This window comes from Triticum aestivum, chromosome 1B (assembly GCF_018294505.1).
Source record: "Triticum aestivum cultivar Chinese Spring chromosome 1B, IWGSC CS RefSeq v2.1, whole genome shotgun sequence".
In the NCBI taxonomy this organism is placed as follows: Eukaryota; Viridiplantae; Streptophyta; class Magnoliopsida; order Poales; family Poaceae; genus Triticum; species Triticum aestivum.
In genome coordinates this window covers 496,010,994-496,083,082 of record NC_057795.1, presented here as the reverse complement: position 1 = coordinate 496,083,082, position 72,089 = coordinate 496,010,994, and the positions used below count along the sequence as shown (strand labels likewise).

The following is a 72,089-nucleotide window of genomic DNA, read 5'->3' as shown; positions in this document are numbered from 1 at the left end:
AAACAATAGGCCTTTTTTATGTCATTATTCATTTTATTAGGTCTAGAATTAATTGACTAGATTTAATATTAGGAAACATGGCTAGCAACGATGAAGGACAGGGTTTTGGTGATTGCGTTGACGCCTACCGGGCAGCAGACGAATTTTTTAGCCTTACCGACGATCAACCGATGTTGTTGCTGGGCCCACCGGTGGCATCGGGGACTGAGACCAACACGCAGACCGGTGCTGAGACTAAGACCGGTGCTGAGACTCAGACCGGCATCGGGACCGGCGCTGAGACTGAGACCGGTGCTGCCTCGGGGAGCAGAGCCGGTGTAGAACCGAAAGCAAAGAGGCAACGGGTTCCTAACAAACTCAGGACTACTAGACTGGTGGTCACGGAGGTGGACGACGGCAATTTTGAGCCAAAGGCGCCCGAGGAAGCGCGCGCGTGCTACGGCAATCAAATAGGCTGCATCATACGGACAACCGCCACCATCAACGATGAGAAACTACAGAAGATAGAAAATATGAGGAGCTCCCTCCTAAAGAAGTTTCACCAGATATTCTTGTTCCCGAGCCGGAATGAGAAGGATTATGAAGATCCAGACGAGGACCCGGCAATGAAGAAGATAAACAAACACGCGATGACCAAGTTTAGCGACGCGTTGGCCGCCTGGAAAAATCGAGTGAAAGCAAAGATAAACGACGGGGAACCCTACTCCGAGATTGTAAAGGATAATCCGACAATCACAGAAGAGCAGTTTCAAATATTCAAGGAGGCTTGCAAGGCCGAAGCTGCCAAAAAAAGTCTAAGTACATGAAGGGGCTTCAAAAGAGGAACATTGGGAGCCACCACCTCGGAAGCCGTGGTTACGGCGGAAAGAGGTCCAAATGGGCCAAGGAGGACGCGGAAGCCGCGGGTCTGGGCATCCCAAACCCCTTGGCGGATTTCACCGTCCCGCAGGAGTGTGACGTCCTGAGGGCCCGGCACCGTTGGGACCCAGTGAAGAAGGTTTACGAGACAACACCGGTCATTACGGAGTTCATGAGACTGCTGGTAATTTTATTTTCTGATCAATTTGACTGCACACGTTAGTCATATTTGTAAACGATCCTTGTGCCTTTTGCAGTGAGAGCAGCACCGGATTGCGGCCGAAAGCGACTCGCCATCTGAGGCATTGGTGAGGCCCAAGTGAGACACTCCATTCAACCGGGCGTTGAACATATTGAAACGACAACCGATGGATACTCGACCATCGTATGGACGCTTGCACGGTGTTGGAGACGGCGCCACATGGAAGAAGTACTACCGTGAGACCACGGAGGAGAGAAAGGAAAGACGGAGGTTAACTGAAGAAAACATCGACAAGAAGGTTGGGATTGCGGTTGAGAAGAAATCATCTCAAACAGTCGCAACAGCGGTAGCTGCCGCAAAACAGGCGATTGCAGATATGTCTACTTCCTTGGTGACGGGCGTTTTCACTTGGACAAGGCAAAATCCAGAAAAAAATGCAGAGGACTTTCCCCTTGCTGACTTCTTGGGAGCACCTGCTCCCGCACCGGCTCCCGTACCTGCTCCCGCACCGGCTCCCGCATCGGCTCCCGCACCGGACGTGCTCGGTAGTGCCTCCTCTTTGGCTGAGCTCGACGCCCTCACGGTATCTGTCACACCGCCCCCCTTCAATATAAATGTATAACATCCCGTTTTGGTTGCCTTTCGGATGTCTCACGTCGCAGACTTTTCTTTGCAGGCCGACGAAACCCCATGCACCATATTGTACACTATCGGCGAGCAGAAGGTGGACGTGGGGAAGGCGAAGATAATGGAGCCGAAGGAACCATTGTTCCACAGCCGGCCGATCCCCCCGAACGTCTTCAAGATTTCCATGGCCAGTGTCAAACCGGGCCACAAGAATTTGCCTCCTCTAATACTAGTGGGGGATGACGACGAGACCCCGCGGCGGCTTGGTGATTGTTGCAATGGGTGGGTCCTGTTGTGGCCAAAGAGTCTGCTTCGTCTGGAGGCGGCCGGGAGCACACCCACGAGCACGCAACCTCAGCAAGGTATGAACATCAACACCCCACCTACCCAATTAGCGTCGGGTGTCGGGTTGGGTGATAGCAGACGGGGTAAGGAGGAGGCTCCATTAGTCTCTGATGACTTCACCATGGATGAGGATGAGGATGATGATGGCGCTGAACAGTATGTCTATACTGGCGCCTCCTCAGGGTTTGAGCGTCATGAGTCGGTGCCTGAATTACCGTATCAACGTATTATTGACGACCTTCCGGTAGTAAAGAAGTCTAGGAAGAGAGCGAGGAAAGGCAAAAAAGTTGATTCTATGATCCAGCCGCCTCAGCAGCCTCGGCTTCAGGACCGTATAGATATCCCCGATGCGGATAAATGGCATATCCCCGGTCAACCAATTCTACCCGCAACAGCACTACGGGCCAGATTTGGCGATCTAAGGAGACTTCATGACAATGTGCTGTGGGTAGAGAAAGGCCTCATCGCCTCGAAAGATCCAGGATACCCACTCTATGTGGTTAACGTTCCGCGGCAAATGTCGTACATCGACAGCTTCCCTGCGGATAAGTTCTTCCTCCGATTCGATTACATATTCGACATGTTTCACGTGAAGAAGCCGGATTTTACGTTTGTCCGCCTTTATGCCTTGCACATGAACTACATCATTGGGTACATCATTGGGGTTGAGCAGATACGTCATATCTGTGTCGCTGACCCATACTACATGCACGAGGGCTTCTTGGGAGTCTGTGCAGAGCAGCATGAATACGCGAGGGATTACATCGTTAGTTTCATGCTCGCCAATAAGGACAAGGAGGCGGTCTCGTGCCTTATCATCCCATGTAAGTCACCCGCGCTGCTATCCTTCCTTCGGTTTCAATAATTCATTTGCACGGTGGAGGCTAATTAATTTGAGGTGTACTTATTTTGTGCAGCGGCGGGCGCGCCATCCTCATCATCCTCTACCCTCGATTCTCCCACGCTCTTTACTTGGACTCGTCGAAGAACATTCACAAAAAGGATTACACCCACATCAAAGATGTTCTCGACAGTGCTATGTTTTACTACCAAGCAAGGGGTGGAGAGGTTAGGGACAAGAAGAGAAGGGGCGGCAGGGCCGCCTTTAGCCATAAGACCGACTTCTACTGCATCCAGCAACCGGACGATTCTCTTAATGATGGATTCTATGTCCTACACCACATGCTGGAGTACAGACGGGATCACCAGAACCTTCACATGTCACCTAGATCTGGCGATGCCCATATCCTGCAATGGCAAAGGACATAGGAGATATCGAGGATCATTGACTTCGAGCTGAGTTCTATAACATCCAGCGCGAACTTGCCCAAATCATCATGAAAGAGGTCGTCGGAAAAACAGGGATGTTCTACGGAGAAGGACAAATGTCGCGGGAAGACGTCCGAACATGGATAGCCTCTCAGTGTCTCGACATGAAGCTTTTCACTAAGCTCGGGGACTATCTCCCTTACCTCGATGGATGGCACGGCATGTTGGAGTGATTGTCGATATATGACAATGTGTCTGTTTAGTCCATACTTTATGTATGACAAAACTTTGAGTTATGCGCAGTGAAACTTTATTTGTTATGTAATTAAACCGTCCTCCTCCTCGACTAGCGAAGATCACTCTAGTTAGGGCATTTTGGGTACGATGAACTTTGTTATTTATGCTTATGATATGTTGTTTCTATTTTTGTCAAGTCTGTCTCTTTCTGTTGCTCAACTATATATGTTGCATATCATCGACTCATGTGACGATGCAGGTGCATAGATCATCGATGGCGAAGAAGTGCTACGCCAGGAGTATATATACGATGAGTGTCCGGAGTGTTAGGCCCAGGTGTTACCGGTTTCCGGTTTCCGAGCGACAGGCAGTAGTTAGTTTAGGTTCACGCTAATGCGAGAGAGGGATACGAACTCATGTACTCAAAGTGATAGCTCTTCTCGCGTATACCATTGTTTAGATGGATGACGATGTATTTGCAAGTAATCAAGGACTTGTATCGCTATTTTTGAGATGATGACGAGAGACCACTTTGTGTTGGATGATGATTATGATGAGACTATTTGTATGTATATGCTATGATTACATTCGTGGTCTATGTGTATCATGATGACATTTCTATGTGCTAAAGATTCTTCTATAAAGCCTGTTCAAATACAAAACAAATATGCCCAAAAAAAACCTGTTAAATTAGCAGTAGCTTGTGTATAAAAGTTAGCAACAGCGCCGCGATAGCAGTAGCGCGTCGTTGCAAAGCGCGCTAGAGCTACTAGCAGTAGCGAGCTTCCAATAACCGCACTGCTGCTATGTGTTAGCTGTAGCGCCTTATTAGTAGCGCCCCTGCCCACGCTACTGATACACCTAAAACCCGCGCTGCTGCTAGCCTTTTCCCTAGTAGTGTAAGAGGCAGATGTTTCATGGCCACCTCATCATTGCCGCCGCCAATCTGAACAGCCACTCGGTAGTCTTCAAGCCAAGTATTGGACTCACCAGTGAACTTACTGACTCCAGTCGCCAAACTGAAGTTGGGAGGAATCACCGCGGCCCTGATTGCTCTGCTGAAACACTCTGGTCCTGAGACGTGCACTCTGCTGCTGGTGGGTACATCTCTGTCATCACCCTCTCGGTGAGCTCTGTTCCTGTCGACCAAACCTTGAACGATAATGGATCTCGCATCAAAGCCTGGTTCCCTGGGGTCGTCTGGAATCCTTCGCCCAACATTGTGATGTCGTCTATCATCCTGTTGTCGAGGCGCGTATGATCCACCCCTTGGGGGAGGGGTGGGCACTCGACGTCGATCATCGCGATCGATTCGGTGATCATACTGCTTACGGTTCTTGTACTGATCATGCCGGTCTCCACGCCCCTCACGCCTCAGGGGCGATCTAGGGCTATGAGCCGACTAGACTGTATTTGCAGCTACGGATCTGCTGTGAATCCTATTCCGCGACTGCGATACAGCTGAATTTTGATCTCCTGCCGCCCGGAGTAAATCTCTGATCTGCAACAAGCCTCTTCCAGCCTCTGACTAGGAAGGCTGAATTGACTCTACTATAGGGGCCGCAGCTGCTAAATTCTGAATCGGAGTTCGACATACCTGAGTCGGTGGTGGAAAGAGTTGACGTCGACTGGATTCTGGAACCCGTTGCCGCGCACGCTCGTCGAGTGCTCGCTAATGGTTCTCTAGTCGAGTGCGCTCAGCCAAGTTGGCCAAGCGCGCGTCCTCTAAGGCACGAGCCTCGGGGGTTTCTCCAACGATAGGAGTGTGCAACGCATCCATGTTCCGACGGCAAAGTTCTTCCCTCTGCAGCGAAGTGAGGGGCTCGGGGAGATACTCTTCATGGGCATGCGAGGGATCGCCTCCGCCGTCGCCTCCGTCGGTGCCGGGAAAACCGGGAGGACCGCGTGGTCCATCGACCATCAGAACCTCCGCTGCTGGATCACTGCTGTCGCACTCGGATGCATTCTCTGCGGAGCCAGTCGACAGGTCGAACAGGCCGTAGAGAGATTCGTCGGGCTCGATTGCCGCGACTTGGGGGTGGCCGACTGGCGAGCCACCGCGTGCCTCACCCACCGTTGAAGCCTCGACCGACTAGAGCGCTTGTGCCGGCGAGAAACATGGAGGGAGGACGACACAAAGACCGACCCATATTGGGTCCACGGTTGCCACAGGAGGACGCCGCAGACGCACGCGCGAAAGTGCGTCGCTCCGCGGACTGGGAGCACGTCGATGTCGAGCAGAGCCTCCTGAAGCCAAGAAGAGTCGTCGGCGATGAACGTGAGCACGCCGATACGGATCTCGCGGCCCTCAACCAAAACTCCGTCTGAAACCATGATGAAGGAGATCGGAAAAAATCGCAACTTCTCTAAAAAGTCGCTAAGACACCGGCCCCAAGGTGGGCGCCAACTGTCGTGGTTCTAAGTTTGACAGTAATGTAGGGGGGTAGGTATGGAGAGGCAAGATCCTAGCTATGGAGTAGTTGTATACGCAAGGGATTTACGAGTTCAGGCCCTTCTCGGAGGAAGTAACAGCCCTACGTCTCGGAGCCCGGAGGCAGTCGACTGGATTATGTGTGTATGAGTTACAGGGGTGTGAACCCTTTACACTAAGGAGGGGGGTGGCTTATATAGAGTTCGCCAGACCCCTCTGGCCCTCAGTTATGCAGGGTTTAAGATACATTAAGATCGGGCGTTACTGGTAACGCTACAAATAAAGTGCTATGATGACCATAAAAGCTACTTAATGACCGACCGTTAGCGTGCAGAGTGACTTTAGGTCTCCTGGCCGTTGAGTGGTTGGCTTCATGGTCGAGTAATTGCTTCAAGGTCGAGTGTCTTCGAGACTGTCGAGTGGAACACTTCTGAGTCGATTGACAGGTGGTTTCTTCTAGAGATGTCCTTGGGTAGGGTAGTTTGGACAGGTCCATGACCCTACCCTAGGTACATAGCTTCATCAGGGACTGTTGGAAATATGACCTAGAGGCAATAATAAAATGATTATTATAATATTTCCTTGTTCATGATAATTGTCTATTATTCATGCTATAATTGTGTTATCCGGAAATTGTAATACATGTGTGAATACATAGACCACAACATGTCCCTAGTGAGCCTCCAGTTGACTAGCTCGTTGATCAACAGATAGTCATGGTTTCCTGACTATGGACATTGGATGTCATTGATAACGGGATCACATCATTATAAGAATGATGTGATGGACAAGACCCAATCCTAAGCATAGCACAAGATTGTGTAGTTCGTTTGCTAGAGCTTTTCCAATGTCAAGTATCATTTCCTTAGACCATGAGATCGTGTAACTCCCGGATACCGTAGGAGTGCTTTGGGTGTACCAAACGTCACAATGTAACTGGGTGACTATAAAGGTATACTACAGGTATCCCCGAAAGTATCTGTTGGGTTGACACGGATCGAGACTGGGATTTGTCACTCCATATGACGGAGGGGTATCTCTGGGCCCACTCGATAATGCATCATCATAATGAGCTCAATGTAACCAAGTGGTTGGTCACAGGATCATGCATTACGGTACAAGTAAAGTGACTTGCCGGTAACGAGATTGAACAAGGTATTGGGATACCAACGATCGAATCTCGGGCAAGTAACGTACCGATTGACAAAGGGAATTGTATACGGGATTACTTGAATCCTCGACATCGTTGTTCACTTGATGAGATCATCGTGGAACATGTGGGATCCAACATGGGTATCTAGATCCCGCTGTTGGTTATTGGCCGGAGAACTGTCTCGGTCATGTCTGCGTGATTCCCGAACCCGTAGGGTCTACACACTTAAGGTTCGGTGACGCTAGGGTTGTAGATATATTAGTATGAGGTAACCCTAAAGTTGTTCGGAGTCCCGGATGAGATCCCGGACATCACGAGGAGTTCCGGAATGGTCCGGAGGTGAAGAATTGTATATAGGAAGTCCAGTTTCGGCCACCGGGAAAGTTTCGGGGGTCACCGGTATTGTACCGGGACCACCGGAAGGGTCCCGGGGTCCATCGGGTGGGGCCACCTATCCCAGAGGGCCCCATGGGCTGAAGTGGGAAGGGAACAAGCCCCTGGTGGGCTGGTGCGCCCCCCTTGGGCCTCGCCCTGCGCCTAGGGTTGGAAACCCTAGGGGTGGGGGGCGCCCCACCTGACTTGGGGGGCAAGTCCCCCCTTTGGCCGCCCCCCCCTTGAGATTATATATCTAGGGGGCCGGCGCCCCCCCAGGGCCCCTATATAAAGAGGGGGGTGGGAGGGCTGCGCACCCTAGTCCCTGGCGCCTCCCTCTCCCCCCGCAACACCTCTCCCTCTCGCTAAGCTTGGCGAAGCCCTGCCGAGATTCCCCGCTACTTCCACCACCACGCCGTCGTGTTGTTGGATCTCCATCAACCTCTCCTTCCCCCTTGCTGGATCAACAAGGAGGAGACGTCTTCCCCAACCGTACGTGTGTTGAAAGTGGAGGTGCCGTCCGTTCGGCACTAGGATCTTTGGTGATTTGGATCACGACGAGTATGACTCCATCAACCCCGCTCTCTTGAACGCTTCCGCTTGCGATCTACAAGGGTATGTAGATGCACTCCTCTCTCTCGTTGCTAGATGACTCCATAGATTGATCTTGGTGAAGCATAATTTTTTTTATTTTCTGCAACGTTCCCCAACAGTGGCATCATGAGCTAGGTCTATGCGTAGTTTCTATGCACGAGTAGAACACAATTTTGTTGTGGGCGTAGATTTTGTCAATTTACTTGCCACTACTAGTCTTATCTTGTTTCGGCGGCATCGTGGGATGAAGCAGCCCGGACCGACCTTACACGTACGCTTACGTGAGACAGGTTCCACCGACTGACATGCACTAATTTCATAAGGTGGCTAGCAGGTGTATGTCTCTCCCACTTTAGTCGGATCGGATTCGATGAAAAGGGTCCTTATGAAGGGTAAATAGAAATTGGCATATCACATTGTGGTTTTGACGTAGGTAAGAAACATTCTTGCTAGAACCCTATTGCAGCCACGTAAAAACATGCAACAACAATTAGAGGACGTCTAACTTGTTTTTGCAGCATATGCCTTGTGATGTGATATGGCCAAAAGGATGTGATGAATGATATATATGTGATGTATGAGATTGATCATGTTCTTGTAATAGGAATCGCGACTTGCATGTCGATGAGTATGACAACCGGCAGGAGCCATAGGAGTTGTCTTAGTTATTGTATGACCTGCGTGTCATTGAATAAACGCCATGTAATTACTTTACTTTAATGCTAAACCGCTAGCCATAGTAGTAGAAGTAATAGTTGGCGAACAACTTCATGGAGACACGATGATGGAGATCATGGTGTCATGCCGGTGACGATGATGATCATGGCGCCCCGAAGATGGAGATCAAAAGGAGCAAAATGATATTGGCCATATCATGTCACTATTTGATTGCATGTGATGTTTATCATGTTTTTGCATCTTATTTTCTTAGTACGGCGGTAGTAAATAAGATGATCCCTCATAATAATTTCAAGAAAGTGTTCCCCCTAACTGTGCACCGTTGCGAAAGTTCGTTGTTTCGAAGCACCACGTGATGATGGCCCACGCTAATGTTGCCCTCAACTTCAACGTGTTCCTAGAGAAAACCAAGCTGAAAGACGATGGCAGCAACTACACGGACTGGGTTCGGAACTTGAGGATCATCCTCATAGCTGCCAAAAGAGCATATGTCCTAGATGCACCGCTAGGTGAAGCACCCGTTTCCCCTGCAACTCAAGATGTTATGAACGCCTGGCAGTCGCGTGTTGATGATTACTCCCTCGTTCAGTGCGGCATGCTTTACAGCTTAGAACCAGGGCTCCAAAAGCGTTTTGAGCAACACGAAGCATATGAGATGTTCGAAGAGCTGAAAATGGTTTTCCAAGCTCATGCCCGGGTCGAGAGATATGAAGTCTCCGACAAGTTCTATAGTTGTAAGATGGAGGAAAATAGTTCTGTCAGTGAGCACATACTCAAAATGTCTGGGTTGCACAACCACTTGTCCCACCTGGACATTAACCTCCCGGACGAGGCAATCATTGACAGAATCCTTCAGTCGCTCCCACCTAGCTACAAGAGCTTTGTGATGAACTACCATATGCAGGGGATGGTGAAAACTATTCCTGAAGTATTTTCAATGCTGAAATCAGCGGAGGTGGGAATCAAAAAGGAACATCAAGTGTTGATGGTCAATAAAACCACTAGTTTTAAGAAAGGCAAGGGTAAAAAGAACTTCAAGAAGGACGGCAAGGGAGTTGCCGCGCCCGGTAAGCCAGTTGCCGGGAAGAAGTCAAAGCATGGACCCAAACCTGAGACTGAGTGCTTTTATTGCAAGGGAAGCGGACACTGGAAGCGGAACTGCCCCAAGTACTTAGCAGACAAGAAGGCCGGAAACAATAAAGGTATATGTGATATACATGTAATTGATGTGTACCTTACCAGTACTCGTAGTAGCTCCTGGGTATTTGATACCGGTGCGGTTGCTCATATTTGTAACTCAAAACAGGAGTTGCGGAATAAACGGAGACTGGTGAAGGACGAGGTGACGATGCACGTCAGGAATGGTTCCAAGGTCGATGTGATCACCGTCGGGACGCTACCTCTACATTTACCTACGGGATTAGTTTTAAACCTCAATAATTGTTATTTAGTGCCAGCTTTGAGCATGAACATTGTATCTGGATCTCATTTAATACGAGATGGCTACTCATTTAAATCCGAGAATAATGGTTGTTCTATTTATATGAGAGATATGTTTTATGGTCATGCCCCGCTGGTCAATGGTTTATTCTTAATGAATCTCGAACGTGATGTTACACATATTCATAGTGTGAATACCAAAAGATGTAAGATTGATAATTATAGTCCCACATATCTGTGGCATTGCCGCCTTGGTCACATTGGTGTTAAACTCATGAAGAAGCTCCATACAGATGGACTTTTGGAGTCTCTTGATTTTGAATCATTTGACACGTGCGAACCATGCCTCATGGGTAAAATGACCAAGACTCCATTCTCCGGAACAATGGAGCGAGCAACTAACTTATTGGAAATTATACATACTGATGTGTGTGGTCCAATGAGCATTGAGGCTCGCGGTGGCTATCATTATGTTCTCACTCTCACTGATGACTTAAGTAGATATGGGTATGTCTACTTGATGAAACACAAGTCTGAGACCTTTGAAAAGTTCAAGGAATTTCAGAATGAGGTAGAGAATCAACGTGACCGAAAAATAAAGTTCTCACGATCAGATCATGGAGGAGAATATTTAAGTCACGAATTTGGTACGCACTTAAGGAAATGTGGAATGTTTCACAACTCACGCCACCTGGAACACCTCAGCTTAACGGTGTGTCCGAACATCATAATCGCACACTATTGGATATGGTGCGATCTATGATGTCACTCACTGATTTACCGCTATCATTTTCGGGATACGCTCTAGAGACAGCTACATTCACTTTAAATAGGGATCGTCTAAATCCGTTGAGACAACACCGTATGAATTATGGTTTGGGAAGAAACCTAAGATGTCGTTTCTAAAAGTTTGGGGATGCGATGCTTATGTCAAGAAACTGCAACCTAAAAAGCTCGAACCCAAGTCGGAAAAATGCGTCTTCATAGGATACCCTAAGGAAACCATTGGGTATACCTTCTACCTTAGATCCGAAGGCAAGATCTTTGTTGCCAAGAACGGGTCCTTTCTGGAGAAAGAGTTTCTCTCAAAAGAAATAAGTGGGAGGAAAGTAGAACTCGATGAAGTACTTCCTCTTGAACCGGAAAGTAGCGCAGCTCAGGAAGATGTTCCTGTGGTGCCTGCACCGACTGGAGAGGAAGTTAATGATGATGATCAAGGTACTTCGGATCAAGTTGCTACTAAACTTCGTAGGTCCACAAGGACACGTTCCACACCAGAATGGTATGGCAACCCTGTCCTAGAAATCATGTTGTTAGACAACGGTGAACCTTTGAACTATGAAGAAGCGATGGTGGGCCCAAATTCCAACAAATGGCTTGAAGCCATGCAATCCGAGATAGGATCCATGTATGAAAACAAAGTGTGGACTTTGACAGGCTTGCCCGATGATCGGCGAGTGATAGAAAACAAATGGATCTTTAAGAAGAAGACGGACGCGGATGGTAATGTTACCATCTATAAAGCTCGACTTGTCGCTAAGGGTTATCGGCAAGTTCAAGGGGTTGACTACGATGAGACCTTCTCTCCCGTAGCAAAGCTGAAGTCCGTCCGAATCATGTTAGCAATTGCCGCATACTATGATTATGAGATATGGCAAATGGACGTCAAAATGGCATTCCTTAACGGCTATCTTAAGGAAGAACTATATATGATGCAGCTGGAAGGTTTTGTCGATCCTAAGAATGATAACAAGGTACGCAAGCTCCAACGATCAATTTATGGGCTAGTGCAAGCATCTCGGAGTTGGAACATTCGCTTTGATGAGATGATCAAAGCGTTTGGGTTTATGCAGACTTATGGAGAAGCATGCGTTTACAAGAAAGTGAGTGGGAGCTCTGTAGCATTTCTCATATTATATGTAGATGACATACTTTTGATGGGAAATGATATAGAACTTTTGGACAGCATTAAGGCCTACTTTAATAAGTGTTTTTCAATGAAGGACCTTGGAGAAGCTGCTTACATATTAGGCATCAAGATCTATAGGGATAGATCGAGACGCCTCATAGGTCTTTCACAAAGCACATACCTTGATAAGATATTGAAGAAGTTCAATATGGATCAGTCCAAGAAGGGGTTCTTGCCTGTGTTGCAAGGTGTGAAATTGAGTTCGGCTCAATGCCCGACCACCGCAGAAGATAGAGAAAAGATGAGTGTCATCCCCTATGCCTCGGCTATAGGGTCTATTATGTATGCCATGCTGTGTGCCAGACCTGATGTAAACCTTGCCGTAAGTTTGGTAGGAAGGTACCAAAATAATCCCGGCATGGAACACTGGACATCGGTCAAGAATATCCTGAAGTACCTGAAAAGGACTAAGGATATGTTTCTCGTTTATGAAGGTGACGAAGAGCTCGTCTTAAAGGGTTACGCCGACGCTAGCTTCGACACAGATCTGGATGACCCTAAGTCACAAACCGGATACATGTATATTTTGAATGGTGGTGCAGTAAGCTGGTGTAGTTGCAAGAAAAGCGTCGTGGCGGGATCTACATGTGAAGCGGAGTACATGGCAGCCTCGGAGGCAGCGCATGAACCAATATGGATGAAGGAGTTCATCACCGACCTAGGAGTCATACCTAATGCGTCGGGGCCGATCACTCTCTTCTGTGACAACACTGGAGCTATTGCCCTTGCCAAGGAGCCCAGGTTTCACAAGAAGCCCAGGCACATCAAGTGTTGCTTCAACTCCATTCGTGAAAATGTTCAAGATGGAGACATAGATATTTGCAAAGTGCATACGGATCTGAATGTCGCAGATCCGTTGAGTAAACCTCTTCCGCGAGCAAAACATGATCAACACCAGAACTCTATGGGTGTTCGATTCATCACAATGTAACTAGATTACTGACTCTAGTGCAAGTGGGTGACTGTTGGAAATATGCCCTAGAGGCAATAATAAAATGATTATTATAATATTTCCTTGTTCATGATAATTGTCTATTATTCATGCTATAATTGTGTTATCCGGAAATTATAATACATGTGTGAATACATAGACCACAACATGTCCCTAGTGAGCCTCTAGTTGACTAGCTCGTTGATCAACAGATAGTCATGGTTTCCTGACTATGGACATTGGATGTCATTGATAACGGGATCACATCATTAGGAGAATGATGTGATGGACAAGACCCAATCCTAAGCATAGCACAAGATCGTGTAGTTTGTTTGCTAGAGCTTTTCCAATGTCAAGTATCATTTCCTTAGACCATGAGATCGTGTAACTCCCGGATACCGTAGGAGTGCTTTGGGTGTACCAAACGTCACAACGTAACTGGGTGACTATAAAGGTATACTACAGGTATCCCTGAAAGTATCTGTTGGGTTGACACAGATCGAGACTAGGATTTGTCACTCCGTATGACGGAGAGGTATCTCTGGTGTCACGCCCAATATGCGATACTATCCTAAAGAGACTCGAAGGTCCCACCAAGGATAGAACCGCATATTGAAACGCTTATGCAAGGTGGATATCATTACATCAATATTACATAATAGATGGGGATACATACAAGAGGCATACAATGCCACATGAATACAACATCATCATACATAAGAGCACCATCCCACTATGAATGAAACACAAACCGAAACTCAAACGACATCCACCCTGCTAGCCCAGGCTGCCGACCTGGAACCTATCCCCTGCACGAAGAAGAAGCAGAAGAACTCCAAAACAAGCAAGCATCACTCTCGCGTCATGATCATCATATAACCTGCACCTGCAACTGGTGTTGTAGTAATCTGTGAGCCATGAGGACTCAGCAATCCCATTACCATGGGTATCAAGACTAGCAAATCTTAAAGGGAAAGGAAGGGGTAAAGTGGTGAGGTTGCAGCAGCGACTAAGCATGATATGGTGGCTAACATACGCAAATACGAGCGAGAAGAGAAGCAAAGGAACGGTTGTCGGATTTAGGGTTCCGGCAGACCCTTGAGGTTCGAACACTGGGGTGTGCGCGGAGGTTTTGCCTTCTACCTACCTGTTCCTCGCCGAATCGCTAGGATCTAAACTACGAGAAGAACAACACAAGAGACACAGGGTTTATACTGGTTCAGGCCACCATGGTGGTGTAATACCCTACTCCAGTGTGTGGCGTGGTGGATTGCCTCTTGGGCTAATGATGAACAATACAAGGAAGAACAGCCTCGCGAGGGTCTGTTCTTGTGGTGGGGTTGTCCCTTTGGAAGGGTTGATTCTAGACGCCTATCTTATCTCCAGATTCCTATTTTTCGATCTCCGTCTCTCTCTCTGTGGGTGGCTAGTCCTATTTATAGGCGAAGGCCCTGGGCCTCTTCCCAAATATTGAGCGGGAAGGGCGCCAACAATTGGCCATTTTGAAGGGGAACATCTAGTACACTTATCCTGACTAAAGTTGGTCCTCGCCTGTCAAAGGCTCTGGTGGTGACACCGACTTGGGCTCCACGGTGACCTCCATCCTGCCGTTGGACTGGTCTTGGTCTTGTTGCACCGAAATGGGTGCCTTTGCTTGATGCTCTCGCCTACGCTTGCTCCCCTTGCACCAAAGAGGAAAGAAGGACACTGCGCGGGCTGGCGCCCGTCCGGCGCCCTTAGTCATCATGGCTTGCGTCATGGGCACCTCGCGAGGTACCCCGCCTTGAACTCTCCGCCTCCTCGTGAGCTAGCCTGATGAGGCCGTGCCTGAGGAAGCTCCTTGTCGTCCGCCCCGCGAGGCTTAGCCCCTCGCGAGGGTCTTGAGCTTGTGTTGATGAAGATGGGTCATGCTGGGCCCCCTTTGAGCCACGCTGCAGGCCGCAGGCAGGCAAGTCTGGGGACCCCCATTCCCAGAACACCGACAGTAGCCCCTAGGCCGAAGGCGCGCCTGGACTTGGCCGAGCAGAGAGGCGAAAGGGCAAGTGCGAAGCGTCGCGGGCCCTAACAGCCTGCGGCCTTGGGCGCAGCATGGCGGTTGATTGGACGTGGGCGTCTCCACTTCCCCACGACGCCTCGGCAACTGCACTGATTCGACAAGTCCCTGCGCGTGAAACGAGTCATAATTACCTGCGGTCGCGGAGGCCGGCAGTTGGCCTCCCTTGGCTATAAGTACGGAACGGCGCGAGCCATTCCAGTCAATCTTCCTCTGCTATTCCTCCTCTTCTTCATCTTTGCCGTCGATCTGTCTCGCGCTGATGGCGCCCACCCGCCGGTTCCTGTAGTTAGGACTCCTTAGGATACGTGTCTCTTGTCCCTGCGAGGAGCCAAGAACACACCCCGTGGGGGCCTGTAAGGTGTCTGTAGCTCCTTTTGTCAATAGGATCCTCATTATGAAGCAGTGTGAAATGGTTATTCCGTCTTAGCTTAGTTTCTTCCTGTCAGACCTCGTGAGGGCTTGGTGCTCTGCGCCGACAGGTCCCAGTCCCAAGGCGGCTTCAGCCGTCGCCGGTATGCCAGGTCGCGATGCCGTGGTCAAGGCCAGGAGGTGAGCAGCCCGAGGCCCGGTAAGAGCCCCTGAGTCGCGATGCTCAGTAGGTCCCCCTTGGCGCTCAAGCAGCCATCATTCGGTGAGAAAGGAGAGCGACGTTGCTAAGACAAAATTGTATTAAGTGCGGGGATGGTGCTGCGATAGCTAGTGTTCCCGGAGAGTGACTTATCTCGAGGGTCAGGAACGCTTCCTGGCGCGACGCTAAGTCCGTGCCTTGGCCGTCGGAGGGTTGTTTGGCGAGGTCACCACGTGCTTCTCTCCCCTCGCCCTTGCTCCCCTTTCTGCTCTACGTCCTCGGGTTCCGGCCCTCGAGCGAGTCTCAGCCATCGCTGGTATGCCAGGTCGTGATGCCATGGACATGGCTAGAGGGTGAGTGCTGGAGGACCAGTAGGAGCCCCGAGTCACGATGCTCAGGCACCCCCCTTTAACGTGCAAGCGGTTTGCGTGGACGAGGGTGAAGAAGGCACTATGAGGGCCTCGCATAATGATGCTCCCGGGGGAACCCTGCAGGCTTATCACAGAAGAAACGAGAGTTCGTCGCGACAAACGACGGTTAGCCGTTAGTTGCCTTGGAGAGGCGGCGGGGCACGAAAGGCCTGGCGAGGTGTGCTGGTTCACCCGTGATCAAGCTCGGGACTCACGGGGCGCCACCCCAAGGCGGGTTGCGCCTGGCTCTGGGCCTTATCTCGGAGTGTGTTCCTGCAAATTTGGCTAGATGCCGATGCTCTACGTCCTCGGGTCCCGGCTCTCGGGCTGGTCTCAGCCGTCGGTGGTATGCCGGGGCGCGATGCCGTGGGCAGACCAGAGGGTGAGGGCCAGAGAGCCGGTAGGAGCCCTGAGCCGTGATGCTCAAGCACCCCCCTTTAACGCGCAAGCTGAGTTAGATGTCGAAACTCTACGTCCTCGGGTCCCGGCTCTCGAGCTGGTCTCAGCCGTCGCTGGTATGCCGTGGCGCAATGCCATGGGCAGACTAGAGGGTGAGGGCCGGAGAGCTAGTAGGAGCCCTGAGTCGCGATGCTCAGGCACCCCCCTTTAACGCACAAGCTGGGTTAGATGTCGAAACTCTACGTCCTCGGGTCCTGGCTCTCGGGCTGGTCTCAGCCGTCGCTGGCATGCCGGGGCGTGATGTCGTGGGCAGACCAGAGGGTGAGGGCCGGAGAGCTGGTAGGAGCCCTGAGTCGCGATGCTCAGGCACCCCCCTTTAACGCGCAAGCTTGCGACATCCAGGAAGGAAAAAGGTACCATAAACAGGCACCAAACAACAAGCATGATGGGTCGAAAACATGGCCCTAAGTTAAATGCAAGAGGGGTACATGCCACTGGGTCTGACCCGAGCGGCTTGGGGATAATGCAGCCTGAGGGGCGCCCCCAGCAGGGTGAGCTAAGAACATGAAATAAAAGGGATACACGCCACAGGGACGGACCCACCTGGCCTGGGAATAATGCAACCCTGAGGGCGCTCCCAGCTGGAAATGAAACTAGAAAGATGTCACCTGATGACGCTGAAGACGAAGGGGTGTTGATGCAGGAGACTCGGTGGGCTGCAGGGGCAGATCCTCACGAGCCCCCAGGCCCTGGGGCCTCGGGAGGCTCCGGAGGCGCTGGTGGCTCCTCGCGGACCGTCTCCATCTCCACCAAGGCTGCGGAACGCCTGACCTCTTGAGCCTCCAGGATGGCCCTCATGATGCGCTGGTACGCAGCAGCCGTGTTTGGCAAGCCATAAGGCATGCGAACGTAGCTGTGGGGCGGGCCCTCGCAGCGTCCCACTCGCGAAGGCCAGAGGCGCTCCTGAGACGCGGCTTGGTTGAGACCTGGTATGTCGATGCAGACGCGCAACCCACCATCCTCGCCTGGATGGGGGGCCACAGCGGGTAAGCGGCGACTGCCTCTCATGACCCTTGACTCCTGTAGCTCCTAAATGGCCTTGCTGACGAACTCCTGAGGGTTTGGCCCTCCTTGCCTTGCTCCTTCTTAATGAAAACGTGCTTCGAAGCACGCCTCCACGTGGTGCCCAAGCGCCTCCCTCGTGACCTTGGCGAGGTCGACGTCCCTCTAGGGGAGAGCCCCCGAGCCCTGCCTGAGGAGGGCGCCGGGCGCGCTTCCCTATGCGATGGAAGGAGGTTCCCCCTAAGCAGGCGCGGGCCCAGAGGGACCTGCCTCCTGAGGGGCCGGGCCGGTCGATGTCTTCTTCTTCTTGGGGGCGGCCTCGGGAAGCCTCCTGCTTCCGCGATCCGGGTCTTCCAGTGATGCAGCCTGAAAGGCTCTCTCCAGGGAGCAAACTGCGTCTCTCTCTTCGCAGGGCACCGTGATGACTCCGCCACTTCCTGGCATCTTGAGGACGTTGTAGCCGTGGCGGGTTAGGGCCATGAACTTGGCCAGCGCTGGGTACCCGAGGATGGCGTTGTACGGCAGGCGAATGTGGGCGACGTCGAAGTCGATGAGCTCGGTGCGGTAGTTGTCGCGTGCCCCGAAGGTGACAGGGAGGCGGACCTGCCTAATCGGGACCGTGGAACCGTCGGTGACTCCGGAGAAAGGCTTGGTGGGCTGAAGCTGACTGTAGGGTACTTGGAGATTGTTGAAAGTTTCCACGGACAGGACATTGAGCCCTGCCCCGCCATCGATGAGGGTCCTGGTGACTAGCACGTTGCTGATGATTGGGGAACAAAGCATCGGGAGGACTCCGGCTGTGGCCGCGCACTTGAGCTGATCCGCTGAGCTGAACGTGATGGCACACGCCGACCACCTGAGAGGGCGCGTGGCCTCGAGCTTGGGGAGGACTGCATTCACTTCGCGGGCGAACTGCTTGAAGATGCGCTGAGAGGCTGGGGCTTGGGCTCCGCCTAGGATGCAGGCGGTCGCATGTGGTTCCTAGAAGCCCCCAGCCCCTTCGTCCTAATGACGGTCCTCATTTCTCCTTGGCTGTGGCGGTAGCGGAGGGAGGCCTGTGTTACCTTGCGGGCGATCCTCGCGAGGCTGATCCCTCCAGCCTCCCTCGCGAGGCGGGTCCTTCCAGCGATCCTCGCGAGGTTGGTCGCGCCACCCTTGACGTGAGCCACGGTCTTCCCAGCGTCCTGCGTTCCTTCCTCCTCCTTGTCCGTAGCCCCGGTCGTTGTGGTCGGGACGCCGGCCAGTCCGTCCTTCACGCACGGCCCTGAGCTCTTGGCATTCATTGGTGTTATGGGTGTGGAGTTCGTGGTACACGCAGTACCGACTGCCCTTGGAGGATTCGGGCTAGTCTCTGCCCCGCTTGGTGTCTGGTTCTGCTGCGAGCACGGCAGCCCCCTTGCGCTTCACATCCTTGGCCTTGGGCTTCTTCTCTTCAGGGTCTGCGGCAGGTAGCACGAGGAGGGAGAGACGACCTTCCTCAGCCCTGGCGCACTTGGTCGCCAGGTTGAACAACTCCAAGGAAGTGCACAGATCTTCATGCATTGCGAGCTCCTCCTTCATTTTGACGTCACGCACGCCGTCAGAGAAGGCCGAGATGATGGCCTCCTCGGTCACCTTGGGAATCTTGAGGCGCGCATTGTTGAAGCGCTGGATGTACTTCTACAGGGTTTCCCCTGGTTGTTGCTTGATGCGGCGCATGTCGCTCACGGCGAGTGGCCAGTCGCGAGTACCCTGGAAGTTGGCGATGAAGCGGGTGCGCATCTCGTCCCAGGAGGAGATCGTGCCTGGGGCCAGGTTCAGAAGCCAGGTGCGAGGCCCGTCCTTGAGAGCCATGGGAAACCAGTTCACCATGACCTTCTCGTCTCTGTTGGCAGCCTCGATGCCCAGCTCGTAGAGCTAGAGGAACTCTGCAGGGTCTGCCGTGTCGTCGTAGTGAGGAGGCAGGTCTGGCTTGAACTTGCCGGGCCACGTGATGGTGCGTAGCTCGGTGGTGAAGGCGCGGCAGCCCGCTGTGGCCACAGGAGGCCTTGGAGGACGAAGGGCTCAGTCCTATGGGTCCCCGTGCACCGAGCTGGGTGCAACACGGGGTCTTGACGTGCTGGAGCAGGAGCGTGGTCGGGACGAGCCGGAGCAGGGAGCGCTCGGGCAGCTTCTCGAGGGCGAGGGACCTCTTGGCAGCTCTGCTCCTGCTGCGCTGGTTCCTCACGGGGCGGGTTCCGCCCAGGGGCCGCATGCCTTGGAGCCAGGGCGCCTTCTTGAGGGGGAGGCGGCTGAGGCGCCCCAGGAGCTTCATTGCCCGTGCGTGGCGGGGCGCGGTGCAGCGAGAAAGTTTGCACGGGGGAGCCCCCAGCGGCGCGGACGAGTTCGGCGACTCGGTCGAGCCATTCTTCATAGACGTTGTCGACTGGGCGGTAGCGCAGGAGCTCGTTTGCTGCGATGAGCGCAGCTCGAGCCTCCATGGCCGCGCGGGGCGCGCAGGATGACGAACCAGCGGGGGTGAGCGAGGGCGTAGCGGTGCGGCCGTCTCGCCTCATGGACGGGTGCTGGGACGATGCTTGCTGCTTGTTCCCTGCCGGGCCGGTGGCGGCGTTGATGGCAGGCGATGGGGAACGACGAGGGCACCCGCCGACGGGAGCCGTCTGGGTGACACGGGAAGCGAGGGCGGCTCGGCGCTCGGCGCGAACCCGGCGTGCGTCAGACATTGTCGCGACGGTCGGAGAAGAACAGGGCAACGGAAGACGGATTCCGGAGCACCCCTACCTGGCGCGCCAAATGTCGGATTTAGGGTTCCGGCAGACCCTTGAGGTTCGAACACTGGGGTGCGCGCGGAGGTTTCACCTTCTACCTACCTATTCCTCGCCGAATCGCTAGGATCTAAACTACGAGAAGAACAACACAAGAGACATGGGGTTTATACTGGTTCAGGCCACCATGGTGGTGTAATACCCTACTCGAGTGTGTGGCGTGGTAGATTGCCTCTTGGGCTGATGATGAACAATACAAGGAAGAACAGCCTCGCGAGGGTCTGTTCTTGTGGTGGGGTTGTCCCTTTGGAAGCGTTGATTCTAGACGCCTATCTTATCTCCAAATTCCTGTTTTTCGATCTCCGTCTCTCTCTGTGGGTGGCTAGTCCTATTTATAGGCGAAGGCCCTGGGCCTCTTCCCAAATATTGAGCGGGAAGGGCGCCAACAATTGGCCATTTTGAAGGGGAACATCTAGTACACTTATCCTGACTAAAGTTGGTCCTTGCCTGTCAAAGGCTCTGGTGGTGACGCTGACTTGGGCTCCACGGTGACCTCCATCATGCTGTTGGACTGGTCTTGGTCTTGTTGCACCGAAATGGGTGCCTTTGCTTGATGCTCTCGCCTGCGCTTGCTCCCCTTGCACCAAAGAGGAAAGAAGGACACTGCGCGGGCTGGCGCCCGTCCGGCGCCCTTAGTCGTCATGGCTTGCGTCATGGGCACCTCGCGAGGTACCCCGCCTTGAACTCTCCGCCTCCTCGTGAGCTAGCCTGACGAGGCCATGCCTGAGGAAGCTCCTTGTTGTCCGCCCCGCGAGGCTTAGCCCCTCAGAGGGTCTTGAGCTTGTGTTGATGAAGATGGGCCGTGCTGGGCCCCCTTTGAGCCACGCCGCAGGCCGCAGGCAGGCAAGTCTGGGGACCCCCGTTCCCAGAACGCCGACAACGGTCGTGAAGCTAGCAATGATCAAGAGGTGATCCTAAACTCCTACTTACATCAATCATAACCCAAAACAATGTTCACTTCCCGGGCTCCGCCGAAAAGAGACCATCACGGCTACACACACGGTTGATGCGTTTTAATTCGGATCTGGTGTCAAGTTATCTACAACCGGACATTAACAAATTCCCATCTGCCACATAGCCGCGGGCACGGCTCTAGAAAGTTTAAACCCTGCAGGGGTGTCCCAACTTAGCCCATGATAAGCTCTCGCGATCAACGAAGGATATTCCTTCTCCCAGGAAGACCTGATCAGACTTGGAATCCTGGTTACAAGACATTTCGATAATGGTAAAACAAGACCAGCAAGACCGCCCGCTGTGCCGACAAATCCCGATAGGAGCTGCACATATCTCGTTCTCAGGGCACACCGAATGAGCAAGACATCGGGTTGGCATAGACCTTGATTGGCCAGGGGGCGCCGGACATCGCTCGGTTTGGACCAACACTTAGACAAGCATTGGCCCCGGGGGGCTAAAATAAAGATGACCCTCGAGAGAGCGACTCCCAAGGGAAAAGTAGGTGGTGGTGAGGCAAATGGTAAAACCAAGGTTGGGCCTTGCTGGAGGACTTTTATTCAAAGCGAACTGTCAAGGGGGTCCCATAAATCACCCAACCGCGTTAGGGACGCAAAATCCGGGAACATAAAACCGGTATGACGGAAACTAGGGCGGCAAGAGTGGAACAAAACACCAGGCATAAGGCCGAGTCTTCCACCCTTTACCAAGTATATAGATGCATTAATTCAATAAGAGATATTGTGATATCCCAACATAATCCTGTCCACCATGGAGCAATCTTCAACTTCACCTGCAACTAACAACGCTATAAGAGGGGCTGAGCAAAGCGGTAACATAGCCAAGCAACGGTTCACTAGGAAGGGTGAAAAGGTTAGAGGCTGACATGGCAAATTGGGGAGGCTTGAAGAACAAGTGATAGGTAGCGCAGCAAAGCGATAGAACGAAGCAACTAGCATAGCAATGATAGTAATGAGATCCAAGGTAGCGGTCATCTTGCCTGAAATCCCGCTAGGAAGAAGAATGAGTCCATGAAGAAGATGAAGCCACGAAGACGAACCAAACATAGACGAACGAATCCTCACGATCGCAACGAAACGGGAACTATCGAGAAGAAGCACACAACATGGTAAACACACCACACATAGACAAGACATGATGCACAATGAGCATGATGCATGACAAAGCTACATGAAGCTACTCATGGCAAGAGATGATGCATACAAGAACAACACATCAAAGCAAGTTTAAATGAGGTCGGGAACAACATATAACAATTCCGGTAAGTCCTCATATGCAAATTTCGAAATTGGTCCAGATCTGAATAAACCTTATGTTCAAGTTGTTAAACAGCAAGTTAAGATGCACCAAGACGATCTACACGAGATTCTAGCCAAGTTACATATAAAGTTCATTAGATTTGGAGCCACGGCCTAGAAGATATGAGCAAAACAAGTTAAACATGGCATTGATGCAAAATGCATACAAACATCAAGCAAACACCTCAAAACAAGGATGCAATATGATAATGTAAAACTACATGCAAAATCAAGCAAGTTTCATATAGAGCACACTCAAAACGGAGCAACGGTACAACATATACACTATACAAGTTTAAAGGACAAGCTGTCCAAAACAACAACTAGGCATCTAGCAAGCATCAAAACAATATGCTACAGCATCTCAACATAAGAACAAAAAGGCATGGACATGAGCTACAGGTAGAGCATAACAAAACATGAACACTAAGCTATCTCCAGAAATCACTAGAACATGCTCAAAAAGACATGGCAAGATTGCAAATAATAACAGTTTCAGACTTAACAGAAATAACATCAGGTTGCAATGTTTAGAGCTATCAAACAACATGCTACAGGAAATTAACATCGCAAACAAAGGCATGTCGTGAATCTAGTAAATGCGTATAACAAAAGTCCTTTACTGACCATGATCCAGAAAGGATCAGAAGATATGATGGCACCCATATAAACATGGCAAATGATATGACAGATTCAAACATGGCAGGAACAACGATAAGTAGGCATGTTGGTGAGCTTGTCCACTCACCACAAAGCAATACATGGCATGACAAGGAAACCAACAGTAAGAAGACATGATTATGAAGCTAAGCGTGGCAAGATCAAGTTCATAGGGTGCATGGATCACTAGCAAAACACATGACACAAACTGAACTTCATGTTAACAGGCTGACATCAACATTATTTAGCAACTTTGTAGTTAGATAGCAACAATCTACAGCAAGCCATAAATGCAACCTGGGGCGTGGATGGATAGAGCATGACATATATAACAAAACATCCTTAGTGAACATCTCCAGATTATGCCTAGAATGACTTGTAGCAGCAGGTTTACATAGCATCACGAAATAACAGATTCAGCCTAGCAAAACAGTAACAGCAAGTACCCTACTTAACAAGCTCGATGCACTCACTACAAGACTCACACAAATACATGGATTGCATCTCTGTAAAGATGGCATGACATAGTTCAAAACACATGTAGAGCTCATACTCATAGGATGCACACATCAAATGCAACAAAAATGACAAATCACCAAGTTATAACAGTTTCAGCAGATTAACATCATATAGCACTCTTGCAACGATGATTCGGGCATCAAGATTATCTCAAACGAGCATGACACAATGGAACAAAATGATGAGCATCTCATGATGAACATTTTGATATATAAAGCACGCAAAACGGAGCAGCATGCATGGAGATATGGGTAGTCAAAGTTAGCACCAGAATGCAAAATAATTCAGGACTTAGGGAAAAATCGGGGTCAACCTTCTTCCAGATCTGGATCGGGACGGCGCGGGAACCGAGGTGGCGGTGCGAGCTCGCCGAAGACGGGGCAGAGAGGGCGCCGGAGAGGGCCGGGGACGGCCGGCGCGCCGGATCTGGCAGGCCCCTTGCCGGATCCGGCCGGAGACGGGACCGGCGGCGAGGCGAGGTCCGCCAGAGGCAGACAGGCGACGGGAGGCGGCGGGACGGTGCGGCGTCGTCAGGGCGGGCGGCGGCCGGCGGGGACGCTGGAGGCGACCGGCGGTGAAGTAGGCGGCGGGCGGAGCATCGTCGGGGCGGCGGAGGCGGCGGCCGCGGGGCGCGGCGCGAGGGCGGAGGCGAGCGGGCCGCGGGGGCCGGAGGCGGGCTTGGCGGGCCGGGGCGGCGCGCGGTGGCCGGGTGCCACGTGTCGCGCCCTGGTTCACCGGGCGGCGGCGGCGCGGGGTGTCCGGCTCGGGACGGACACGTCCGGCGGCACGGAGGGAGGTTTTCTAGGGTTAGGGTGGAAATCATTCGTGAATTTGGACGTGGAGGGCATATTTATAGATTCTGGGAGCTAGGAGAGTCCAAATGAGGAGAGGTTTTCGCCCACACGATCGTGATCGAACGACCGAGGGCATGGAGGGGGTTTGGATGGGTTATGGGCCACTTTGGAGGGGTGTTTGGGCTGCAAGACAAAAGAGGCTTTTACGGTTACCCGGTTAACCGTTGGAGCATCAAGCGACCTCCAAATGGAATGAAACTTAACAGGCGGTCTACTGGTGGTGTACCAAGGCCACTTGGCAAGACTCGGTCCATTCAGAGATGTTTAACACCCGCTCACAACAGGAGACAAAAGGGGGACGCTGGAGGACATAGGAGTGCCGGATTGGAAAACGGACAACGGGGAAAATGCTCGGATGCATGAGACGAACACGCATGCAATGCAATGCATATGAGGACATGATAAAATGCAACACGCAAGCAAATGGCATGGAAATAATGGCGAATAACCGGCAGACACCTAGCGCATCGAATCCGGGGCGTTACATCTAGGCCCACTCGGTAATGCATCATCATAATGAGCTCAATGTGACCAAGTGGTTGGTCACGGGATCATGCATTACGGTACGAGTAAAGTGACTTGCCGGTAACGAGATTAAACAAGGTATTGGGATACCGATGATCGAATCTCGGGCAAGTAACGTACCGATTGACAAAGGGAATTGTATACGGGATTACTTGAATCCTCGACATCGTGGTTCACTCGATGAGATCATCATGGAACATGTGGGAGCCAACATGGGTATCCAGATCCCGCTGTTGGTTATTGGCCGGAGAACTGTCTCGGTCATGTTTGCGTGATTCCCGAACCTGTAGGGTCTACACACTTAAGGTTCGGTGAGGCTAGGGTTGTAGAGATATTAGTATGCGGCAACCCCAAAGTTGTTAGGAGTCCCGGATGAGATCCCGGATGTCACGAGGAGTTCCGGAATGGTCCGGAGGTGAAGAATTGTATATAGGAAGTCCAGTTTCGGCCACCGAGAAAGTTTCGGGGGTCACCGGGATTGTACCGGGACTACCGGAAGTGGGAAGGGAACCAGCCCCTGGTGGGCTGGTGCACCCCCCTTGGGCCTCCCCCAGCGCCTAGGGTTGGAAACCCTAGGGGTGGGGGCGCCCCATCTGACTTGGGGGGCAAGTCCCCCCTTTGGCCCCCTCCCCCCCTTGAGATTAGATCTCTAGGGGGCCGGCGCCCCCCCAGGGCCCCTATATAAAGAGGGGGGAGGGAGGGCTGCACACCCTAGTCCCTGACGCCTCCCTCTCCCCCGCAACACCTGTCCCTCTCGCTGAACTTGGCGAAGCCCTGCCGAGATTCCACGCTGCTTCCACCACCACGCCGTGGTGCTGCTGGATCTCCATGAACCTATCCTTCCCCCTTGCTGGATCAAGAAGGAGGAGACGTCTTCCCCAACCATACGTGTGTTGAACGCGGAGGTGCCGTCCATTCGGCACTAGGATCTTCGGTGATTTGGATCACGACGAGTACGACTCCATCAACCCCGTTCTCTTGAACGCTTCCGCTCGTGATCTACAAGGGTATGTAGATGCACTCCTCTCTCTCGTTGCTAGATGACTCCATAGATTGATCTTGGTGAAGCGTAGAATTTTTTTATTTTCTGCAACGTTCCCAACAAGGACGTCTTGGCAGTAGAACCAGGTCGACTGCCAGCCCCTGATCGACTCGGGAAGGGTCATGGACGAAAAGGAGCTCCTCTTCCTCTTCTGGATCCCCAAACCACCACACATTTTAATGACGTGCGTTTTATCGTCACCCGAGTTGGCCTTCTTGACCGACTGGGAATGGACAGTGAAGATGTGTTTGAAGAGACCCCAGTGCGGTCGACAGCCATGGCAATTTTCACACATGGACACAAATGTTGCGAGATACATGACAGTGTTGGGAGAAAAGTGGTGAAGTTGGGCTCCGAAGAAGTTCAGAAAACCCCAGAAAAAGGGGTGCGGAGGAAGCGAAAAACCACGGTCAACGTGGGTGGCAAGCAAGACACACTCACCCGGTCGCGGCTGCGGCTCCGTCTCCCCCTCCGACAACCTCGCAGCACCGTCGGCGACCAACTCGAGCTTGGCCAGCTCGTCCAGGTCTTCTTGCCGTAGCGTGGATCGGATCCAGTCGCCCTGGATCCATCCCGCCGGCAGCTCCGACCACGACGACGACCTGCGCTGGGTCTTCTTACCCTTCGCCGCCCCTGTCGCCTTCTTTGTGCGTTCCAGCGCCGCCGTCTTGTCCTTCACCATTGCGGCGGAGTGACAGCACCGAGAGCGGAGGAGCTGCGCGCGGGAGAGAAGCGGAGGAGAAAGGAGGAGATTGGGAACGCACAGTGCAACGCCTCGGCCTCGCCGCCTTTTAAAAACCCACTTCCGAGTGGCTGACGCGCGGGCCTGGGCGATCCTGTCAAATCTCCACTACAGTCGCACGCCCGATACGTGGCGAAAAAGGTGGCGCGGGGATCGAGGCATCCCTGCTTATCCACCCCGATTATCGCGGCACCCTCTGTCCCGCGCGCTTCCCCGAAATTTCGAATCCCGCCGAATCTGGGATACACAATAACCAATCGCGCCGGAGATCTCGCAATAGAAGACAACGATCGACCGATGATGTCATTAATCCACTCAACAACTTCGGAATCGATCGAGGCAACAACTGAATCGATCGAGGCAACTGAAACGAAGCTAAAGTTCAGACGCGAACCTTCCGGTCAACACAGGTACTCACGAAGCACAAAGGTTGAAGCGAAGTCCACTGCGATCTTCTTTTCCACTCGGTCCTCAATCCATTCGGGGGCTACTGGTTAGGAAATAGACCTAGGGTAGGGTCACGGGCCTGACCTAGGAGCCCTACCCAAGGTCACTACCCTAGAAGCAAAGAAGCTCAAGAGATAACACGAAGTACCCAAGGAAAACGTTGAGTGTTAGTCCACTCGACCAACCATATCACTCGGGTACCCCGACTTTACGAAGATCACTCAGCCATTCGAGAAACCACTTGCCCTATGAAGACCAAGAGCCAGACGGAACTACAACGGTCGGACATTCACTCTGTAGTCTTTATAGGCATTAATGGTACTTAAAGCTGGCGTTATCAGTAACGTCCCTCCTTTATGAACATTGAACCCTCTGTAACAGAGGGGAGCTGGGGTCTGGCACACTCTATATAAGCCACCCCTCCTCTGGGACAAGGGTTCGCACCCCCTGTAACACACACGCATATACTGAAATCCAGTCAACCGCCTCCGGGCATTGAGACGTAGGGCTTTTACCTCCTCCGAGAGAGGCCTAAACTCATAAAACACTTGCGTACAACCTTGCCGTAGCTAGGGCCTTGCCTCCTCCTACGTACCCCCGATTCTTACTGTCAGTCTTAGTACCACAACAGTGGGCCCTGCCGCCACACAGCTAGACGGCACCAACTCGCACGCGCAGGCTGGGTGGGCCCTGCCGCCACGGTCCAAGGTGGCAACCACTGTGTGGTAGCGGCGCCCTGTATGCGGAGGCCATGCTGCTTTGTTTAATCCACGCGGCTAGCGCAGGGCAGAGATACCGTCAGCATTGGGCTGGGGTATTGTTTAGTGTGGCCGCGTATGCACGGCAAGTTGATGAGTACTGACCGATTTATTGGCCGTTTTGGAGAAGCAAGCTCGTGATTAGCATTGAAATCAGTTGGTCCATTAACCCAAGTACTAGTACTAGCAAGTTTCTTCCATGTTGATATGCATTTGAAAGGGTTTGAGCTGCCATGTGGCTGTATGTAGCGGCTGCCGCCTCGGGCCGTGGCGGCAGGGTCCACCTGGCCTGTCGCAACATGCGCAGCAGCAGTAGCTGCTGCCTCGTTACGTCGCAGCTGCGTGCACCACTCCTGCACGTTCCGCTGCAGCTTGCACGCGGACGAACAAACCTGTTAAGCTTGGGCTGCCGCCTGCGCCCGTGGCGGCAGGGGCTGCCGCCACCGCCTGTGGCGGCAGGTTCCACGTGTCGGCTGCCGCACCTGCCACCACGGTTCAGCTGGTCTTTTTTGTCAAATTTTTTTAGAGGGGGTCTTTTCTAGCAATTTGATTCGTCAGGTGGTCTTTTTAGAAAAAAAATCAGAGCTCGAGGTCCTCCTGAGCTCACGCGGTGGTGCGGGCCTAGGCACGTGCAGCCTCGGCAATGCGGACAGAGTCATGGGACTTCACCATCTCTGTTGACTACCATGATTAGTTAGAAAACATAGGATAGCGTAGGATTTATTTCTACCTTGTCTTATACCCCACAATAATCATGTACTTCTATATATGTATGCCCATGGGGCTCAAGCAATACCACAATGAGTCCATCTATCCCCCCTCTCTATTCTTCTACAATTATGAGTGCCACCATCCTCACCTCTCCTCAAGGTCCCTCTAGGCGTGGTGCCCGTAGGGTAAGCCAACAGGCATGAGTTGGAGGATAACCTTCTCATCCCCGCCGTTGTTATCATTGTCATCCACGGCGGCGGCACAATCCCGCTCCACCCAAATCTCATTCTCAGTTGGAGGAGAAGAGGGGTCGTGGGAGGAACGAAGCAGTGCTGTGGGACAGGAGAGATGTTAGCATTGATGGGTGAAAGGGGGAAGGAAGCAGCGCTGTGGGAGAGGAGAGATGTTAGCGGTGATGAAACTTGGCGGGAAAGGCCGTGTGTGGGGAGCAAGCCCGGGTAGAGAACGTGCCGCTACCAACCATGAATAGGTGGGTTTCCCAATAAAAAATATGCCTAGTGGAGTTGTACGAACGGGGACACCGTTAAATGAGAGCGAAGATGGCAGTAGAAGCTCCCTCTGCCCAAATGATTGGGTTTAGAGGGCACTCCTCTCCCTCCCCACCAAACCTCAAAAATACGAAGGCTACACCCTAGTTTTTGGAGTGCACTCAAAAAATAAAGATAGAGAGTTGGTATAAGAAATATAATAGTGTGAGTTTTCACTCCTATCTTTATATTATTAGTTTTGTATCGATAATACCGTAGTTCGTCTAACAAGATGTACGATTATCCAGACCTTGTTATCCAAGTCAACATATGAATCAAATTCACAAAAAGCACTAATCTCGCGGGATGGAATCTCTTTCTAATGATGGATTTCTTGATGGTGGAATAAGTGATCTTATCAGTGGAGGAATCCGAGATTGATCCAAGTGAAGCAATTCGTCTGGATCTCCCCTTGTCTTTTCTCTTCTGCCCTGGTGATGTTTCATTCACCTCTCGTTTGTCTAATGTTTTTGTACCTTCATGAATGTTGGAGGGCTAGAAGAGGCATTGGCACCGCCAGCTGGTACATGATCTAAGTATTAGCGCCTACGCCCGTACAAGTACTTTTTTTAAAGGAGGATTACCACCGGCCTCTACATCGGAATGATGCATGCGGCCATCTTATTAAAAATTGACAATCAAAACAAAGTCTGCAATACGGTACAACTCGCAAACAGAGCATAAAAAGAAATGACGATAAAAAAGCCATGACCATAGAAAACTAGTACATGGTGACTAAACACCTATACTATAATTGGACCGCCATCCAAACCGGTTGCAGATATCACGTGCGTCCGTCTCCTGTCAGTTGCACCCAGTAACCAAAGGCTCCCTGGTGTCCGTATGAGTGAGTAACAACCACGTACGAATCCGAGCTGTAGCTTTGTAGATAACCCGCAAGAAGTTTAAAAGATTTTCTCCGTTAAAGATCATATCATTTCCACATTTTCATATAGCCCAAAGTAATGCGCATATTCCTATGTGAATACGTCCCGCAATAACTGGTTCCACTCCCGCTAACTGGATGGTTAGTGTTGAAGGCTATATGAATTATGCGTCAAAGAAGCTTAGCGAGAGGCCAATCAATAAAAAGGTGTTGTATTGTTTCATTCTAGTCACAGAAACAACATCGTGAACTGCCTACCCATCTTCGCTTAAGCATATTATCTTCGGTAAGAATCACTTCCATGTGAAAGAACCACATGAAGATTTTAACTCTCAACAGAACTTTAATTTTCCCAATATGAATTGATCTCGGGATTGGGTCAGAATCAATTAGATCCAGATACATAGATTTCACCGTAAAAACACCTCTCCTGGTTAACATCCAGTGAAAGGAGTCTGGCTGATCAGAAACTTGAACATCCATCAACCTTCACACAAGGTACAACCAGGAGCTCCAACGGTCCCCAACGAGGGACCTCCTGAACTGGATGTTTAATGGGGCCGATTGTAATACTATAGAAATGTAATCCTCCTTACTTCGCATAATATTATAAAATGTGGGAGACCGCAAGGCTAGAGGCATCTACCCCAACAATGTATCTTCTCAAAATCTAGTTGTTGTGCCATTTTCAACAAAAACATTCGCTCTGCGGAAGAAAGTATCCTTCGTTCTCATTAGCCCCTTCCAAAATGGCGAGTCATTAGGTGTTATGACAACCTAGGCTAAAGACTTAGTTTGTACATGTTTGTTAAGCAGAATTTGTACCCACATACTGTCTGTCTCAACCGATAGCCTATATATCCATTTACTCACTAGGCATTTGTTTTAATCTCCAAGTTCTCAATCCCAAGCCCTCCTTGGTCTTTGGGTCTACAAATAATATCCCATCTAGTCAATCTGCATTTTGTTTTTACCTCATCGTACTTTTTTTTAGAAAAGGAGGATATACCCACGGCCTCCGCATCTGGACGATGCATACGACCATTTTATTAATTATTATCCACAAAGACCATACAAAGTAATACATCGGTAAGTCTGAAGCCACCATCTAGGCAATATCTATTGCTACTCCTATCCCTTTCATGAAGGCATGCTGAATATCCGAGCCAAATACCAAATAGACATCGCACCAAAGCCTAACATCTAAAGCCAGATGCCCCAGCCCAGCCACATACTGAGACTGGGTCACACACCGGACCGACACACTCTCACAAGCTGCCACCGCCATCATCCATCGGTCCATCACTAGAGCAGGAACTGATGCATCGACCTTGCTTGGTCTGCAATCGACGCCACCATGGCGCCAGACAACGCCACCATCCTGCATGTGTCCGTCCACACACGACCATTGTCGAATCTCCGTGGCACCATGCCGCCGGGATCCGCCGTCGGCCTTGCGGTAGATGTAACACCGCTCCTCCAGTAGTCCCCTCCAACCATCACTTGCTCCAAAACGATGCCCCTAGGAGGAAGAAGGACACCAAAGACGTTGACATCGTCCCATCCGGGAGGCTCAGATCTAGGGTTTCCCCCGGAGCATCCCGAGCATGATGACGCAAACTGCAACGATGATGCCTCAACAAGGAAACGACATCGGAGACACCGCCATCGTCCGCCATGACCGAAGTCCGCGCGATTTTCATCGGTAGTCGCGCCACCAGGCCATGCATCGCCAGCGTCGCTGGTCCCTTGAACTGAGCAAACTCTAAAAATGATGCCCTCAAGAGGGACTACGACGCTAAAGCACCGCCATCACTCGATCGCAATGCGATCTAGGGTTTCCCTTGGAGTTGCCCGCGGTGTCAAGGACGTAGACATGGGCGTCTCCGCCCAGTTGCCGACGTGCCATCACGCCATCCGCAACCCGACGACCATGGCTGGTAGCCAGCCACCGGGCCTCACGAACACATCCAACCACCGACGGAGCCGCACCGCCGCACCCTGTTCCGCCGATGCACGCACGTACCAGGAGCACCGGGCCGACGACATCCGCCACAACCACCGCCGTCCCCTCCACCCCAGAGCTCGGCGATGCACGTCGGGGCAGCGCGCGCCGTCAGCCACCACCCGATCCCCCAGTTCGAGGGCTGACGATGCGCTAAGAGCCGCGGCCCGCTGTGATGACCCACAAGTATAGGGTATCAATCGTAGTCCTTCCGATAAGTAAGAGTGTCGAACCCAACAAGGAGTAAAACGAAATGACAAGCGGTTTTCAGCAAGATAATGTCTGCAAGCACTAAAATTATAAGTAACGAGTAGTTTGACAGCAAGATAATTTGTAACGAGCTAGTAACGGTAATGGTAACAAAAGTGCAACAAGGTAGCCCAATCCTTTTGAGGCAAAGGACAGGCCAAAACGGTCTCTTATGATAAGCAAAGTGTTCTTGAGGGTACATGTGAATTTCATCTAGTCACTTTCATCATGTTGGTTTGATTTGTGTTTGCTACTTTGATAATTTGATATGTGGGTGGACCGGTGCTTAGGTGCTGTTCTTACTTGAACAAACCTCCTACTTATGATTAACCCCCTCGCAAGCATCCGCAGCTACGAGAAAAGTATTAAGAATAAATTCTAATCATAACATTAAACTTTTGGATCCAAATCAGCCCCTCACGGAATAGCGCATAAACTAGGGTTTAAGCTTCTGTCACCCTCGCAACCCATTATCTAATAACTACTCCACAATGCATTCTCTTTGACCCAAATATGATGAAGTGTCATGTAGTCGATGTCCACATGACACCACTAAGGGAATCACAACATACATACCAACAAAATATCGAACACATATAAAATTCACATCATTACTTGCAACAAGATTTCTCCCGTGACCTCAAGAACAAAAGTAACTACTCACAAATGATAAACATGCTCAAGATCAGATGGGTATTAAATAGCATAATGGATATGAACATATAATCTTCCACCAAATAAACCATATAGTAATCAAATACAAGATGTAATCAACACTACTAGTCACCACCAAGCACCAATATATAGTTCCGGTACAAAGATTGAACACAAGAGATGAACTAGGGTTTGAGAGGAGATGGTGTTGTTGAAGATGTTGATGGAGATTTTCCTCCCTAAGATGAGAGAGTTGTTGGTGATGATGATGAGGAGAATTTCCCCCTCCGGGAGGAAAGTTCCCCCGGCGGAATCGCTCCGCCAGAGGGCAAAAGTGCTCCTGCCCAAGTTCCGCCTCGAGACGGCGACGCTTCGTCCCGAAAGTCCTCTCCTTATTTTTTTTCTAGGTAAAAATGACTTCAGTACCAGAAGAGGGGCACCGGAGGTGGGATGGGCTGAGCACAACCCACCAGGGCGCGCCTGGGGGCCCTGGCGCGCCCTGGTGTCTTGTGCTCACCAGATAGCCCTCCTCCGGTAGTTATTTGCTCCATTATTTCTTATTTATTCCATAAAAATTCCTAGTGAAGTTTCAGATCATTTGGAGTTGTGCAGAATAGGTGGCCTGGCGTAGCTTTTTCAGGTTTAGATTTCCAGCTGCCGGAATTCTCCCTCTTTGTGTGAACTTTGCATATTATGAGATAAAAAGCATTAGAATTACTTCAAAAAGCATTATTATGCATAAAAACAATATAAATAACAGTATGTAAACATGATGCAAAATGGACGTATCACGCCGCCGCCCGATCTGAGTTGGCTTTGCCCGGGGATGCGTTAGGCGGCGGCGGATGGGTGAACGCCGGGAGGAGGCCTTGCGCCAGGGGGTGAGACGCCCTGCCCGAGTCGCCCTGGAGGAGGACGACACGGGGGCTGATCCTATTTTTCCTCCTCATCTTACTTAGATTCACTTTTGTTGGTTTCACGTCAATAGGGAAAGTTTCTTGTCACCCCTCTATCTACTCGAAGTCTCAAATATGGTGTATGGGTTAACTTCCTTCAAATAGTTATGATCCTGCAACCAAAGCACCTAACCAAGATTTATTCGTTTTCCACAAATATGGGGTGAAGTACGAGCGAAAATCGGAAAAACCCAATGATATAAAATAGAGAGACCGTCTACTTTAATAATATTGTCACAAAAGCTTAAATAATCTTAACTATAAAGTAACTAAATGAGGATTTGACACCCCCCCCCCCTCCCAAAAAAACATTTTCCTATTTGACTTGGATATATAGTTACAACGTTTCTAGTAAAAAATGAAGGGGGGAGCAGAAACAAGTGGGGAAGACGGTTTCCATTTGAGTTAACTCCCAACAAGGGGGGGGGGGGCATTTTATCAGTTCATCGGGGGGGGGGGGGGGAGCATTTTATCAGTTCATCACAAAAGAAAACCTGAATAATATTAACCACTTCATTCGTTTTTGTATACAAGGGCATTTTGTTTTTCTGTCAAACTTGGACTTATCATTTTAGTCAACAAAATAAGGGTTATATGTCATAAAAAATATACCATCAAAAAGATCTTTGAAATGTGCACCAGTTGGTATGCTTTTTGTGGCATATAACTCACATTTTTTTGATAAAATTAATGGTCAAAATTAGACATAAAAAATGAACTGCCGTTGTATAGAAAATGGCGGGCGTAGCTGGGGATTTTTTTTTTTAAACATCAGTACAGACACAAGCGCTCATATGCACGCGCATACACTCACCCTTATGAACGCACACACGCACACCCCGCAATTTCCATTTTTAGAAGGATCTAACGTTACATCGATTCTACAAAGATGAATAGGGATAACACCAAATCATCACCTGCCTTTGTGCGCGGGTTGAATTAGCGACCAAATACAAGACCGATAACACAAGGAAATCAACACAAATACCACGAGGATTGCATCAAAGCATGAACAAAAACCACCATTAAAAAACTTGTTATAGGGGGAAAAGAAGCCTAAACCCTAGAACTCGACCCACCTGAGAAACAAGAGGGGACAAGAACCGAGGAAGAGAAGCAGAAACGACACCAAATCCGCACTAGTATAGTGCTACTGATAACGGGTGTCATAACCTAGAAACCAACAATCCAAATCGAAATGTTTAAAAAGAAACTATGAAAGCAGCCTAACAACGGTAGAAAATTAAACCAAAAAAAGAACGTTCAAACCTCCCCACGCACGAATCATGACACGAACAAACCAACGGCCATGAATACGACTTACTTGCCCGCAAAAAAATATATATGTAGAGAGAGCGCCTATACTTCAGGTGCCTAAAAAACAGTTCTCATCGGCTACATTCAATCCTATCCTAACAGTTCGAAGGTCGTCTTCCTCCTCCCACTATCTTCCTCAACGCATGATCCAACCCGGCAGCCCTCACACAACCGTCCTCAAACCCATCCCTAACCACCGGCCTCTATTACCCGCGGCCGGTGGGCGCCACCTCGCCGCCCCGGCCTCCCCCCACCGTTGTTCTGGACATCACCCCTGCCATCCCTCTAAGTCGCGCTCGGATGAACAACTCCAGTGACCCTTGGTTACGTTTCGGACTAGCTCCTGCCAGCCACTGCCAGCTCCCACTGATACACGGCTTGGCCTCGCCATGTCCGGCGCTCCTCACGCCGTCCTTGCCTTCGACCTAATGTGACTGGGGTCACGACAAATTTCACGCACATGATGTTTAACAAAACTGATAAAAAAATGACTGTACCACAAAAGAATCAAATGACTGAAGAATATCGAACACGAGTAAATAAATTAAAACGATGGTGTTGGTACCGCACATTGCACAATCTGAAAGCTCAAACACGCCAAACTTGCACAACAAAAACTCTCTGGAACAGAAATGAGACGAATCAATTACCACAACCGGAACACATGGCAGTTATGACGGAAGCAACACTAAAGCAAGAGTACAACGGGACTGATATACGGTAGAAGCAAGAGTACGCCCTCTACACAGCTTGTGAGGGTTGTTGAGCGGCAGCAGGCTGGCCGATCGCGATCCCGTCGTGCTTGGTCTCGCCCGCCGCCGACGGCCCCGCCACGGCCCCCAGGGTAGCGGTAGTACCAGCACCCGACGCCGCCGCCATCGCCACGTAAAGCACGATGTAAGATATGATCCCGAGCACGGTGGCGAGGATGCTCAGAATGGCCCCCATCCTGAAGACGCCGTCCTTGAGGTAGGTACATCCCTGGCCCTGTGGAATTCTGCGCGTCATGGGGGCATTCCCGAACGCACCTTGCAAGAAGAACCACTCCGCGATCAACGCCGCTATCCTGCACACACATACACAACATATATCGCCCGTTGATTTGATCGTCGTCACCTATCATGCATGGACTATGAGCACGGAAGCTCACCATGAGACGAGGCAGAGGACGGCGCCAAGGCCAATGACCCTCTTGGACCTGGAGCTCTTGGACCCGGAGTAGCCGGCGCCCCGAGGCTTGCAACAGCCGCAGCAGCCGCCGACGGCGGAGGCGGTGATCTGGGCCACCAGCAGCAGGAGGGCCGCTACTAACCCCAGTGTGTATGCCGGGTTGTCAGGGTACACGCACTCGTTCCTGGATATTATCTTGATGTCATTCGGCTGCGCGCCACAAACACCGCCGGTTCGTTTTAGTTTTCTTCAGATGGATACCAATACTAGATTACCAGACTACTAGTTAACTAGTGTAGTTACCGTGAGCTTGGTGCCCTCGGCGATGAACCCCAGCACAGCGCTTGCCACCCCAAAAACCGCTACCACGACGGACAAGACGATCACGCCAGTTTTCATTTCTCTGGCTGATGTTTCAGCTGATGTCTCGCTCTCGTTGGCTGCTTCCTCTTTTGGTCCCAGATTACTAAGATCGGGAAGCCGCCGTGTGAGATGGATGGATACAAGCCGTGTTCTGATCCTTATATACGGAGCACGTCGCATGCTCTATTAGTTTTCCACGGCAGGTGCAATCACGTGTACTCTTTGTCCATAAGCAAACGAACAAACATTGTCTCGCACTGGCTGGCGAGGACCGCGAGGTTAAGGCTCACGATCATGCATAGTCGTATCCGAAACGATCATCTAACGACAAGCCTAGAATGCCCAATGATGACCCAGCTGCTGGTTTAAGCAAAGGAGACCCTTTTTTTTTTGCCATTTAGCTGTATGCAAGAGCATCTCCAACAGCCGCGCCGCAAATTTGGCCTTTTTAGCGCGCGCAAGCGGTAGAGTGGCTCCAGCGGACATGCAATAAGCGCGCGCGCGGCATATAGAGTTGGGCGTGCGGTCCGAATCGCCATCGTGCACTGTGTATTTGGTGCGCCCGCTTCCGCGCGCGGCACACTCGAGCGCTTGCACCGCACTCTCTCCGCCGCTCATGGGTGGCGGTGGCCTTGACGGCATGGGTGACGGTGGCATTGGCAGCATGGGAGGCATGGGTGGCATGGATGCCATGAGTGGCTTTGGAGCTAGCATGGGCGGCATGGGTTCCATGGGCGCCTTTGGAGCTACCATGGAGACCATGGAAGACATGGGTGGCTTCGGAGCACCTCCGGGCGGCATGACCGGCATGGATGGCATGAGTTTTGCGTCTCTCATTGGAGGCACGGGTGCACCTCCGGGCGCCGGTGTGCCACCTTCGCATGAAGATGCCGTTGAAAATCTTGCCAACACCTTTCGAGCTTCACGTGACGAGGATGCGGCGCGCAACAATGAAGAGGAGGAGGAAGAATCATCTTCGGAGGAGTCGGATGAATCGGAGGAAGATGGAGATGAAGACGAGGACGAGGCTTGATTGTTGTGCCTTTTGTTTGTGTCATAAACTTGGTTTGCATTTTGAACTTGGTTGAATGATGTTGTGGGCATGAATTTGAACTTGTGGGAATGAACTTTTGGTCATCAACTTGTTTGTGATTTAAATTATATGCCATGTCTTTGTTTTGTGATGTGTGAAATTTATTTTGTGTCCAAAATGCAAGAAATGTGACATGCGCCGTCTGCTCGCGCGCGCTGCATTTTAGCGCGGCTGCTGAAGCCAGCGTTGTGCGCCGCGTCAAACCTGGCGATGGACGTGCCACAAACCAGTTTTTAGCGCGCCGCGCGTTGCACGGCCGTTGGAGATGCTCTAAGTCACATGAAATTTTATGGCCACTACTAGGCGCCAGTGCGCCGGCCGAAAGTTTCGGCCGGTCGTACCCAAACCGTACGATTAAAGACACACAGCCACATGATTCTCTCCTTCCTCGCATGAAGTTTTCTTCTTTTGTTGCATGTACTAGTAGAAAAAATCTCCCCCGCCCTGTCATGGAGGATATGACCGGCCTCGAAGCATCTCCAGGCGCCGACCTCGTCGCCGGTCGCCGCCGGTCGCCGTCCTCGCCGTCTTTGTCTCACGCGCGTTTGTTGCCGGCTCCACGCATGCAGTATCTTTTGCCCGCGGTTGTATCTCTGGTGGCGATGCACTAGTGCAGAACCGGGCTATAGCACCGATTCATAAGGCCCTTTACACTAGTAGAAAAGGGGGCAATGGTCCAGGCCGGGTCAGCCCATTAGTCTCGGTTCAATCCAGAACCGGGACCAATGGTGGCATTGGACCCGGTTCGTGAGCCCCGGGGGCCGGCTGGGCCACGTGGGCCATTGGTCCCGGTTCGGCTGGACCTATTGGTTCCGGTTAGTGGGACGAACCGGGACCAATGCGCCTCGCTCCTGGCCCACAACCATTGGTCCCAGTTGGTGTAGTGAACCGGGACCAAAGGCTGCCCTTTAGTCCCGGTTTGTGGAACAAACCGGGACCAATTAGTTGCCTATATCTACCCCTCGCCCGCGAGCAGAGCACTCCCAGTGCTCTGTTTTTCATGGCCGGCGAGGGGAGAGCTTTGTGGTGCTCTAGCTCACCTCCTATGCACACGAGGTGTTCGATGAAATGCCCGAGCCACACTACTTAAGCTTTCTCCTCTCCAAGCTCGACCTCCAAGCTCCATTTTCCTCAATATTTGTCTAGGTTTAGCGGTCCGTCACGTCCCGTCCCCGTCTTCACCGCCGTCGATCGCCCGCGCCGATCTCGTCGCCGGCACCACCATGGTGAGCCTCTTGTTCTTATCTTCTTTCTGAAAGGAAAAATAATCTTACTTGTATATTTATATAGATACTTGTATAATTTTCTTACTTTTATTATTGCATCTTATATAGTGCGATGGTTTTGGTATCCGCCCCCGTCGGCCCTCGTCCTGTCTATGATTCAGATGTGGTATATATTATCTTTTCATAACTATTGGTTCATTTATTATTTATGACAATTATGCCGACCAACGTGACATAAATTTTATTTATCTAGGAGGTTGTTGAACCGGAAATTCCAACCGACCCTATTGTCGAGAGGTTAAATTTAGTTGAAGAAGAAAACAATTTGTTGAAGGAAAAAATTAAAAAAATTGAGGAGGAGAAGATGATATTGGAGTTGCATGTTGCGGATGTCGAGATGATCACAAGATCAAGATGGATGCAATGCGCTTGAAGATTAGAAAGATTAGAAAATATGCCATTCATACCGAGGTTTGGTATCATTATGTCGTTGGATCAGTTGTTACATTGGTTGCGATTATGATCGCATTTGTTTTCGCATTGAAATGTTTTACATAGTTTCAGTGTATGGTTTAATTAATTTAGATGCTCTGAAGAGCTTTATGTTGTTAGATGAGAACTATGTATGTACTTTGGTTTTAATGTGATGATGAACTTCTATTAATTTGGTCACTTAATTATCTATTCATAATGTTCTGTAATGATTTTTGACACACTTAATTATATATAATGCACGCAGATGAACCGGCAATGGATGTACGGTTTAAGACACACCTCCGAGTACATTAAGGGCGTGCATGATTTTCTCGAAGTGGCTGAGGCAAACAAGCAGAATGGTTTTATGTGTTGTCCATGCCCTATATGTGGGAATACGAAGTCTTACTCTGACCGGAAAATCCTCCACACCCATCTGCTTTACAAGGGTCTCATGCCACACTATAATGTTTGGACGAGGCACGGAGAAATAGGGGTTATGATGGAAGACGACAAAGAAGAAGAGTACGATGACAACTATGTGCCCCCTGAATACGGTGATGCTACTGAACATCAAGATGAACCAGATGATGTGCATGATGATGCTGCAACGGGCGAAGCTGCTGAAGATCAAGAGGAACTAGACGATGTGCCCGATGATGATGATCTCCGTCGGGTCATTATCGATGCAAGGACGCAATGCGAAAGTCAAAAGGAGAAGCTGAAGTTTGATTGCATGTTAGAGGACCACAAAAAAGAGTTGTACCCCAATTGCGAAGATGCCAACACAAAGCTCGGTACCGTACTGGAATTGCTGCAGTGGAAGGAAGAGAATGCTGTGCCTGACAAAGGATTTGAGAAGCTACTGAAAATATTGAAGAAGAAGCTTCCAAAGGATAACGAATTGTCCGACAGTACATACGCAACAAAGAAGGTCGTATGCCCTCTAGGATTGGAGGTGCAGAAGATACATGCCTGCCCTAATGACTGCATCCTCTTCCGCGGTGCGTACAAGGATCTGAACGCATGCCCGGTATGCGGTGCATTACGGTATAAGATCAGACGAGATGACCCTGGTGATGTTGACGGCGAGCCCCCCAGGAAGAGGGTTCCTACGAAGGTGATGTGGTATGCTCCTATAATACCACGGTTGAAACGTCTGTTCAGAAATGGAGAGCATGCCAAGTTGATGCGATGGCACAATGAGGACCGTAAGAAAGGGAAGTTGAGAGCACCCGCTGACGGGTCGCAGTGGAGAAAAATCGAGAGAAAGTACTGGGATGAGTTTGCAAGTGAGCCAAGGAACGTATGGTTTGCTTTAAGCGCGGATGGCATTAATCCTTTCGGGGAGCAGAGCAACAATCACAGCACCTGGCCCGTGACTCTATGTATGTATAACCTTCCTCTTTGGATGTGCATGAAGCGGAAGTTCATTATGATGCCAGTTCTCATCCAAGGCCCTAAGCAACCCGGCAACGACATTGATGTGTATCTAAGGTCATTAGTTGAAGAACTTTTACAGCTGTGAAATGGAAACGGTGTACGTACGTGGGATGAGCACAAACAGGAGGAATTTATCTAAAGGCGTTGTTGTTCGTGACCATCAACGATTGGCCCGCTCTTAGTAACCTTTCAAGACAGACAAACAAGGGATACTACGCATGCACGCACTATTTAATTGCCACCGATAGTATATACCTGGCAAGCTGCATGAAGAATGTGTACCTGGGCCATCGTTGATTTCTTCCGACCAACCATCAATGTCGAAAGAAAGGCAAGCATTTCAAAGGCGAGGCAGATCACCGGAAGAAGCCCGCCATGCGTACCGGTGATCACGTACTTGCTATGGTCAATGATTTACACGTAATCTTTGGAAAGGGTCCCAGCGCACTAGCTGTTCCGAGTGACGCTGGGGGACACGCACCCATGTGGAAGAAGAAATCTATATTTTGGGACCTACCCTACTGGAAAGACCTAGAGGTCCGCTCTTCGATCGACGTGATGCACGTGACGAAGAACCTTTGCGTGAATCTGCTAGGCTTCTTGGGCGTGTATGGGAAGACAAAAGATACAGCTGAGGCACGGGAGGACCTACAACGTTTGCACGAAAAAGACGGCATGCCTCCAAAGCAGTATGAAGGTCCTGCCAGCTATGCTCTTACCAAAGAAGAGAAGGAAATCTTTTTTGAATGCCTGCTTAGTATGAAGGTCCCGACTGGCTTCTCGTCTAATATAAAAGGAATAATAAATATGGCAGACAAAAAGTTTCAGAACCTAAAGTCTCATGACTGCCACGTGATTATGACGCAACTGCTTCCGGTTGCATTGAGGGGGCTTCTACCGGAAAACGTCCGATTAGCCATTGTGAAGCTATGTGCATTCCTCAATGCAATCTCTCAGAAGGTGATCGATCCAGAAATCATACCAAGGCTAAGGAGTGATGTGGTGCAATGTCTTGTCAGTTTCGAGCTGGTGTTCCCACCATCCTTCTTCAATATCATGACGCACATCCTAGTTCATCTAGTTGACGAGATTGTCATTCTGGGCCCCGTATTTCTACACAATATGTACCCCTTTGAGAGGTTCATGGGAGTCCTAAAGAAATATGTCTGTAACCGCGCTAGGCCAGAAGGAAGCATCTCCATGGGCCATCAAATAGAGGATGTCATCGGGTTTTGTGTTGACTTCATTCCTGGCCTTAAGAAGATAGGTCTCCCTAAATCGCGGTATGAGGGGAGACTGACTGGAAAAGGCACGCTTGGAAGGGACTCAATAATATGCAGGGACGGATATTCTTGGTCTCAAGCACACTACATAGTTCTATAGAACTCTACCTTGGTGACCCCGTATGTCGATGAACACAAGAACAGTCTGCGCTCCAAACACCCGGAGCAGTGCGACGACTGGATTACATGTGAACACATCAGGACTTTTAGCAGTTGGTTGGAAGCACGTATCAGAGGTGACAACACTGTTTGTGATGAGCTGTACTTGTTATCCAGGGGACCATCTTTGACTGTATTGATTTGGAAAGGATACGAGATAAATGGGAATACATTTTACAAGATTGACCAAGATCAAAAGAGCACCAACCAAAACAGCGGTGTCCGCTTTGATGCAACAACCGAGAGGGGAAAGGACACATATTATGGTTACATAGTGGACATATGGGAACTTGACTACGGAGTAGATTTTAAGGTCCCTTTGTTTAAGTGCAAATGGGTCAATCTGTCAGGAGGCGGGGTACAGGTAGACCCACAGTACGGAATGACAACAGTGGATCTGAAAAATCTTGGGTACACTGACGAACCGTTCGTCCTAGCCAATGATGTGGCACAGGTTATCTATGTGAAGGACATGTCTACCAGACCGAGAAAGAGAAAAGATAAGGAAGCAAATACATCATACGATGAGCCAAAGCGCCACATAGTTCTTTCAGGAAAAAGGGACATCGTGGGAGTGGAGGACAAGACAGACATGTCTGAAGATTATGAAAAGTTTCATGAAATTCCTCCCTTCAAAGTCAAGGCTGACCCCAGCATCCTGATAAACGATGAAGATTATCCATGGTTACGGCGCAATAAGCAAATGACACAAGCGAAGAAAAAGTGAAGACTTTCTCCCACAACTATTATGATGATACCATGCCAACTTTGTAACTGACGAGTATGATACCATTGTCCGTTTTGTACATGCACATGCTATGTGGGTCAATTTATGATACCATGCCAACTTTCAACTTTTTCATAGTTCATTTGAAATGCTTTAATGTCTTATGGTTCGGCCCTCGTAATAATTAAAACAGGCCCGTCAGGCAAAGCAATAGCAATAGCAAGTAGGCCCGAAAGCCTGCGATGGAGAGGAGCTCGAGAGGGGTGCGGCAGTGGGGCTTATAAACCACTGCGCCCCCCTCTCGACTAGCGAGGTGGGACTAAACTTTGGCCCCGAGGCGGGCAGCACAGAGGCCTTTGGTCCCGGTTGGTGGCACCAACCGGGACTAAAGGGGGGGCATTAGTCCCGGTTGGTGCCACCAACCGGGACCAAAGGCCGACGGTTCCCGCCCTTTGGGCTGCCGAAAAAGAGGCCTTTGGTCCCGGTTGGTGGCACCAACCGGGACTAAATGGTGCATTAGTCCCGGTTGGTGCCACCAACCGGGACCAATGCTCTTGCTATATATACAGGACTTAGCAGTTTTCGTCAAAATCCATCTCTTTCTTCTCGCCCCGACGCCTCTTCTCCTCGTCGCCGTCGCCGCCACCGAGCCACTGCCCCGACATCGTCGCCGCGCCCGCCGCCCCTGCCGGCCCCGACCCCGTCGCCGTCGCCGCGCGCGCCGCCCCTGCCCCGACCCCGTCGCCGTCACCGCGCGCGCACCCGTTCCCCGACCCCGTCGCCGTCGCCGCGCGCGCCGCCCCTTCCCCGACCCCGTCGCCGTCACCGCGCGCGCCGCCCCTTCCCCAACCCCGTCGCCGTCGCCCCGACCACACGCCGCCGCCTTCGGTCCGGCCGCCGGCGCCCTTTCCTCTTATTTTTTTGTGCATTTTATGTATATGTTCTCTGTGTATATATGTATATGTTCTCTATGTATATATGTTCATATATGCAAAAGTTAGATTTTAGAAAAACTTTATATATGCAAAAATTTATACATATATGTAAGTATATATGTATGTATAGATGTATGTATGTGGATACATGAGGGGGGTCGATATACCCCCTCTCCGATAGCATTTTTGTGCATTTTAGGTTAGTGTATATATATGTTGATGTATATATGCAAAAGATAGATTTTTAGAAAAAATACTATTTTTTCTGTTGATGATATGATGATGTTTTTTTTCATATGTGCATTTTTTCATATATATATATATATATATTTAAGTTGTTAGTAGATATCGATTTTAGGTTAGTGCATTTTAGGTTAGTGTAGAGGAGAAATTTAAAGTAAAATAAGGAAAAGGAAGAAAAGAGGAAGAAGGAAGAAGGAAGAAAGAAGAAGAAAAAGAATGAGAGGAAAAAGGTAAATAAGAAGATGAAGAAGAGGAGAGGAAGAAGAGGAGAAATAAATAAGAAGAGGAAAAAAGAAGAAAAAGAAGAGGAGAAGAAGAAAGGAATAGAGGAGAAGAAGAAAAAATAGAATTTTTTTTCTATTTTTTCTTCTTCTCCTCTATTCCTTTCTTGTTCTCCTCTTTTTTTTCTTCTTCTTCCTTCTTCCTTCTTCCTCTTTTCTTCCTTTTCCTTAATTATTTTCCTTTCTCGTCGTTGTCGATATAACCCCCTCGAGATAACTTCGACATGAGGGGCGGTCGATATAAATACCCCCCCTCGGCCCTCTTGCTCGACCAAAACTCTCGAGGACACCCAAACCCTAGAGAGAAAACGATGTTGGTCTCCTACCCCCTCCCGCCGCGCCCCTACCCGACAAATTAACTCTCTCGAAGCGTTGTTGTGTCGAGGCGACCCCAAACCCTAGAGAAGCAGTGTCGAGGCCACTAACATGATTCCTTATTGTGATTAGCTGGCTAGTTCTACGTTTGCCACTAGTTCCATCTGTACCATATATAAACATGTTGTAAATATTTGCAGAAACTATGGAGCACTGCCGAGACGAAGAAGCAGAAGCGATATCGAGGGACATAATCTCAAATGGAAGGGATGAAGTTGCGTCATTTCTCCTCGACACCGTTGTTGGTCAGTTGGAAGAACGGGGTGAAGAAGAGGGCTATGTTCATGATGGCTTCGGCCCATTAATGCCAGTACAAGAACAGGACTATGTTCATGATGGCTCCGGTGACACAATGGAGGAACAAGAAGGAGACCGTGCTGACTGCTCCGGTGACCGAACCGAGCCCGACCAGGTATATATATATTAGTTAAGCCCGTGCTGACTAGTTAATTGATGCTTCCATTGTTTTGGTATATGTACACATATTAATTACTCTCGTCTTTCTTTCTTATAATTTCTAGCCCTCCGGATCGAGCACAACTTCGGTAAGGAGATGAGGCCCAAAGAAAAAGTTGAGCTCGGATGAAAAGTTTGAGATCATAGAAATCGCGCCCGACGGCGAACCGATTGAACCCATCCGGACAAGGAAGGCATTTTCTTCTCAGTGCGGGGTTCTTGTTAGGGAGAAGATCCCGATCAGCATCCAGCAATGGTATAAGCCTAAGGAGGAAGACCCTGAGGTGTCTTATGTCAATGATATGCAGAAAGAATATCTTTGGACTGAGCTGAAGGCAAATTTCACCCTACCGCCAGAGGAGGATCCGGAGAACCCAGTTAAAGAGGAATTAATCAAGTCTTGTGCTCTTAAGGAGATGGCAACCCTAATGAGGAGGTGGAGGAAAGAGCTGAACCAGTTTGTCAAAAATAAATAGACACCAGAATTCATCGGCAAATATGAGAAGATCAAAGATCACTGGCCCGCATTTGTGGCCCACAAGACATTGGAAAAGAGTAAGAAGATGTCGAAGACAAACAAGAAAAATGCTGCGAAGAAGACGCTTCACCATCGCATGGGTTCAGGTGGCTACCTGCAAGCCCGGCCTAAGTGGTCCAAGGCTGAGAATGATCTGCTTGAAAAAGGGATCGAACCAGAGACAATGAGATGGCCAGACCGTTGCCGGACTTGGTTCTTCGGGTCTGGCGGAACCTTGGACCCTGTAACAGGGTTTTTCCAGTGGACGGACGAGCAACTGGAAATACCAGTCAAGAACCTTCGACACTATATCGATGCAGCGCAACGAGGGACGTTCCTTCCAAACAGGGAGAAGGACAACCTCACAATGGCCCTTGGGAATCCTGAGCACCCTGGACGGACACGAGGCACGCCAGGCTCCATTCCATGGAAGGTTGGTTTTCCGGACGCAGGGGGTTACAAAACCCACAAGAGGAGGAAGAAACTGGAGCAGGACCAACTGCAGGCGCTGCACGAAAAGGTAATGGGGATAGAGGATCGAGAAGAGGAACGAGAAGCAGCAGATCGCAGCAAACGACCTGCCGAAGCTTCCCCCAAAGCTACCCCGCCATCTCAGCCAAGAACCAGTGTGGCTTCCACCAAGCTGCTTCAGTCGAAGCATGTCTTGACGGTTCCTGCCAGCTATCCCGTGGATGGTATCACGGAGTCTCAAAATTGCCACATGATGGCGCGATGGATGACTTTCAAGGTCAAGGCGGCTGTTGGCCAAGTTTATCCTAGTGGACCCGGCACAACTTATCACTGCCAGCCGATTCCAAAAGGATATGCTAAGGTGATGGTGGATGAAATAACGAAGGGATTTGAGGACCTCGTGCTTGACCATCCTACCGGTGAAGGGGAGACTAGGCTGGGTTCTGCTCTGAAGACTCCATGCCTATGGAAGAAGGAGCTCATCAACCTTTTGAACTGGATGCCTCCGCCTCCTCCTCCTGCTCCGGCGAGTCAGGGCACTCCGCCTTCTCCACCGCCTCCTCCTCCGGCGAGTGACGATCAGGGCACGCCTGGCGGCACTCCGCCTCCTTCTTCGGCGCATGGCGGCACTCCGCCTCCTTCTCCGCCTGCGCCGGCGCTCCCGAGCAGCCAGCAGCATCCTCCTTCTCCGCCTCGCCAGCAAGGGCGAAAGAGACCCGCCGCCGCCCCGGCTGCTCTGGCGCGTCGTACTCCTTCTCTGCCTCGTAAGCAAGCACGAAAGAAGACAGACGCCGCAGCCTCTCCGTCTGCTCCGGCGTCTAGCAGCACAACCAGAGGCGGGAGGCAATACAAATACGGTCCATCATCTCTCAAGCCTCTAGAGAAGTTACCGTACGAGAGGTCCGAGGAGGAAAACGATACGATTGTGCGGACCCACGTGAAGGAGTTCTTTGAAGGGGTGAAAGAAAAGAGACATCCACCTCCGGAGGAGAAGGTAGATCCGGTGAAAGCAAAGCGCACTCTTGACGCCCTGAGGAAACCACCAAAGTCTCCGCCGAGAACCAACTATGAGCGCATTACTGAACAAACATATCTCCAAGCCCAGCGGTCGGGAACTACTGTCAGTGCTAAAAGGTCAAAAGAACGAGCAAAGGGGAAAAAAATTGCCCAGCTCGGCGAACAAGCACAGCAATCGTGCCCCCCGCTCAATGTGTCTAATGCTCCGGGGACGGTGGCCGGTTATGGCAATCTTGACGATTACCTACCCGATGATGCACTTCCTGATTTCTTGGAGGTGGACGAACATAGATACGAGTACGGGAAGACTCTCGTTAAAGATGAAAAATCTCTAACAACAATGATGCGAAGATTCCATAATTGGTACATAGAAACCTGCAGAGAGTCTGAGGGTAAGAATGCTTTGTATCTGCATATTAAAGAGGAGCACGATCTCTTTGCAAATGATCTGTTGACTATTCCATTTGAGGAGTTCTTCGAGTTCTTCAATCAAAAGGCCCTCGATAAATTAATGGTCTTTTGCTACTGCCTGTAAGTACTATTTCTGTCATTAAGTCTCTATATATAGCTCGGCTCTTTCATTGCATGTATTTATAATTAATTATCCTTAATATATTATGCAGATTGAAGATCGTCGAGTGCAAAAAACAAGAAATTTATGATATTGGGTTCATTAACACAAATATCATAGATGTATTTCTGGTTGAAAAGAACGTCAAAGAGGTAGAGGACAACTTGCTACAATCGTTGATCAAAAATCAAAACAAAGATACCATACTCTTTCCTTACAACGGCCTGTGAGTGTTACTGTCGTGTGCATATTCGGTTTCCCTTATTACTCAAGCGAGCTTATAGTAATGTAATTGATGAGTTATGCATGCGTGCGCAGGTACCACTATATTCTTCTGGAGATTAAGCTTGAGCGTGGACTAGTAACCGTCTTAGACTCGAGACGGAAAGATCCCAAATCCTATGCGGACATCACTGAAATGCTCAGCAAGTAAGTTCAATCGATCATTATCGCACCATATCGGCAACTTTTTGTTCATTTCCTGATATCTCAAGTAATAATAATAATTTTCTTTGTCTTGCAGGGTTTGGAAACAGTTCACCGCAGAAGCTCCGGGACTGCCGAAGGAGCTGGCATATAAATGGCCGAAAGTAAGTACTACTAGCTAGCTAGTTGTGCGCATCTCCCGTTGATTCTATAGCTATACTTTCATCAATGCCATTTATAATGCTTCATTATTAGTTTGATTGACCTCTATTTCTCGTAAAGTGCTTGTGGCAGGAGGAAGGGAATGATTTCTGTGGATACTACGTGTGCGAGTTCATCCACACCGTGACTTTGAAAAACAAGCAGGGCTACTCTCAAAGACAATATGAAGTGCGTAAGCAATAATATTCACAATTTCATTTTATTACACCATCATTTCTGTTGAGTTTTCATTCATATATATGTATTAATTAACTCCCTTCTTCAAATTAGACGTGGCAGATGCGGAATGAACTCCTAGAACCAGATCGCATGAAAGCAATTCAAGAGGAATTGGCGGGATTCTTTCTTGACCACGTCATCAATAAAGCCGGAGAATACCATGTGGAAATTGATTTCAAATGCTAGGGATTTGTAATTAAGAGATCTTATACATATTGTACATGTATGTAGCCAGTAGCGTCGGATACATGATACGAAAACTTGTTGTTCGACCAATCTCTCGGAGAAGGAGAGATCGATCGATCACTTCTCTCGGTATGCATGACGAACTTCTGTACTGAATGGTTCTCTCGATCACTTATGTATATATAGTATGTAGCGTCGACCAAGCACGGACATAAGAGAGGACACTTCTCTCTATTAATTAGCTAGCTAACACAATATATGAAACACCTAAATTAACCCCCCAAAACCCCCAACCTCCCCTCCTTTAAAAAAAACAAAAACTCCAGCCACTGGAATGCTGACGCGTGGACGCCTTTTGGTCCCGGTTGGAGCCACCAACCGGGACCAAAGGCCCCCTGACTGGGCTCGGCGCACAGGGCCACGTGGAGGCACATTGGTCCCAGTTCTGGTTTGAACCAGGACTAATGGGTGGAGGTATTAGTAACGGCCCATTAGTCCCGGTTCATGAACCGGGACTAAAGGCCCTTACGAACCGGGACTATTAGGTGTTTTTCTACTAGTGTTAGTGTCGGTTCTGTAACCGGCACTAAAGGGTGGGGAGTAAAGATACCATCCTTTAATCCCGGTTTCAACACGAACCGCCACTAAAGGGGCACCACGTGGCATGAGCCCGCGCTGGGGGCTGGGGGACCTTTATTTTATTTTATTGATTTTTTTGAAAAAAATTGATTTTTGTCTGATTTTCAAATTTCCGAATTATTTTACGATTTAATCTCTAATCACCCCTCATCATTGCTCTAATCACCCCTCACCATTCCAAATCGTCTAACTTCCCGGCGAGTCGCCCATCCTCTCACTACTCCAGCCTGAGCACGCTTAACTTATGAGTTCTATTCCCCCTAGTTTCCAAGTCTGCACTTGTTGTTTACCTGACAATAGTAAGCTGTCAATGCTATTAACCCTCAGGAGTTTAGCTTGAGCATGAAGTCACATGTTTAACCGTTTGAATTTGAAACTATTATTCTAAATAATAATAATTATTTAGTAACACTAATATTTCTTGAATAAGTAGTTTGACCACAGTTTGACCAGATTTGACCATAGTTTGACCACAACTCAAAAAAACTAAAATAATTATTTATTAACACTAATATTTCTTGAATAAGTAGTTTGACCATAATTTGACCACAGTTTGACCAGATTTAACAAAAAGTCAAAAAACCCAGAAATTTGAGCATATCTTTTTTTCCTTTAAGAATTTGAGGATTCTAAAAATTTGCAAATAGGCCTACGACCGTCGAAATCGGATGCGGATTTTCATGCTGATTTTTTTATATATTATGCATTTTTTTCGACAGCGTATGCAAAACATATGACCGTTTTACTTTTTCATAACACTTTTTTGCAAAACATGTCCAAATTTAAGTTTTTTTAATTTTCCTAACTAGTAGATGTAGTAACATAACTACATCTTGAAGGGTTTTAGTTTTTGAAGTTTTTATCATTTTCTTTTGTTTTTTACAAAACTGAAATGGCGATACACGGGGGGGGGGGGGGGGGGTAGAGTTTGACAATTGCCCTTTACTCCCGGTTTGTGTCTCCAACCGGGACTAAAGGTTATACCCAATATTTTAAATAGCACGCTATTTCGCCGTTATAACGCGGTTATAGCATATTTGGAAGGGAGACGTTACGTTTGGGCAAAATCGGACGCTACGGTGCTAATTGCGTAATTAGCGTGCTACACACGCTACAACGTTGTAACGTTGTAACGTTACAACGTGCAGACCATGCAAAACTGAAATAAGCACAGCCCAGCAGGCCAAAACCAACCCACGACCACTAGCTTTCTCACTCCTTTTATCAGATTCTCCCACGAGACCTAACCGGCTAACCCTAGTTCTCACTTCTCATCCCTTTCTCACTCCTTTTTATGTGCTGGATTTGGCCCTTATGCATATATTGCTTGCTCCTATGAAAAAATTAGTTGCTTAAATACTTTATTTCTAGGTATATTTGATTTTTTTTGTAAACGCTATTTTGAAATATAGCACGCTATTAGCATGCTATAACTTGTGTAGCATTTAGAGAAGGTCCTCGCTATATTTTGTAGCGCGCTATTTAAAATATTGGTTATACCCCTTTAGTCCCGGGACTATAGGTTGGCCCTTTAGTGCCGGTTTGTGTCACAAACCGAGACTAAAGGGGCTCGTGTGGCCCCGGCCTGACGCTAGCATGCCACCACCCCTTTAGTACCGGTTTGTGACACAAATCGGGACTATAGGTCACAAATGAGCCGGCACTAATGCATAGTCGTTCGAACCGGCAGTAATGGTCACATTAGTGTTCGTTCGTTTACAAACCGGGACTAAAGGGCTGAACATTAGGCCCTTTTTCTACTAGTGATGCTTGCCTTCGGTGGTGACGCTCGCAGCTCTGGTTTGCGACGGTCGCAACTCCGGTGGTGACCGTCGCCGGTCGCAGCACACGTCGACGAGCTTGCAGTAAACCTCACCTCGGTTACTCAATGTAGCAAATATGTTTGCTGGTTGTAGCAAATGGGTGTGCCGATTCCAGCAAAGAAAATAATCTCGCTGGTGTCGTCCACCTGATTTTGTCGTTGATGGTGAATTTCTATGGTTCCAGCAAAACTTGATGTCAGATGTAGCAATTTGGGTCACTGGATGCAGCTCCGGTGGCTGGTCCCCGCACATAGTCCCATCGACTTGTATCATTTTCGCCGCCGGTTCCAGCACACCAGATAGCCGGTTCCAACAATTTTCGCTGCCGGTTCCAGCACGGGGCATTGTTGGTTCCAGCACGGCGCCCTTGCTTCTAGCGAAAAACCTCCGATCGCCCCAGAACGGCGAACTTCTGGTTCCAGCTTTCCTATGCACTGGTTCCAGCCCCGCTCGCTGCCGATGCTGGAACCGGCCAGTGGAGGAGCAACAACCGCAGGGAAGAGAGCTGCAACCGGTAAGGGGAGATGCTGGAACCTGCGGTTGATGGAGCTGCAACTAGCAGGCCAGAGCTACATCCGTTTGGGCGAAAGCTGGAACCGACTAGTGTCAGAGCTGCAAACAGCGAGTGGTGGAGCTCGAACGCGCTGGGTGTCCTCCCCCAGCTAGCTGACGGTAGCCATGGCGACGAGAGCGCCTCGGCTGCGCACTCCTCCCTACACAGGCGACTCGTGTGTCGCGCCCGAGAGGCGAGCCGACGTGGGATCGATCTGATGGTAGCGTGGAAGAAAGCAAAAGGCAAAATAGAACGGGGATCGAGTAGATAAGGAAGAAGACAGGGTCGTAAGTGGTGCGTGGGCCCTCACAGCCACGCGTATTGGTAGTAGCGGTGCGTGCGATTTCAGTGTAAAGTTGTGTGTGGTTTTTTTCTTAATAAAGGGTAATACCAATGCCATTAATTTATTCTTCCTTATAAACCTTTTTTAGTTTAGCTTAGTTTATTTTCTTCTACAAGGGTAATACAAATGGCACTAATTAACTCCTTTTGTAAGAAATTTATTATTTACAAAAATTACATTATCATATGTTTATTCTTGCATATTTAAAAAAGCGCAATTTGTGTATATTGTGTGTAATTGTTTTATTTTTGCACATTTTTTGTTCATTTTTTTAAAGGGTAGTACTTATGTCACAAATTCATTCTTTCTTAAAAAACTTCATTTTTTTAGTATATTAGTGTTGGGAATGAGAAGGCCAAAGAAAGTATTTTTTTTATTTTTTATTTTTTACCCACAGTTGCAGAATATTATTTTCGGTTTATGTGTGTTTGTTTAATTTAGGGTTAATTCCCTCCCATGATTCATTTTTTCTTACCAAGAAATTTGCAGTTCTTTATTTTTCCTCTGTTCAAATTGTCATATGCAAAGTGAACTAGTATGTTGAATTAAGTCAAATTCATACGTAGTGTGGGATTCAGGTACACATAAAAATTACGGAGCTCTTGCTGATCTACACATGAAAGAAGTACCAGCCCTATGCATGAATTTCAATGTCCATTGCACACGATGTGCTATAGTTGGGCCTTGAAGTCAAAAAGAAGAAGTGAGCAGCTAGTACGACCGATCGAGTAGGAAGTAGGCGGACATGCGAGCAAATCGACTAAATGCAATTTGTAGTGAATCGACTGACTCTAAAAGAAAAATCAGTCAACTTACCATGTGCTACAGTCGGCCCCCCTTTTTTGCAAATTGAACATATGAATCAAGCTATGCAACCCGCCGTTCTAGCGCCATCGCTGGTTCAAATTCATCCGGCTCGCTCGATGTGCCTCGCTGGCCGACGCTAGCGTCCTTTTAATCGCCGTGGTAAACATCCAATCGCTCGTTTTCCTATACGCCGCGTGATCAAGCTAGAGCTGCTGACCCATGGGCCAGGCTTGCGCGCGGGCCAGCATTGCAGCGGGACGGGGTGTGCGTGCATGCGTTTCTTACAGCGGGCTGGCAGTGCGTCGTTCGTAGGTTCGCAGCGGTCATGGGTTGGCAGGGCGGTTTTCGCGGGCCGGCGGATCGTTCTTTACCTCCCTTGTTTGTACCCAGCGGCGGCGCCTCGGCTTCAGCCGCGCCTGGCCCCATCTGTCGGTCTCCTGGGTGCGTGGCGTTCTGGTCTCCGTTGTTTACGTGGGCGGCTCGCTTCGGCCCGCTGGGTAAAAGAGGTTATTCGTCCTCTGCGTGCTGCTACGCGGGCTGGCTTGACCTTGTCACGCTGCAGGTGGCCCCTTTCTGTCCTTGGTCCCAAGCGTCGGGCGAGTTGGGTTTCTCTCTAGGTTTCTCTAGGAGTTACAACGGCTGTTTGGGTCCGGATGCGTGGTCTCCTTCTGCTCGTCTCTCCCTCTGTGCCTCCCGTCTCATCCCACTTCCCCGGTTCCCCCGCCTGCATCTCCTCGCCTTGCCCTCATCCGCTCGCCCGCCATTGTTGCTCCTCATCGCTCGCCGTTGTCGGTCCTCGTCTGCTCGTCACGCCCTCGTCCGCTTGTTTCCGTCATGGCTCCTCGCGCTGTTGTTGTTCCGTTTGGGTAGGGTGAGTTCTTGTTTTATTTGGTTGATTTCCCACTGCTTCCGTCGTAGGTTGATCTTTGCTGACTTGTTCTTGCTTGTCCCCTCTCCTTTCTTCTTGTTTGCGGGGCTGCTGCGTCTGGTTTGCTCTCCGCTTGTGCGTCTGCTTAGTCCTTCTTTGTGAGGTGAGGTTTTGCCTGCTCCCCTGCTTATGATCTGCTCGATGAAATGCGTGACTAGGTTTTTGCCGGGCTGGGACCGTTTCTTTATTTTCTGTGGCATGAATGAGTGTTAGATCTGCTGTGTAGTGCTTTTAGGAGGTGATTTTACAAATGTGTGGTCGTTCTAGGAGGTGATTTTACATATGTTTCTCTGCTTTGGTTGCTGCGGTTCCTAGGTTTAGGCATTGACTGGATTAGTTTAGGACTACTTTGCTTGTCTCTTGTTTCGGTCTAGGTTTGTATGGCCATGGGCTCTGGCACAGGTGAATTCAATTTATGTTTGTTCCTAAGTTGTCTACCCTTTAATGCTCATGTGCATCTGATTAAATGCCTCTGTTTGTTTGACTGGAGCTTGTTCTTATTCATTAATTTTTTGTCTGCTCTTCCTACACATGTAGCTGCTGTGGTTGTCATCCTTCTTTGCCTTCCTTCCTGTTTGTTTGGTCTAGGGCCTGCAATGTTTGGATATATTAGATTCAATCAAAAAAGCTTTGTTTGTGTTCCTGTCAGTTTTAGACGTGCAAGTAGCTCGATAATTTTTTTTCAGTACATACATACAGTTACACCATAGGCTCATCAATTTGCTCTGATTAAATTAGCAAACCTGAAGCATATAAGGATTCACGTGACTGAAAGTTCACTCTCTTTCACGAGAAAGACTTTTAGTTAATACCAGTCGAATTTGGTCAGGCTAATAATCATATCCTTTCGTAGTCATCAGGTTTGCTACACTCAGTCATAATAAAATATTCTATTTTTTATTTTTCACAGTGGCATTGCAATGGATATTGTTTGTTTACTAGCAGAGTAGCAGTGTGCTTAGTGTGCTGCGGTTGTCATCCTTCTTTGCCTTCTTTCTACCTGTTTGTTTGGTCTAGGGCCTGCTATGTTTAAATATATTACGAAAACTTACACTGTACAAGGCGAGTCCATGGGTTAATACGGGTTTACTTACGTTCGCTTGCTTTTCCATGTGCTGTAGGTCCTCCTTTCCGACGTCTGGCTGCCCGATCAACTGATCTCCTCGCTCCCGGTTCGTGGAAGGCCTGCTGCAGTTTGGTTCACCTGACGCCCCACGCCTTGTCTTTCATCTTGCCAAGGTTCCATCTTCTTCCCTGCCCTTTCCTTTGTTGTGATCCTTTAAAAGTTACTCTCCTGCTTGGTTCTAACTATGTATGTTACGTGCATTGTGTCGTTTTGTGTCTTTCTTTACTATTACTTGTTGATGATTGTTCCTTATGGCTAATTTTACTGATCGCTCTCGAACGTTCTTTTCTGCATGTGATTCTATCGTTGCTTCCCATGCTCAGGTTGCCTGTTGTGGTACATTTTGTTGTGCCTATTCTAGAGGTTGTGGTAGCCTACTATGAGCTTCCTCCTCTTAGCTATCTGTGTGAGGTCGATGAGAATGGCGATGTCCTTGCTGGGTTAGAGGTTCAAATTCCTGGGCATGGTGTTTTGGTGATGGCATAGAGTTTTTTTGGTGTCCTGCGTGTCTGGGTTGTGCGGAAGCGTATGAGCAGGTTGCTCGTGAGGCAATTAGGTTTTTGCAGGGATTGTATGGCTTTGTGGTTAGGGATTACAACCATGAATCCGTTGTTGTCTATAGGAATTGTGGAAACAGTGCGAGTGTTGTTGCTGCATCGGTTGTTCGCTATGCAGCTTATTTGGAGAGGGTTCTCGCTTCCACACGCTCGTCCACCACAGACCCATCTATTAGTGTCTCTCGTGCCCATCCACATCCGCCTCCTAAGCTAGCATTGCTGTATTTAAGGCTTGTAGCGTCTGTGTGATGTATTTAGTCAGTGTGGGTTGTTGTTCTTATTCGACTGTTCTATTTATTTGATGATGATATTGTATTCCATGTTCCTGAGTTCAGTTTGTAAATTTGTTTTGCTGTCACACCTTATTATCTTGCCCATGGCATTGTTTTTTATGGTTCCTAAGCTATGCTTCTCTTTTTTAGTTTCCATGAGAGCAATTCCAATGTGTTGTGCCTGTTTGTTTTGTCTTCAGTTGCAGCATTGTGATGTCTGTTTTTCCGTGCCCTTAGTTGCTTTGCTTGCGGTATGCCTCCGCGCCGTCCTATTCCTGCACGATCTTCTGGTCCTTTGGGGCGTGCTTCCATTTCGGGTCGTGCTTTCCCCTCACTGTAATATCACTCATCATCCTCAGATCGAAGACCTGGCGAATGGATGATATCGACATTGGTGTGGTCTGTGACGAGGGATCCCCAGGTTCAACGTTGTCAAGGACAAGAACACCTGTACCCAAGGTTATGTTCTAAACCTCTTTTGTGGTCACTTCATTCTAGAGATAGGCTTGAGCGAATTACTGTGCCCGATTGAAATTGTCAGCTATCGAGATGGTTTCAAGACACTGATTGGTTTCTACCGTATGCACACAAAACGTCTCCCCTTTTACAATTACCACTTCGATAGGATACATGGAGTTCATTATCCCTAAGTAATTTTCTCCTAAAAAATTTAGATTTCAGAATATGCCACTTTAATACCTGTTATGCGACCTCTGTTACACATAATTTGGACCTAGAGATGTCAGGTTTCACAATGTGCCAGTTTAATCTCTGTTGTTCGGCCTCTGTTACACATGATTGAGCTTTTTCCCTTGTGTCTTCGATTTTGCTTTCACAGGTTCTTAGTGCTAAAAGCATTATTGTTCTACATTTTAGCTATACTTGTCATGCCACTCTTTTTTCCCTTACTCTATAGCTAAAGCGTTACTGAGAATGTTTGGCTGAATTTTGACTTTGTAGCACTTATTCCATGTGAGGCACATAGCATATTTATGTCATCCGGAAATAATAGTGTCATCTCAACTTCTATAGAAGAATCAAGCAGACGTGGCTACTGGTTTATGATGTCACCATAAATAATAGTGACATTTGTTCTGTATCCTGCTTGTACTGAGTTGCTATCGATTTATTAGTTGTAGAGACAAAATAAATTTGAAAGGGTGAATTTTTTCCAATCCATGATGTGCTTCCAACTCTGAAGACTAGAGAAAATATAATTCTCTTTGACCTCTCTTTTAAGAAATGTTTGGAACATTTCTTCCATATTCAGATGGAATACATATAGTCAGTGACATACTTTTGAATTCATATAGACAATTCATCATTGAAAATAGAGTGCACTATATTTTGCGTTATATATGCATTTAGAATACATCTTTACTATTTTATCAATCATTCTTACTGGTTTCTAATCATGATATTTGGCATACCATTACTTTTCCTCTACAGGAAGATGACTACCTGATAGTAATTCCTTATGCCCACATATTTGACCTTATGCTAAAAGCTTTAAAGTTGCCCCCTGCAAGTTACTATCACAAGATATGTCTGGGCGGCAAGAATCGTGTGACGGTTACTTTCAATTCTTCCTCGCAATTGGTTGATGGTTTGCTTGTTCCGACCTCAATATCGGGTGCAATTTTAGATGGCTATGAAGATGCAGAAGACAGTGCTGCTATCGCAGCTATTAGGCACATGGAAAATGCATATGGCAGAGAAATGAGAGACTACCACTACACTAATGTCAAGAGGCTAGAAAATCAACTCAAGCACCTGGTCAGATAGTTAGTAGCAGCGAATGAGACAATCAAGAAGATACGCAAAGGGTGGTACTACGCCGTCAGATATATGAGTTCATATTCTACTCAAATACAAAACACAACGACTGCTCGACACTTGAGTGGATAGGATAACACCAAAGGGGTTATGAAAGCAGCACTTGCAAGCATTGAAAAACTAACACGGAGGCTGCGCTATATTGGTACGAAGTTTGAACAGCGCCTGGAGACTACAAGAGATAGCTTTTGGTAAACTTCGGTCGATATGCGCTCACCAGGATGCTCCTAAGGTTACTAGAACAGCTACCTTTTGTTTCATATCAAGAAACTTGGTCTATTTGTCATTTTGGAGCACTCTAAGTAAGATATGTATAGCCTGTAGCCTTCCATTGCTGCCTCTTTGGTTAAAAGCAGTGTATCAACTTTAAATTCTGCTTAGACTGTTGTGTGGTGCACTTCTGAACTAATATATGCTTTTGCCTTCAAGTGCACGTCCAAAGGCCTTTGCATAATTGTCTATCAGTATCACTTGTTTGCTGCATACTGTATCATGGTTGTGCTATGCAGCAGCAATACTTTAAAACAATCTTCCTTTGTCTACTGCATGTTCTCTCAGTGCAACTATGCAAGCTCTACCTTTTGAAATTCTTAGTGTGAGGATGCCTTATCAATAATATTAGCTTGATGTATGCCAACTAAAAAGGCTCTTATACATGTTTCAATTTGTATCTACATATTTCAATGCACACTCCTCCAATACCTGGCTTGCGCTCGGCCTTTGCGCCATGGGCACAACGGGTCATCTAGTGTTAAGCAAAGACGTAACCATGCGGATACCTCCTGGCATGAAGCCCCGGTAGATTGCTTAATCAAAAGGGACATGCTCTAACTGGCAAGTTGTGGTGCATGTAGCTACGCGGTGGTCGCTGATTGCAAAACTATTTTTTTATTTCTAAAAGGGGATACCCGCAACTCTGCTCATCGTAATGCACACAACCATTTTACTAAATCACAATTCAAAGCAAATAACTATTAGATAAGATGGGTAATAAGATCACAACTGATCAGTGATGAGGTTACATGATTCAAACCCATAATCTATTATTGGCACGCCAACCAAAGTAGTTGAATAATTTTGTCGCGACCGTCTCCAGATGGTTGTACCCAAATGACATATGCTCTTGATCATCCACATGTTGCACTAATGGCCACATACGGATTGATGTCGTAGTCTTAAATATAACCTATAGATTTTCTTGTACAAATGATCTATTAAAAATGCAATCATTTCAACAATTCCAAATTGCCCATGGAAGAGCACAAACTCTCACTCGGATGTGTCCCTTGAGTTTTGGGTGGATACCACCCAACCGGTTTCCAAACAAATTCAATATACTTGTTGGTGGTAACAGATTACATCAGAAAAAGATTGCAAACTGGCAAGACAGAAAAAGATGATGAATTGTTTCCTCTTGATCACAAAAGTAAGATTTTTTGCTACACTGTCAATTTCATTTTGCCATTTAGTAAAAATGACCCCCTCTGCAAAACCTACATGAACACTTTAATCTTAACCAGGACTTTGGTTTTAAAATATGATGTCTATGAAAAATAGGCTCATAACTAATGAGGTTCGCATAAGACTAGACAGTGAAGACACTATTGCTATTCAACCTCCATCAAAATACGTCTGGCATATTTGATAAATTGATACCAATCTCCGTACTAAATGGTGTCACACTGTTCATTTATTCTCAATTAAAATCCCTAGAAAATTGTATATTCAAGGGGGTTGCCTTGAGCACTGAGGCCAACAAGGCCTCTTTTTTCTGCACAATATTACATAGGATAGTAACTACTTGTGAAAACTTGACAATCATTACACGTATAGTGCAAAGGAAGAACCGGAGTAGTTTTATTCTCAATGACAAAATGAATACATACTTCTAATTATGTGAAGGAATACCCTTTGCTTAAGTGTCATCAAAGAAGATCATTCATACTATTGCAGACTTCTAATTATGTGAAGGAATACCCGAGTTTCCCTCGCTCACCACAAGTGGCTGGAGAGGAAAGAAGTGGTGAGGTCTCAGCCACACCTCAAAGCCTTGTTTCCCATCTCGCAGGCTCTTTGCTCTTTCCACCTGATGTTTGTCCAGGCAAGATTCAGAGAAACCCTAGTAACGACAACATGTTACCTATCGTGGGAAAGAAGAAAATGGGTACACAGGAAATTGGTGCAAACTGTTGAGTATATTGATTATTAGAAAATACGAGATAGATTAGGATTTGTTCTGACTTGTCTTGTACTCCAAGTTGATCATTGTACACCTATATATATGCCCACGAGACTCAAGCAATACAATGAACTATTCCTCCAAACCCTCTCCCTCCCTTCTAACACAAATATTAGCTCGAATTTTCATGTCAGTGCTAATTCTTGCGTCAAATTTCCTGATGGCAATTCACCATATGCCAAATTGAAGCGTGATGGATGGTCCAAGCCAATTTTTTGGATATGTCAAGCATAATGTTGATGCAACATTTAACCCAGATTTGCTAATAGGACCTGTTCATGCGGTGCGAGCAAGAGAATTGGAATATATGTTGATGCTTTCACAGAAGAAGCCACTGCACCGAGATTTGGCCCAAATCTTGCACAAACTATCAAGATGCAATAAAATGGTGGTTAACTCTAATTTTTTTGATCAGAGCAAAACCATGCAAGAAGGTGGATACCTAGCACAAACTATCAAGATGCAATAAAATGGTGGTTAACTTTGACTTTTTTGATCAGAGCAAAACCATGCAATAAGGTGGATACCTCGCATGTATCATAGTAACAATACTTGAGGATCACGTGTCACTTGAGTTATCACATCAATGTTTGATTACTATATGTGGGAGTCGACTTGTAGCCACACTACTAGAAAAAAGCCTACTAATAGCGCCTGCTTTTGGGCTAGCAGTAGCGCGGGTGCCCGCGCTACTACTACGGCGCAATAGCTAATGTTCAGCAGTAGCGCGGGACGGAGCGCGCTAGTACTATCCTACATAGCAATAGCGCGTGGAGGTCGCCCGTAGCTACTACTACACCTCCCTAGTAGTAGCGCGTGAATGACACTCGACGCTACTACTACACCTCCGTAGCATTAGTGTCTTGTCGGCTACCCACACTACTGGTAAAATTTCCTGTTCTTTTGACGTTGTATTTGTATATTTTTTATATAGTAGTCTCATCATATGATTTAATGATCATGATGCGTTATTATTTCAGTGGGTGAAAGAGAAATGGATTATATTTAAGTGGAGGCAACATGGTGCATATCCAAAGTACTACCAATCTTGATATATATATAATAACTCATCATGCTCCTAATGATATAACAACTAAGCATCATCATAATAATAATAACTCACACCATCATTATCATAATAACACGTCATACTCATCATCATCACAGTTATCTAACAACTTCTACTCGTTATTATAATAACAAGTCATACTCATCATCATCATCATAGTCATCTAACCAACCCTAGTTAATTTTCTTAGCACATGATCATGAGTATTAGTTAGGACCTACTACCCTCTCTAAGGTAAAATAGCATAAAACAACATAGCCCCTGACTCTCATTATGGAGAATGGAGATTATCTTGTCTCCAATTCATGCGCTTCGCACAATATTGCTTTCAAGTAGCTCCCTATGATTATTCATATAGTTTTTCCATTTTTGATTGTCATGTCTTCATCGGCCTGAGAAATCTTGTATGAACAACGGTGAATCCTAGGCAGACTTGGCCGTAAGGTAATAACATCAAGGCGACCTTTTGGAAACATGAGATGAGGCACACAATCCTTTAGGATTTTCTGTTGAAGAACATAATAATAACGTCATAGTTAGCAATGTAGTTTAGATTTAAAAGAATGTATGCATAAGGTGCACTGATGTCGTAATAGTAAAAAATCTTACCATGCCATCTCCATGGATGTTACCGTAGTTTAGCATGTGCACTTAATGACACGTATTGACCATAATGTGGAGCAGTTTCTTAATTGATATTGTAATTCTCAACATCAATAATAAATGAGATAAGATGATCTTTCTCCTCGTAATTTAGTTCAGAGCCATCAGTATAGTAGGTTCTATCTACTATCTTCCGTGCATTTTTTGAAGAATGGAAATAAGCTGTCAACGAAAATAAGCTATCAACTATTTTGAAATAAACAATATAAATTACTTAATAAATATGTTTGAGAAACTCACATAAAGGTAGAAGTGGATGTTCATCAACATGGACCCAAATGTCGATTTTATCTCCATCTTCCGGATCACCAAGATCGAGGTGACATGCTTACCCTCCTAGAAACCATACGCCTTGCATAATGCTTCCCAATTCGAGCAACCAAAATGGGAGTAGGTCACCACATTGTATAGCTTTAGGGAAAAGCATAACCATAATGGGTCCGTAGGTGAACTCCCTTTGTCTCCATATTCTCATGATCTCCGAAATTCAGCTTCTCCAAGACATAATGTCTTGCATGGCGGGGGGATGCACTAGTCGAATTGAAAAAAGCGGAATTACACGCTGATGAAGCAGACGACATGCTTAATTATGAAAAAAGACTTGTCGTCATTGCGTACCATACAACATCGAAGGTCTCGTCGAGCTTAATAGTGAAGCACCGACCTTCTTCCAGGTGAGGCTGCCTGTCGCAAAGACCCCGGTCGTCGCCGTAGTAATCGCACTCAGGGATCCTTTCGTCGTCAGACATATTATGTTCATAATTCAAAGATTAAACTTCTTAAATTCAATATATGTACTACAAAAACTAAATTATATCATTATTATTCATCACGGGTTGACTTCCGGTCTGTCGAGTCTTCCTTGAAAACTCTCATCTCACATGGTGTATATGGTGGGCACTCCCTCTCTGATATATTCAACCGTCAGTGATGGTTGTTCCGGTTGGAAATATACCCTAGAGGCAATAATAAATTAGTTATTATTATTATATTTCCTTATTCATGATAACTATTTATTATCCATGCTAGAATTGTATTGATAGGACTCAGATACATGTGTGGATACATAGACAACACCATGTCCCTAGTAAGCCTCTAGTTGACTAGCTTGTTGATCAATAGATGGTTACGGTTTCCTGACCATGGACATTGGATGTCATTGATAACGGGATCACATCATTAGGAGAATGATGTGATGGACAAGACCCAATCCTAAGCCTAGCACAAGATCGTGTAGTTCGTATGCTAAAGCTTTTCTAAATGTCAAGTATCTTTTCCTTAGACCATGAGATTGTGCAACTCCCGGATACCGTAGGAATGCTTTGGGCGTACTAAACGTCACAACATAACTGGGTGGCTATAAAGGTGCACTACGGGCATCTCCGAAAGTGTCTGTTGGGTTGGCACGAATCGAGACTGGGATTTGTCACTCCGTGTGACGGAGAGGTATCTCTAGGCCCACTCGGTAGGAGTGCACAATGTGATCAAGGAGTTGATCGCGGAATGATGTGTTACGGAACGAGTAAAGAGACTTGCCGGTAACGAGATTGAACAAGGTATCGGGATACCGACGATCGAATCTTGGGCAAGTATCATACCAGTAGACAAAGGGAATTGTATACGGGATTGATTGAATCCTTGACATCGTGGTTCATCCGATGAGATCATTGTGGAACATGTGGGAGCCAACATGGGTATCCAGATCCCGCTGTTGGTTATTGACCAGAGAGATGTCTCGGTCATGTCTGCATGATTCCCGAGCCCGTAGGGTCTACACACTTAAGGTTCGATGACGCTAGGGTTATAGGGAAGGTATGTCGGGGATATACCCCGCGGTATAAACCGCCGGATGTATGACCCGGCTAGAGTTTGGCGATTCACTGACGACCCACTTGGACATGGCGGTTTACGGTTCATTGGTAATCCGGCAGGCGGGTCAGAGGAGCGACAAGTCCCGGTGGCCCAACGGGCGGTTTACGGAAGGCCGGATCATGCTATGGTGGGCCGGTTTAAGAGAAAAGGCGTGAGGAATATTTACTTTACAAGGAAGACCCGAACTTGTATCCGGTTTGTATTAGAAGGGAGACTAGTCCTAATCCTAATAGGACTCCACATGTAACCCACCCCTTCAACATATATAAGGAGGGGCAGGGCTCCCCAAAGAGGGGACAAGCAAGAAACAATCTCTAGGGCTAGACACAACTAGAGGAGAGCCGGTTTACGGCGACTCCCTCGTAATGCTGGTTTTGCTTTGGCCAGGGCTTCAAGTTGCCGGTGCCTCCGAGCCGCCCCGGGGTCTCGCCGTCTCCGCTGTGGCCGGGCTCGAGCAGCCACCTCCGCTGGCTCGCCCAGACGGTTAGCTCCGCGCACGGTTTCAAATCACCGACGCCTCGCCTTCCTACCCGTCAGCCGCCCCGTTTTAAGGCCGCCGCTGATTCGGTTTTCGACCCGCCTCCGCTGCCCGCTGGCTTCGCCTCCACCAGAGCTTCAAGTCACCACCGCCGCGCCTTGAGTCGGCCGAGTAACCTGCCCCGCTGCTGGGCTTCGTCTTCCATTTCAAGCGGCCATCGCTGCCTCCGCCGAGTCGCCGGTCTGGCCAAGGTTCTGGCGCGCTTTCATGGCTCAGTATCAGTTGCCGTCGCAGCCCGCTGAGTCACCGGCGGGGAGATGCCGGTTTGCTGAACCACCCCGCGCTAAACCGCCGGGCTTTATCACCTCGACTGCAAGCCGCTCTACCGCTCTGCCGCTCTAAACCGCCGCTGCAACTTCTGCAGCCATGACCTGCTACCGCGCCGCTTCTCTATTGTCGTGGGCCGTCTCCGCCGCGCCGGGTCTTGTCGTGCGTCCCTCACCCGTGAACCGCCTGCTCCGGTGCGCCTACGCCTCCCCCTGTTGTCCGCGTGCGCCGGGTCACTCGCCTGCCAGCAGCCCCGGCCGCTGCGCCGATCGCCGGCTCTACTCCCGGGCCGGCTTCCTCTCCTGCGCTGTGCCCTTGCACCGGACTGTTCCCGGGCCGGCTCCGTCTCCCACGCCAGCACAACAAGCCTCGGTCAACACCAACGCATCAGACCACATGCTCTGACTTGGAGAAGGACACGCCATGAGTCAATTGATCCAGCCATGACCCGGAAGCAGTCACTTCTGCGGACTCGTGCTCCACTGCTTTGTACGGTTCAACCCGTGGCTCCATAAGATGACAAAATCGCATGAAGATCAAAGCAGAACGCCGTTAGTATTTACGCAAAAGTTGCCATGCAGAAAATCATTGGGTTTGACCGGCTCTAAGTGACACTTGATGCTACTCATCGGGGGATTAAGATACCACTTTTTGCAATCCGTATAAAGGCCAGGGTCCCGAAGTACTAATACAGACGATTCACACTTCCGTCTGCTATTTTCATCATCAGTACAAAATGCCAGCGATTCTACAAAATTTCAGCATCATCCGTCTGCATCAGTCTAGACGGCAGGTACATGGACCACGCTCTAGCAGTTGCAGATAAAAGACAAAAACAGCGCCCCTCAATAAATCTGGTTAAATACTATGAGGCGCCGGGTCTGCATATGGAGCTGTCACCTAAACAAAACCAGGTGTTATCCCTCCTTTATATTTTTATATCAGTACACTTTTAAAACCTGTTGGCACCATTACGTTGCCCTATGATGTTTTTATACACAGGTAAATTATTTATTACAAAGGTGTTGTTATATTGCGGAGATGGAGGCGCGCCAAATCATTCGGCACAGGTGGTCGTCTATGTCGTGTTACTCAATGGGCTCCTGCACCGGCTTACAACGCCGCGGCTGTATCTCGCAACCGAGCCGGTTTTCAACACCACGGATAACTCACCTGAGTCCTTGCCGTTTCTAATGCTATGGCCGACTCTTTCGCCCGCGCCGGCTTACAGCGCCGCGGCCGACTCATCTGTCTATGCCGCCTCTGAAGCCGCAGTCGTCTTTGTCGTCTGTCTCTCGCGACCTGGTCTACATCAACATACCGGGCCGCACCTGTCTGCAGGAGCTGTTTATTGAGTATGAGCAAGTCACAGCTTGGGTAGCCCGGATTTCTTTCAACAAATTGGAGGCAAATTATCATATACTATCAACCGCCGTCAATGGGCAGGCGCAACCATTGGTCGAGTTGTTGACACGGCTCATACAGGATCATTTATAACCCGCCGCAGTCACCTCAACCTTCTGTGGATTCACATCGTGCTATCAACACCAATGATATACAAGTTATGCCGGTTTATATCACGGTCAAATATGGAGAATCTCAAGCCAACTCCTCGAGTCACCTTGAGACTTGGGGGCTACAATGATATGACTTAGCAAACGTTGCCGGTTTTCAGTGAAGTCAAGAACCCGGTCCCGGATTCACACTATGCTGTCAGAAGATTTCCAGATTAAAAAGTATATGACAGTTACAAAATACCGGTTCAATGAAGAAGTTTCGGGTCATCAGAAAAGGATTCCGATTTACAATCCAGTTCAAGGGAAATTTGTTCTCCGACAAAGCTCTGAAGCTCTCAAATCCGGTTTAAGTATTTCCGGTTCAAAAAGGAATTAACTTCTCGCAAGTTCGAGTTTAAAGGCCGTCAGAAAATTTCTGGCAAAAAAATGAAGATTCCGGTTTAAAATCCGGTTCAAGGGAAAGATGTCTCCCACAAAGCTTTGAAGCTTTCAATATCCGGTTCAAGATCCTGGTTCAAGAAGAATTTATCTCTTGCAAAAAAGTTAAAAATTACCGAAGAGGACTTGCTGCCATGATGCGCGGTTCAAACATGGGTATCCTGCCTTATTGGCCTAACATATTATTGATAACATGGGGGCTTCTGCTTCATAAAGCGGGGTCTCTGTTCTTTTTTACATCATGCGTGGTTACACGGAGGTTCTGTCTTAGAGCGGCCTCCGGTTTACCCCTTGAAATTTGCTTTTCAGAAAAGCTTTGTGATATCACTGGGGGCCTTGGTCGTGTCCGAACCAACGCGACACCTTTTGATAGGCGACAGCCACCAGATCACTTGGGGGCATGGTCAAGTCTGAACCAGTCACGCCTCTTGGTCGGCCTAAGGCCACAAAATCACTTGGGGGCTTGGTCGAACCCGAACCATTGCCACGCCTCTTGATCTGGCATATATGCCACGAATCATTTGGGGACCTGGCTGACTTGAATCATTGTCACTCCTATTGGGGGCTTGGTCCTGTCCGACCATGGTAATGCCATCTGATCAGCTCAGTATAGCATATTTTTGCAAATGGTTTTTATCATTGCTTTTGCTTCCATTTTTTTCATAACTGTTATTTGATTTTTGTTGCATTTTTAAACCGACATTGTTAATCCGTTTCAAACTGTCAATTACAAATTGGTGGAACACGGTCAAATCCTAATCCGGAGACTATCTGCCCGGTTTGATTTTATGTTATCATCCTATTATGGAGTAAACCGGCATTCATAAACCCAGCTTGACTTTCAATTACAAGTTGTCAATACAGGATCAAGTTATAATCCGGAGACTATCAACCCGGTCTAGTTTGACTACGAGTCGCCAGTATTATATATGGTTAAACCGGTGTTTATCACAACCCGGTACGGTTTATCATCAACCGACACAGTCTGAAAGGAGTTATCATTACTCAAGATTGGGGTTATCACTCTTACTACAAAAAGTTGGTAAAGCCAGCAATGTGATTCAACATCACAGGTATGATAAATTTCATATTTGATTATTCTTAAGTGCAACCTTGGGTATAAACCCAGGTTATATGTTGGGCATTATGACCCGTCCGGCGGTAAACCGCCAGGACACTTTAAACTTGTTGTATGCAGAAACAGGTTGAATAAAGCATAATTATAAATCACTGGTGTTTATTAAACCGGCCTGGCTTTAAGACGATAAGTCGCCAGTATATGATGGGAAGTTATCCGGTGTTTATTAAACCGGCCTAGCTTTGGACTATACGTCGCCAGTATATATTTGGATTGCGCCGTTGGAATCATGCACTTATAAATGATTGGGTTATATTATTCAAATAGCCAAATTTGGCTGAATTTTCATTATGATATTGGATGAATTTTTCATACCGGATTATATTATCTTGAATAGCCAACATGGCTGGATTTTTATGGTTATTAGTAACCGGTATTATTGAGTTTTCAAAGTCGCTTTAGCGCAACAGTTATTATTTTATCAAAGGATATGATTTATTCTACAATGGAAGGAATATTCCCGAGTCGCTGCAGGCTCACGACCCGGCACTTGGGGGCTACATTATTCAAATTGAGATTACATGCAAGTCTCATGTCGCTGCAAGCATGCACCATGACACTTGGGGGGCTAATGCAAAGTAATTTTCTGCTCATATTATTGAAGACCCGACTCATCACATTATAATGAGTCGGCCCTTGGGGGCTACCAATTGCTCCTGTCAACAGTTGAAGGTACAAAGCTTTTTATTCATTGTATTGAAGAGTCCACTGCTCAGTTGGTAAAGCACAATGCTCTTAACCTTGTGGACGTGGATTCAAGTCCCATGATGAGGGTTACATCATATGATGTTATTTTCATTGAAGTATATATTACAGTTCCAGCTCAATATTATCTTACTGAGCCGGCCCTTGGGGGCTACACATCATTGCTCAAATCTACATGATTATACCTACAAAGTCCCTGCTCATTATTGCATAATGACCCGGCTCTTGGGGGCTACACTGGTTGAAGTTTTTATGAGTATAAGACAATTGCAAGTCCCAGGTTGCGGTAAGCATGATAACCCGACACTTGGGGGCTACATAGTATGGAGTATTCAGTTTTTACTAGTCACTGGGATGAACAACATGGATTTCTTCTTAAATGGCAGTATTTATATTGAAGCAAGTCTTAAGCCATCACTTTGTTCTGCTCAAGACTTGGGGGCTACAGGTATTACATTATTATTGAAGAACTATTTTCAAATTCTCTGTTTTGAGCAAACTGGATTAACCCGGCGTCACCAATCATTATGACCCTGTGTCTGTAACCCGACGTCATTAATAATCATGAACCGGCATTAGCAACAATCATGAACCGGTGTTGGCAACAATCATGATCCGGAATTATCAGTTTTTATAACCAGACAATGGTGGTAATCATAAACCGGCAAGTTTTACATCTTCAAGCCGGCTGGATATCAGTTGAATATTTCAGAGACTAATATTTTTGTCAAGTCAAAGCATTGAAGGCCGATTCAAATGGATTCTTTATTTACAAATATCTTCTGCAAGCAAATCTATTATGAAGATGGTTATTAACTTGGAAGGAAGAAATGACAAGGATTTAAGGATGATCAAGTGCCGGCTTAAAAGTATATTTAAACCGGAGCACAACCCGACAAATTTGTTCTTGTTGCAGATCAGTTTAACATGGATGAATCCAAATTAAACTGGGGGCTAATATCGGGGATATACCCCGCGGTATAAACCGCCGGATGTATGACCCGGCTAGAGTTTGGCGATTCACTGACGACCCACTTGGACATGGCGGTTTACGGTTCATTGGTAATCCGGCAGGCGGGACAGAGGAGCGACAAGACCCGGTGGCCCAACGGGCGGTTTACGGAAGGCCGGATCATGCTATGGTGGGCCGGTTTAAGAGAAAAGGCGTGAGGAATATTTACTTTACAAGGAAGACCCGGACTTGTATCCGGTTTGTATTAGAAGGGAGACTAGTCCTAATCCTAATAGGACTCCACATGTAACCCGCCCCTTCAACATATATAAGGAGGGGCAGGGCTCCCCAAAGAGGGGACAAGAAAGAAACAATCTCTAGGGCTAGACACAACTAGAGGAGAGCCGGTTTACGGCGACTCCCTCGTAATGATAATGAGACCTAGCCTCAAACAGCATGTAGGGTTTTTACCGGATGGTGTTTCCCGGGGCCCGAAGCTGTCTAAACCCCTGTCTTGCGTGTTGATCCGCCCTGCGTCTCTCGATTCCGCTCAACCCCTCTCAAGCTACCACATAGATGCGTTGGCCTCGCGACTAAGTCCTTACACTAGGACATCTGACGTGACAATTCCACGACAGTTACCGAATGTTGTTCGGAGTCCGGGATGAGATCCCAGACGTCACGAGGAGTCCCGGAATGGTCCGGAGGTGAAGATTGATATATTGGACGAAGGGTTTTGGAGTCCGAAAGTGTTCCGGAGGTACCGGGTGATGACCAGCATGACCGAAAGGTATTTCGGGAGGCCCGACAAGTGTTGGGGGGCTTCATGGGCCAAGGGAAGGGGGCAAACCAGCCCACTAAGGGGCTGTGCGCCCCCTCACCTATTCCCACATGACCAGGGGGTTGGGGCGCCCCATCTAGGGTTCCACCTCCTGGCTTGGGGGCCAAGTCACCCAAAGGGGAGATCCCATCTGCCCTGGCCGCCGCCCCTCCTAGGGGAAACCCTAGGGCGCCTCCCCCTCCCCCTTGCCCCTATGTATAGTGGAGGTTTTGGGGCTGCCCAACACATGAGTCTCTCTCTCCCAAGGCGCAGCCCTACCTCTCTCCCTCCTCGTCTCTCGTAGTGCTCAGCGAAGCCCTGCTGGAGTACCGCGCTCCTCCACCACCACCATGCCATCGTGCTGCTGCTGGACGGAGTCTTCCCCAACCTCTCCCTCTCTCCTTGCTGGATCAAGGCATGGGAGACGTCACCGGGCTGCACGTGTCTTGAACGCGGAGGCGCCATTGTTCGGCACTTAGATCGGAATCGACCACGATCTGAATCACCACGAGTACAACTACCTCATGCGCGTTCTTGCAACGCTTCCGCTTAGCGATCTACAAGGGTATGTAGATGCACTCCCCTTCCCCTTGTTGCTAGATTACTCCATAGATTGATCTTGGTGATGCGTAGAAATTTTTGAATTTCTGCTACGTTCCCCAACAGTGGCATCATGAGCTAGGTCTATGCGTAGTTTCTATGCACGAGTAGAACACAAGTTGTAGTGGGCGTCGATTTTGCCAATTTACTTGTCGTTACTAGTCTTATCTTGATTCGGCAGCATCGTGGGATGAAGCAGCCCGGACCGACCTTACACATACTCTTACGTGAGACAGGTTCCACCGACTGACATGCACTAGTTGCATAAGGTGGCTAGCGGGTGTCTGTCTCTCCCACTTTAGTCGGATTGGATTCGATGAAGAGGGTCCTTATGAAGGGAAATAGTAATTGGCATATCACAGTGTGGTTTTGGCGTAGGAAAGAAACGTTCTTGCTAGAAACCTATAACAGCAACGTAAAAACTTGCAACAACAATTAGAGGACGTCTAACTTGTTTTTGCAGCATATGCCGTGTGATGTGATATGGCCAAAAGAATGTGATGAATGATATATGTCATGTATGAGATTGATCATGTTCTTGTAATAGGAATCACGACTTGCATGTCGATGAGTATGACAACCGGCAGGAGCCATAGGAGTTGTCTTAATTATTGTATGACCTGCGTGTCATTGAATAAACGCCATGTAATTACTTTACTTTATTGCTAAACCGTTAGCCATAGTAGTAGAAGTAATAGTTGGCGAACAACTTCATGGAGACACGATGATGGAGATCATGATGATGGAGATCATGGTGTCATGCCGGTGACGAAGATGATCATGGCGCCCCGAAGATGGAGATCAAAGGAGCAATATGATATTGGCCATGTCATGTCACTATTTGATTGCATGTGATGTTTATCATGTTTTTGCATCTTATTTGCTTAAAATGACGGTAGTAAATAAGATGATCCCTCATAATAATTTCAAGAAAGTGTTCCCCCTAACTGTGCACCGTTGCGAAAGTTCATTGTTTCGAAGC

General features: G+C 48.4%; 1 protein-coding gene and 1 long non-coding RNA gene across 4 annotated transcripts; one reads left to right on the top strand and one right to left on the bottom strand.

Annotated features, from left to right (window-relative positions):
• Positions 1-36,210: 36,210 nt before the first annotated feature.
• On the bottom strand, positions 36,211-37,117 carry LOC123093220 (uncharacterized). Its single transcript, XM_044515132.1, has 3 exons — positions 37,022-37,117; positions 36,699-36,928; positions 36,211-36,614 (listed from the first exon to the last, which is right to left on the bottom strand). The coding sequence occupies exons 1-3, from the start codon at positions 37,115-37,117 to the stop codon at positions 36,290-36,292; spliced, it is 651 nt and encodes a 216-aa protein (XP_044371067.1). The 3' UTR covers positions 36,211-36,289.
• Positions 37,118-54,215: 17,098 nt separating this feature from the next.
• On the top strand, positions 54,216-58,717 carry LOC123134642 (uncharacterized). Of its 3 annotated transcripts, none has more exons than XR_006465687.1 (5): positions 54,216-54,436; positions 54,588-54,601; positions 55,620-55,737; positions 56,813-56,912; positions 57,903-58,717. It is a non-coding gene; the product is annotated as an uncharacterized lncRNA (long non-coding RNA). The 3 variants fall into 3 exon arrangements; XR_006465685.1 differs by having other exon boundaries at positions 54,218-54,441; XR_006465688.1 differs by lacking the exon at positions 54,588-54,601 and having other exon boundaries at positions 54,218-54,441.
• Positions 58,718-72,089: the final 13,372 nt, after the last annotated feature.

Bases quoted from the DNA above. Each gene is read 5' to 3' on its own strand.
- LOC123093220 (XM_044515132.1), bottom strand. From the start codon at position 37,117: ATGAAAACTGGCGTGATCGTCTTGTCCGTCGTGGTAGCGGTTTTTGGG. The intron at 36,929-37,021 runs GTAACTACACTA...TGTGGCGCGCAG, and splicing joins CCGAGGGCACCAAGCTCACG to CCGAATGACATCAAGATAAT. The intron at 36,615-36,698 runs GTGAGCTTCCGT...ATGTGTGTGCAG, and splicing joins GTCCTCTGCCTCGTCTCATG to GATAGCGGCGTTGATCGCGG.